The 71,680-nt window shown below is 47.8% G+C and overlaps 2 protein-coding genes across 2 annotated transcripts; both read right to left on the bottom strand.

The window, feature by feature from the left end:
* Positions 1 to 28,647: 28,647 nt before the first annotated feature.
* Positions 28,648 to 49,334, bottom strand: LOC139239111 (probable G-protein coupled receptor 139). The gene is made up of 4 exons (XM_070867633.1): positions 48,934 to 49,334; positions 39,135 to 39,171; positions 38,912 to 39,011; positions 28,648 to 29,543 (listed from the first exon to the last, which is right to left on the bottom strand). The coding sequence occupies exons 1-4, from the start codon at positions 49,332 to 49,334 to the stop codon at positions 28,648 to 28,650; spliced, it is 1,434 nt and encodes a 477-aa protein (XP_070723734.1).
* A 16,246-nt stretch (positions 49,335 to 65,580) lies between these two features.
* On the bottom strand, positions 65,581 to 68,754 carry LOC139239110 (chloride intracellular channel protein 6-like). Its single transcript, XM_070867632.1, has 2 exons — positions 68,730 to 68,754; positions 65,581 to 66,146 (listed from the first exon to the last, which is right to left on the bottom strand). Exons 1-2 carry the CDS (start codon positions 68,752 to 68,754, stop codon positions 65,581 to 65,583), a joined length of 591 nt encoding a protein of 196 aa, XP_070723733.1.
* Positions 68,755 to 71,680: the final 2,926 nt, after the last annotated feature.

Genomic DNA, 71,680 nt, shown 5'->3' with positions numbered 1-71,680 from the left:
GAGCTTTATTCTGCATCTAACCCATTCTGTACCAGCCCTGTGAGTGTTTGCTGGGAGAATATAGAGTGAGCTTTACTCTGTATCTAAGCGCGCTGTACCTGCCCTGGGAGTATTTGTTGTTACACTAGAGAGGGAGCTTTACTCTGTATCTAACCTGTGCTGTACCTGCCCTGGGAGTGTTTGTTGGGACAGTGTAGAGGGAGTTTTACTCTGTTTCTAACCCGTGCTATATCTGCCCTGGGAGTGTTTGTTGGGACAGTGTAGAGGGAGCTTTACTCTGTTTCCAACCCGTGCTGTACCTGCCCTGGGAGTGTTTGTTGGGACAGTGTAGAGGGAGCTTTATTCTGTATCTAACCTGTGCTGTACCTGCCCTGGGAGTGTTTGATGGGACAGTGTAGAGGGAGCTTTATTCTGTATCTAACCTGTACTGTACCTGCCCTGGGAGTGTTTCATGAGACAGTGTAGTGGCTGCTTTAGTCTGTATCGAACCCGTGCTGCACCTGCCCTGGGAGTGTTTGATGGGACAGTGTAGAGGGAACTTTACTCAGTATCTAACGTGTGCTGTACCTGCCCTGGGAGTGTTTGATGGGACAGTGTAGGGGGTGCTTTACTCAGTATCTAACCCGTGCTGTACCTGCCCTGGGAGTGTTTGATGGGACATTATAGAGGAAGCTTTACTCTGTTTCTAACCCATGCTGTACCTGCCCTGGGAGTGTTTAGAAACATAGAAACATAGAAAATAGGTGCAGGGGCAGGCCATTCGGCCCTTCGAGCCTGCACCGCCATTCAATAAGATCATGGCTGATCACTCCCACAGTACCCCTTTCCTGCTTTCTCTTCATATCCCTTGATCCTTTTAGCCGTAAGGGCCATAACTAACTCCCTCTTGAATATATCCAATGAACTGGTATCAACAACTCTCTGCGGTGGGAATTCCACAGGTTAACAACTCTCTGAGTGAAGATGATTCTCCTCATCTCAGTCCTAAATGGCCTACCCCTTATCGAACCTGTGTTGTACCTGCCTTGGGAGTGTGTGATGGTGCAGTAGACAGGTAGCTTTACTCTGTATCTAACCTGTGCTGTAAGTACCTTGGGAGAGTGTGATGGGACAATGTCAATGAAGCTTTACTCTGTATCTAACACGTGCTGCATCTGCCCTGGGAGTGTTTGATTGGACAGTGTAGAGGGAGCTTTATTCTGTATCTAACCCGTTTTGTACCAGCCCTGTGAGTGTTTGCTGGGAGAATATAGAGTGAGCTTTACTCTGTATCTAACCCGTGCTGTACCTGCCCTGGGAGTATTTGTTGTTGCACTATAGAGGGAACTTTACTCTGTATCTAACCCGTGCTGTACCCATCCTGGGAGTGTTTGATGGGACAGTGTAGAGGGAGCTTTACTCTGTATCTAACCCGTTCTGTACCAGCCCTGGGAGTGTTTGTTGGGACAATATAGAGCGAGCTTTACTCTGTATCTAACCTGTGCTGTACCAGCCCTGGGAGTGCTTGATGGGACAGTGTAGAGGGAGCTTTACTCTGTTTCTAACCCGTGCTGTACCTGCCCTGGGAGTGCTTGTTGGGACAGTGTAGAGGGAGCTTTACTCTGTATCTAACCTGTGCTGTACCTGCCCTGGGAGTATTTGTTGTTACACTATAGAAGGAGCTTTACTCTGTATCTAACCCGTGCTGTACCCATCCTGGGAGTGTTTGATGGGACAGTGTAGAGGGAGCTTTACTCTGTATCTAACCCGTTCTGTACCAGCCCTGGGAGTGTTTGTTGGGACAATATAGAGCGAGCTTTACTCTGTACCTAACCCGTGCTTTACCTGCCCTGGGAGTGTTTGTTGGTACAATATAGAGGGAGCTTTACTCTGTATCTAACCTGTGCTGTACCAGCCCTGGGAGTGCTTGATGGGACAGTGTAGAGGGAGCTTTACTCTGTTTCTAACCCGTGCTGTACCTGCCTTGGGAGTGTTTGTTGGTACAATATAGAGGGAGCTTTACTCTGTATCTAACCTGTGCTGTACCAGCCCTGGGAGTGCTTGATGGGACAGTGTAGAGGGAGCTTTACTCTGTTTCTAACCTGTGCTGTACCTGCCCTGGGAGTGCTTGTTGAGATAGTGTAGAGGGGGCTTTATTCTGTTTCCAACCTGTGCTGGACCTGCCCTGGGAGTGTTTGTTGGGACAGTGTAGAGGGAGTTTTATTCTGTTTCCAAACCGTGCTGTATCTGCCCTGGGAGTGTTTGTTGGGACAGTGTATAGGGAGCTTTACTCTGTATCGAACCCGTGCTATACCTTCCCTGGGAGTGTTTGGTAAAGCAGTGTACAGGGAGTTTTACTCTGTATGTAACCTATCCTGTACCTGCCCTGGGAGTGTTTGATAGGACAGTGTAGCGGGAACTTTACTCAGTATCTAATCTGTGCTGTACCTGCCCTGGGAGTGTTTGATGGGACAGTGTCGGGGGAGCTTTACTCAGTTTCTAACCTGTGCTGAATCAGCCCTGGGCGTGTATGATGGGACAGTGTAGGGGGTGCGTTACTCAGTATCTAACCCGTGCTGTACCTGCCCTGGGAGTGTTTGATGGGACAATGTCGAGGGAGCTTTACTGTATATCAAATGCCCTGCTGTCTCTGCGCTGGGAGTGTTTGATTGGACAGTGTCGAGGGAGCTTTATTCTGTATCTCACCTGTGCTGTACCTGCCTGGGATTCTTTGATGGGATAATACAGAGGGAGCTTTACTCTGTATATATGCACTGCTGTAACTGCTCTGTGTGAGTTTAATGGGAAAGTGCAGTGGGAGCTTTACTGTGTATCTAAGGCTGTGCTATACCTGCCCTGGCCGTGTTTGTTGGGACAGTGTAGAGGGAGCTTTACTCTGTATTTAACAAGTGCTGTACCTGCCCTGGGAGTGTTTGATGGGACATTGTAGAGGGAGCTTTACTCTGTTTCTAACCCGTGCTGTACCTGCCCTGGGAGTGTTTAGAAACATAGAAACATAGAAATTAGGTGCAGGGGCAGGCCATTCAGCCCTTCGAGCCTGCACCGCCATTCAATAAGATCATGGCTGATCATTCCCTCAGTACCCCTTTCCTGCTTTCTCTCCATATCCCTTGATCCCTTTAGCCGTAAGGGCCATATCTAACTCCCTCTTGAATATATCCAATGAACTAGCATCAACAAATCTCAGCGGCTGGGAATTCCATTGGTTAATAACGCTCTGAATGAAGAAGTTTCTCCTCATCTCAGTCCTAAATGGCCTACCCCTTATCGAACCTGTGCTGTACCTGCCTTGGGAGTGTGTGATGATGCAGTAGAGAGTTGGCTTTACTCTGTATCTAACCTGTGCTTTACGTGCCTTGGGGTGTGTGATGGGACAATGTCGATGAAGCTTTACTCTGTATCTAACCCGTGCTTTACCAGCTCTGTGAGTGTTTGATGGGACAGTGTAGAGGGAGCTTTACTCTATCTAGCTTGTGCTGTACATGCGCTGGGAGTGTATGATGGTACAGTGTAGGAGGGAGGTTCAGTTTGTATCTATCCCCTGCTGTAACTGCCCTATGTGAGTTTGATGGGAAAGTGTAGAGGGAGCTTTATTCTGTATCTAAGCTGTGCTGTGACTGCCCTGGGAGCGTTTGACGCAAAAGTGCAGAGGGAGCTTTACTGTGTGTCTAACGCCGTGCTGCACCTGCCCTGGGAGCGTTTGATTGGACAGTGGAGAGGGAGCTTTATTCTGCATCTAACCCATTCTGTACCAGCCCTGTGAGTGTTTGCTGGGAGAATATAGAGTGAGCTTTACTCTGTATCTAACCGTGCTGTACCTGCCCTGGGAGTATTTGTTGTTACACTAGAGAGGGAGCTTTACTCTGTATCTAACCTGTGCTGTACCTGCCCTGGGAGTGTTTGTTGGGACAGTGTAGAGGGAGTTTTACTCTGTTTCTAACCCGTGCTATATCTGCCCTGGGAGTGTTTGTTGGGACAGTGTAGAGGGAGCTTTACTCTGTTTCCAACCCGTGCTGTACCTGCCCTGGGAGTGTTTGTTGGGACAGTGTGGAGGGAGCTTTATTCTGTATCTAACCTGTGCTGTACCTGCCCTGGGAGTGTTTCATGAGACAGTGTAGTGGCTGCTTTACTCTGTATTTAGCCCGTGCTGCACCTGCCCTGGGAGTGTTTGATGGGAAGTGTAGAGGGAACTTTACTCAGTATCTAACCTGTGCTGTACCTGCCCTGGAGTGTTTGATGGGACAGTGTCGGGGGTGCTTTACTCAGTATCTAACCCGTGCTGTACCTGCCCTGGGAGTGTTTGATGGGACAGTGTAGAGGTAGCTTTAGTCTGTTTGTAACCCATGCTGTATCTGCCCTGGGAGTGTTTAGAAACATAGAAACATAGAAAATAGGTGCAGGGGCAGGCCATTCGGCCCTTCGAGCCTGCACCGCCATTCAATAAGATCATGGCTGATCATTCCCACAGTACCCCTTTCCTGCTTTTTCTTCATATCCCTTGATCCTTTTAGCCGTAAGGGCCATAACTAACTCCCTCTTGAATATATCCAATGAACTGGTATCAACAATTCTCTGCGGTAGGGAATTCCACAGGTTAACAACTCTCTGATTGAAGATGATTCTCCTCATCTCAGTCCTAAATGGCCTACCCCTTATCGAACCTGTGTTGTACCTGCCTTGGGAGTGTGTGATGGTGCAGTAGAGAGGTAGCTTTACTCTGTATCTAACCTGTGCTGTAAGTACCTTGGGAGAGTGTGATGGGACAAGGTCGATGAAGCTTTACTCTGTATCTAACACGTGCTGTACCAGCTCTGTGAGTGTTTGATGGGACAGTGTAGAGGGAGCTTTATTCTGTATCTAAACCGTGCTGTACCAGCCCTGTGCGTGTTTGCTGGGAGAATATAGAGTGAGCTTTACTCTGTATCTAACCCGTGCTGTACCTGCCCTTGGAGTATTTGTTGTTACACTATAGAGGGAGCTTTACTCTGTATCTATCCCGTGCTGTACCAGCCCTGGGAGTGGTTGTTGGGACAATATAGAGCGAGTTTTACTCTGTATCTAACCCGTGGTGTACCTGCCCTTGGAGTGTTTGTTGGTACAATATAGAGGGAGCTTTACTCTGTATCTAACCTGTGCTGTACCAGCCCTTGGAGTGCTTGATGGGACAGTGTAGAGTGAGCTTTACTCTGTTTCTAACCCGTGCTGTACCTGCCCTGGGAGTGCTTGTTGGGACAGTGTAGAGGGAGCTTTACTCTGTATCTAACCCGTGCTGTACCTGCCCTGGGAGTATTTGTTGTTGCACTATAGAGGGAGCTTTACTCTGTATCTAACCCGTGCTGTACCCATCCTGGGAGTGTTTGATGGGACAGTGTATAGGGAGCTTTACTCTGTATCTAACCCGTTCTGTACCAGCCCTGGGAGTGTTTGTTGGGACAATATAGAGCGAGCTTTACTCTGTATCTAACCCGTGCTGTACCTGCCCTAGGAGTGTTTGTTGGTACAATATAGAGGGAGCTTTACTCTGTATCTAACCTGTGCTGTACCAGCCCTGGGAGTGCTTGATGGGACAGTGTAGAGGGAGCTTTACTCTGTTTCTAACCCATGCTGTATCTGCCCTGGGAGTGTTTGTTGGGGCAGTGTGGAGGGAGCTTTATTCTGTTTCCAACCCGTTCTGTATCTGCCCTGGGAGTGTTTGTTGGGACAGTGTAGAGGGAGCTTTACTCTGTATCGAACCTGTGCTATACCTTCCCTGGGAGTGTTTGGTAAAGCAGTGTAGAGGGAGCTTTACTCTGTATCTAACCTGTCCTGTATCTGCCCTGGGAGTGTTTGATGCAACAGTTTAGAGCGAGCTTTATTCTGTATCTAACCTGCGCTATACCTGCCCTGGGAGTGTTTCATGAGACAGTGTAGCGGGTGCTTTACTCTGTATCTAGCCGATGCTGTACCTGCCCTGGGAGTGTTTGATGGGACAGTGTAGAGGGAACTTTACTCAGTATCTAACCTGTGCTGTACCTACCCTGTTAGTGTTTGATGGGACAGTATAGGGGGAGCTTTACTCAGTTTCTAACCTGTGCTGTACCTGCCCTGTTAGTGTTTGATGGGACAGTATAGGGGGAGCTTTAATCAGTTTCTAACCTGTGCTGTATCTGCCCTGGGTGTGTGTGATGGGACAGTGTAGGGGGTACTTTACTCAGTATCTAACCCATGCTGTACCTGACCTGGGAATGTTTGATGGGACAGTGTAGAGGTAGCTTTACTCTGTATCTAACCTGTCCCGTACATGCCCTGGGAGTGTTTGATGGGACAGTTTAGAGCGAGCTTTATTCTGTGTCTAACCTGTGCTGTACCTGCCCTGGGAGTGTTTCATGAGACAGTGTAGAGCGAGCTTTACTCCTTATCTAGCCCGTGCTGCACCTGCCCTGGGAGTGTTTGATGGGACAGTGCAGAGGGAACTTTACTCAGTATCTAACCTGTGCTGTACCTGCCCTGGGAGTGTTTGATGGGACAGTGTAGGGGGAGCTTTACTCAGTTTCTAACCTGTGCTGTATCTGCCCTGGGTGTGTGTGATGGGACAGTGTAGGGGGTGCTTTACTCAGTATCTAACCCATGCTGTACCTGCCCTGGGAGTGTTTGATGGGACAGTGTAGAGGTAGCTTTACTCTGTATCTAACCTGTCCCGTACATGCCCTGGGAGTGTTTGATGGGACAGTTTAGAGCGAGCTTTATTCTGTATCTAACCTGTGCTGTACCTGCCCTGGGAGTGTTTCATGAGACAGTGTAGCGGGTGCTTTACTCCTTATCTAGCCCGTGCTGCACCTGCCCTGGGAGTGTTTGATGGGACAGTGCAGAGGGAACATTACTCAGTATCTAACCTGTGCTGTACCTGCCCTGGGAGTGTTTGATGGGATAGTGCAGAGGGAACTTTACTCAGTATCTAACCTGTGCTGTACCTGCCCTGGGAGTGTTTGATGGGACAGTGTAGGGGGAGCTTTACTCAGTTTCTAACCTGTGCTGTATCTGCCCTGGGCGTGTGTGATGGGACAGTGTAGGAGGTGCTTTACTCAGTATCTAACCCGTGCTGTACCTGCCCTGGGAGTGTTTGATGGGACAGTGTCGAGGTAGCTTTACTCTGTTTCTAACCCGTGCTGTACCTGCCCTGGGAGTGTTTGATGTGGCAGTGTGGAGGGAGCCTTACTGTGTATCTAATGCCGTGCTGTATCTGCGCTGGGAGTGTTTGATTGGACCGTGTAGAGGGAGCTTTATTCTGCGTCTAACCTATTCTGTACCAGCCCTGTGAGTGTTTGCTGGGAGAATATAAAGGGAGCTTTACTCTGTATCTAACCCGTGCTGTACCTGCCTGGGATTCTTTGATGGGATAATGCAGAGGGAGCTTTACTCTGTATCTATCCACTGCTGTAACTGCCCTGTGTGAGTTTAATGGGAAAGTGCAGTGGGAGCTTTACTGTGTATCTAAGGCTATGCTGTACCTGCCCTGGCCGTGTTTGTTGGGACAGTGTAGAGGGAGCTTTACTCTGTATTCAACAAGTGCTGTACCTGCCCTGGGAGTGTTTGTTGGTAAAATATAGAGGGAGCTTTACTCTGTATCTAACCTGTGCTGTACCAGCCCTGGGAGTGTTTGATGGGACATTGTAGAGGGAGCTTTACTCTGTTTCTAACCCGTGCTGTCCCTGCCCTGGGAGTGTTTAGACACATAGAAACATAGAAAATAGGTGCAGGGGCAGACCATTCGGCCCGTCGAGCCTGCACCGCCATTCAATAAGATCATGGCTGATCATTCCCTCAGGACCCCTTTCCTGCTTTCTCTCCATATCCCTTGATCCCTTTAGCCGTAAGGGCCATATCTAACTCCCTCTTGAATATATCCAATGAACTAGCATCAACAAATCTCAGCTGCTGGGAATTCCATTGGTTAATAACGCTCTGAATGAAGAAGTTTCTCCTCATCTCAGTCCTAAATGGCCTACCCCTTATCGAACCTGTGCTGTACCTGCCTTGGGAGTGTGTGATGATGCAGTAGAGAGTTGGCTTTACTCTGTATCTAACCTGTGCTTTACGTACCTTGGGGTGTGTGATGGGACAATGTCGATGAAGCTTTACTCTGTATCTAACCTGTGCTGTACCAGCTCTGTGAGTGTTTGATGGGACAGTGTAGAGGGAGCTTTACTCTATCTAGCTTGTGCTGTACATGCCCTGGGAGTGTTTTATGGGACCGTGCAGAGGGAGCTTTACTCAGTATCTAACCCATGCTGTACATGCCCTGAGAGTGTTTGATGGGACAGTGTAGAGGAAATTTTACTCAGTATCTACCCCGTGCAGTACCTGCCCTGGGAGTGTTTGATGGTACAGTGTAGGAGGGAGGTCCAGTTTGTATCTATCCCCTGCTGTAACTGCCCTATGTGAGTTTGATGGGAAAGTGTAGAGGGAGCTTTATTCTGTATCTAAGCTTGCTGTGACTGCCCTGGGAGCGTTTGACGCAAAAGTGCAGAGGGAGCTTTACTGTGTGTCTAACGCCGTGCTGCACCTGCCCTGGGAGCGTTTGATTGGACAGTGGAGAGGGAGCTTTATTCTGCATCTAACCCATTCTGCACCAGCCCTGTGAGTGTTTGCTGGGAGAATATAGAGTGAGCTTTACTCTGTATCTAACCGTGCTGTACCTGCCCTGGGAGTATTTGTTGTTACACTATAGAGGGAGCTTTACTCTGTATCTAACCTGTGCTGTACCTGCCCTGGGAGTGTTTGATGGGACAGTGTTGAGGGAGATTTACTCTTTTTCTAACCCGTGCTGTACCTGCCCTGGGAGTGTTTCATGAGACAGTGTAATGGCTGCTTTACTCTGTATTTAGCCCGTGCTGCACCTGCCCTGGGAGTGTTTGTTGGGACAGTGTAGAGGGAGCTTTATTCTGTATCTAACCTGTGCTGTACCTGCCCTGGGAGTGTTTCATGAGACAGTGTAATGGCTGCTTTACTCTGTATTTAGCACGTGCTGCACCTGCCCTGGGAGTGTTTGATGGGACAGTGTAGAGGGAACTTTACTCAGTATCTAACCTGTGCTGTACCTGCCCTGGGAGTGTTTGATGGGACAGTGTAGGGGGAGCTTTACTCAGTTTCTAACCTGTGCTGTATCTGCCCTGGGCATGTGTGATGGGACAGTGTAGGGGGTGCTTTTCTCAGTATCTAACCCGTGCTGTACCTGCCCTGGGAGTGTATGATGGGACAGTGTAGAGGTAGCTTTACTCTGTTTCTAACCCGTGCTGTACCTGCCCTGGGAGTGTTTGATGTGGCAGTGTAGAGGGAGCTTTACTGTGTATCTAATGCCGTGCTGTGTCTACGCTGGGAGTGTTTGTTGGGACAGTGTAGAGGGAGCTTTACTCTGTATTTAACAAGTGCTGTACCTGCCCTGGGAGTGTTTGTTGGTAAAATATAGATGGACCTTTACTCTGTATCTCATCTGTGCTGTACCAGGCCTGGGAGTGTTTGATGGGACATTATAGAGGGAGCTTTACCCTGTTTCTAACCCATGCTGTACCTGCCCTGGGAGTGTTTAGAAACATAGAAACATAGAAAATAGGTGCAGGGGCAGGCCATTCGGCCCTTCGAGCCTGCACCGCCATTCTATAAGATCATGGCTGATCATTCCCTCAGTACCCCTTTCCTGCTTTCTCTCCATATCCCTTGATCCTTTTAGCCGTAAGGGCCATAACTAACTCCCTCTTGAATATATCCAATGAACTGGTATCAACAACTCTCTGCGGTAGGGAATTCCACAGGTTAACAACTCTCTGAGTGAAGATGATTCTCCTCATCTCAGTCCTAAATGGCCTACCCCTTATCGAACCTGTGTTGTACCTGCCTTGGGAGTGTGTGATGGTGCAGTAGACAGGTAGCTTTACTCTGTATCTAACCTGTGCTGTAAGTGCCTTGGGAGAGTGTGATGGGACAATGTCGATGAAGCTTTACTCTGTATCTAACACGTGCTGTACCAGCTCTGTGAGTGTTTGATGGGACAGTGTAGAGGGAGCTTTACTCGATCTAGCTTGTGGTGTCCATGCCCTGGGAGTGTTTGATGGGACCGTGCAAAGGGAGCTTTATTCAGTATCTAACCCGTGCAGTACCTGCCCTGGGAGTGTTTGATGGTACAGTGTAGGAGGGAGGTTCAGTCTGTATCTATCCCCTGCTTTAACTGCGCTATGTGAGTTTAAAGGGAAAGTGTAGAGGGAGCTTTATTCTGTATCTAAGCTGTGCTGTAATTGCCCTGTGAGTGTTCGACGTGAAATTGCAGAGGGAGCTTTACTGTGTATCAAACGTCGTGCTGCACCTGCCCTGGGAGTGTTTGATTGGACAGTGTAGAGGGAGCTTTATTCTGTATCTTACCCGTTCTGTACCAGCTCTGTGAGTGTTTGCTGGGAGAATATAGAGTGAGCTTTACTCTGTATCTAACCCGTGCTGTACCTGCCCTGGGAGTATTTGTTGTTACACTATAGAGGGAGCTTTACTCTGTATCTAACCCGTGCTGTACCCATCCTGGGAGTGTTTGATGGAACAGTGTAGAGGGAGCTTCACTCTGTATCTAACCCGTGCTGTACTGCCCTAGGAGTGTTTGTTGGTACAATATAGAGGGGGCTTTACTGTGTATCTAACCTGTGCTGTACCAGCACTGGGAGTGCTTGATGGGACAGTGTAGAGGGAGCTTTACTCTGTTTCTAACCCGTGCTGTACCTGCCCTGGGAGTGCTTGTTGGGACAATGTAGAGGGAGCTTTACTCTGTATCTAACCCGTGCTATACCTGCCCTGGGAGTATTTGTTGTTGCACTATAGAGGGAGCTTTACTCTGTATCTAACCCGTGCTGTACCCATCCTGGGAGTGTTTGATGGGACAGTGTAGAGGGAGCTTTACTCTGTATCTAACCCGTTCTGTACCAGCCCTGGGAGTGTTTGTTGGGACAATATAGAGCGAGCTTTACTCTGTATCTAACCCGTGCTGTACCTGCCCTAGGAGTGTTTGTTGGTACAATATAGAGGGAGCTTTACTCTGTATCTAACCTGTGCTGTACCAGCCCTGGGAGTGCTTGATGGGACAGTGCAGAGGGAGCTTTACTCTGTTTCTAACCCGTGCTGTACCTGCCCTGGGAGTGTTTGTTGGGACAGTGTCGAGGGAGCTTTATTCTGTTTCCAACCCGTGCTGTATCTGCCCTGGGAGTGTTTGTTGGGACAGTGTAGAGGGAGCTTAACTCTGTATCGAACCCGTGCTATATCTTCCCTGGGAGTGTTTGTTGGGACAGTGTAGAGGGAGCTTTATTGTGTTTCCAAACCGTGCTGTATCTGCCCTGGGAGTGTTTGTTGGGACAGTGTAGAGGGAGCTTTACTCTGTATCGAACCCGTGTTATACCTTCCGAGGAGTGTTTGGTAAAGCAGTGTAGAGGGAGTTTTACTCTGTATCTAACCTGTCCTGTACCAGCTCTGTGAGTGTTTGATGGGACAGTGTAGAGGGAGCTTTACTCTATCTAGCTTGTGCTGTACATGCCCTGGGAGTGTTTTATGGGACCGTGCAGAGGGAGCTTTACTCAGTATCTAACCCATGCTGTACATGCCCTGAGAGTGTTTGATGGGACAGTGTAGAGGAAATTTTACTCAGTATCTACCCCGTGCAGTACCTGCCCTGGGAGTGTTTGATGGTACAGTGTAGGAGGGAGGTCCAGTTTGTATCTATCCCCTGCTGTAACTGCCCTATGTGAGTTTGATGGGAAAGTGTAGAGGGAGCTTTATTCTGTATCTAAGCTTGCTGTGACTGCCCTGGGAGCGTTTGACGCAAAAGTGCAGAGGGAGCTTTACTGTGTGTCTAACGCCGTGCTGCACCTGCCCTGGGAGCGTTTGATTGGACAGTGGAGAGGGAGCTTTATTCTGCATCTAACCCATTCTGCACCAGCCCTGTGAGTGTTTGCTGGGAGAATATAGAGTGAGCTTTACTCTGTATCTAACCGTGCTGTACCTGCCCTGGGAGTATTTGTTGTTACACTATAGAGGGAGCTTTACTCTGTATCTAACCTGTGCTGTACCTGCCCTGGGAGTGTTTGATGGGACAGTGTTGAGGGAGATTTACTCTTTTTCTAACCCGTGCTGTACCTGCCCTGGGAGTGTTTCATGAGACAGTGTAATGGCTGCTTTACTCTGTATTTAGCCCGTGCTGCACCTGCCCTGGGAGTGTTTGTTGGGACAGTGTAGAGGGAGCTTTATTCTGTATCTAACCTGTGCTGTACCTGCCCTGGGAGTGTTTCATGAGACAGTGTAATGGCTGCTTTACTCTGTATTTAGCACGTGCTGCACCTGCCCTGGGAGTGTTTGATGGGACAGTGTAGAGGGAACTTTACTCAGTATCTAACCTGTGCTGTACCTGCCCTGGGAGTGTTTGATGGGACAGTGTAGGGGGAGCTTTACTCAGTTTCTAACCTGTGCTGTATCTGCCCTGGGCATGTGTGATGGGACAGTGTAGGGGGTGCTTTTCTCAGTATCTAACCCGTGCTGTACCTGCCCTGGGAGTGTATGATGGGACAGTGTAGAGGTAGCTTTACTCTGTTTCTAACCCGTGCTGTACCTGCCCTGGGAGTGTTTGATGTGGCAGTGTAGAGGGAGCTTTACTGTGTATCTAATGCCGTGCTGTGTCTACGCTGGGAGTGTTTGTTGGGACAGTGTAGAGGGAGCTTTACTCTGTATTTAACAAGTGCTGTACCTGCCCTGGGAGTGTTTGTTGGTAAAATATAGATGGACCTTTACTCTGTATCTCATCTGTGCTGTACCAGGCCTGGGAGTGTTTGATGGGACATTATAGAGGGAGCTTTACCCTGTTTCTAACCCATGCTGTACCTGCCCTGGGAGTGTTTAGAAACATAGAAACATAGAAAATAGGTGCAGGGGCAGGCCATTCGGCCCTTCGAGCCTGCACCGCCATTCTATAAGATCATGGCTGATCATTCCCTCAGTACCCCTTTCCTGCTTTCTCTCCATATCCCTTGATCCTTTTAGCCGTAAGGGCCATAACTAACTCCCTCTTGAATATATCCAATGAACTGGTATCAACAACTCTCTGCGGTAGGGAATTCCACAGGTTAACAACTCTCTGAGTGAAGATGATTCTCCTCATCTCAGTCCTAAATGGCCTACCCCTTATCGAACCTGTGTTGTACCTGCCTTGGGAGTGTGTGATGGTGCAGTAGACAGGTAGCTTTACTCTGTATCTAACCTGTGCTGTAAGTGCCTTGGGAGAGTGTGATGGGACAATGTCGATGAAGCTTTACTCTGTATCTAACACGTGCTGTACCAGCTCTGTGAGTGTTTGATGGGACAGTGTAGAGGGAGCTTTACTCGATCTAGCTTGTGGTGTCCATGCCCTGGGAGTGTTTGATGGGACCGTGCAAAGGGAGCTTTATTCAGTATCTAACCCGTGCAGTACCTGCCCTGGGAGTGTTTGATGGTACAGTGTAGGAGGGAGGTTCAGTCTGTATCTATCCCCTGCTTTAACTGCGCTATGTGAGTTTAATGGGAAAGTGTAGAGGGAGCTTTATTCTGTATCTAAGCTGTGCTGTAATTGCCCTGTGAGTGTTCGACGTGAAATTGCAGAGGGAGCTTTACTGTGTATCAAACGTCGTGCTGCACCTGCCCTGGGAGTGTTTGATTGGACAGTGTAGAGGGAGCTTTATTCTGTATCTTACCCGTTCTGTACCAGCTCTGTGAGTGTTTGCTGGGAGAATATAGAGTGAGCTTTACTCTGTATCTAACCCGTGCTGTACCTGCCCTGGGAGTATTTGTTGTTACACTATAGAGGGAGCTTTACTCTGTATCTAACCCGTGCTGTACCCATCCTGGGAGTGTTTGATGGAACAGTGTAGAGGGAGCTTCACTCTGTATCTAACCCGTGCTGTACTGCCCTAGGAGTGTTTGTTGGTACAATATAGAGGGGGCTTTACTGTGTATCTAACCTGTGCTGTACCAGCACTGGGAGTGCTTGATGGGACAGTGTAGAGGGAGCTTTACTCTGTTTCTAACCCGTGCTGTACCTGCCCTGGGAGTGCTTGTTGGGACAATGTAGAGGGAGCTTTACTCTGTATCTAACCCGTGCTATACCTGCCCTGGGAGTATTTGTTGTTGCACTATAGAGGGAGCTTTACTCTGTATCTAACCCGTGCTGTACCCATCCTGGGAGTGTTTGATGGGACAGTGTAGAGGGAGCTTTACTCTGTATCTAACCCGTTCTGTACCAGCCCTGGGAGTGTTTGTTGGGACAATATAGAGCGAGCTTTACTCTGTATCTAACCCGTGCTGTACCTGCCCTAGGAGTGTTTGTTGGTACAATATAGAGGGAGCTTTACTCTGTATCTAACCTGTGCTGTACCAGCCCTGGGAGTGCTTGATGGGACAGTGCAGAGGGAGCTTTACTCTGTTTCTAACCCGTGCTGTACCTGCCCTGGGAGTGTTTGTTGGGACAGTGTCGAGGGAGCTTTATTCTGTTTCCAACCCGTGCTGTATCTGCCCTGGGAGTGTTTGTTGGGACAGTGTAGAGGGAGCTTAACTCTGTATCGAACCCGTGCTATATCTTCCCTGGGAGTGTTTGTTGGGACAGTGTAGAGGGAGCTTTATTGTGTTTCCAAACCGTGCTGTATCTGCCCTGGGAGTGTTTGTTGGGACAGTGTAGAGGGAGCTTTACTCTGTATCGAACCCGTGTTATACCTTCCGAGGGAGTGTTTGGTAAAGCAGTGTAGAGGGAGTTTTACTCTGTATCTAACCTGTCCTGTACCTGCCCTGGGAGTGTTTGATGGGACAGTTTAGAGCGAGCTTTATTCTGTATCGAACCTGTCCTGTACCTGCCCTGGGAGTGTTTCATGAGACAGTGTAGCGGGTGCTTTACTCTGTATCTAGCCTGTGCTGCACCTGCCCTGGGAGTGTTTGATGGGACTGTGGAGAGGGAACTTTACTCAGTATCTAATCTGTGCTGTACCTGCCTTGGAGTGTTTGATGGAACAGTGTAGGGGGAGCTTTACTCAGTTTCTAACCTGTGCTGTATCTGCCCTGGGCGTGTATGATGGGACAGTGTCGGGGTGCTTTACTCTGTATATAACCCGTGCTGTACCTGCCCTGGGAGTGTTTTATGGGACATTGTAGAGGGAGCTTTACTCAGTATCTAACCTGTGCCGTACCTGCCCTGGGAGTGTTTGATGGGACAGTGCAGAGGGAGCTTTACTCAGTATCTAACCTGTGCTGTACCTGCTCTGGGAGTGTTTGATGGGACAGTTTACAGCGAGCTTTACTCTATATCTAACCCGTGGTGTACCTGCCCTGGGAGTGTTTGTTGTGGCAGTGTAGAGGGAGCTTTACTGTGTGTCTAATGCCGTGCTGTATCTCCCCTGGCCGTGTTTGTTTGGACAGTGTAGAGGGAGCTTTACTCTGTATTTAACACATGCTGTACCTGCCCTGGGAGTGTTTGTTGGTAAAATACAAAGAGGTAGCTTTACTCTGTGTATCTAACCTGTTCTGTACCAGCCCTGGGAGTGTTTGATGGGACTTTGTAGAGGGAGCTTTACTCTGTTTCTAACCCCTGCTGTACCTGCCCTGGGAGTGTTTAGAAACATAGAAATATACAAAATAAGTGCAGGAGCAGGCCATTCAGCCATTCGAGCCTGCACCGCCATTCAATAAGATCATGGCTGATCATTCCCTCAGTACCTCTTTCTGCTTTCTCTCCATATCCCTTGATCCTTTTAGCCGTAAGGGCCATAACTAACCCCCTCTTGAATATATCCAATGAACTGGTATCAACAACTCTCTGCGGCAGGGAATTCCACAGGTTAACAACTCTCTGAGTGAAGATGTTTCTCCTCATCTCAGTCCTAAATGGCCTACCCCTTATTCTAAGACTACGTCCCTGGTTCTGGACTTCCCCAACATCGGGAACATTCTTCCTGCATCTAACCTGTCCAGTCCCGTCAGAATCTGATACGTTTCTATGAGATCCCCTCTCATCCTTCTAAACTCCAGTGAATAAAGGCCCAGTTGACCCAGTCTCTCCTCATATGACGGTCCAGCCATCCCTGGAATTAGTCTGGTGAACCTTCGCTGCACTCCCTCAATAGCAAGAACTTCCTTCTTCAGATTAGGAGACCAAAACTGAACACAATATTCCAGGTGAGGCCTCACTAAGGCCCTGTACAATTGCAGTAAGACCTCCCTGCTCCTATATTCAAATCTCCTAGCTATGAAGGCCAACATACCATTTGCCTTCTTCACCGCCTGTTGTACCAGCATGCCAACCTTCAATGACTGATGAACCATGACACCCAGGTCTTGTTGCACCTCCCCTTTTCCTAATCTGCCGCCATTCAGATAATATTCTGCCTTCATGTTTTTGCCCCCAAAATGGATAACCTCACATTTATCCACATTATACTGCATCTACCGTGCATTTGCCCACTCACCTAACCTGTCCAAATCACCCTGCAGCCTCTTAGCGTCCCCTTCACAGCTCACACCGCCACCCAGTTTAGTGTCATCTGCAAACTTGGAGATATTGCACTCAATTCCTTCATCCAAATCGTTAATGTATATTGTAAAGAGCTCGTGTCCCAGCACTGAGCCCTGCGGCACTCCATTAGTCACTGCCTGCCATTCTGAAAAGGACCCGTTTATCCCGACTCTCTGCTTCCTGTCTGCCAACCAGTTCTCTATCCACGTCAGTACATTACCTCCAATATCATGCGCTTTGACTTTGCACGCCAATCTCTTGAGCAGGTCCTTGTCAAAAGCCTTTTGAAAGTCCAAATACACCACATCCACTGGTTCTCCCTTGTCCACTCTGCTTGTTACATCCTCAAAAAATTCCAGAAGATTTGTCAAGCATGATTTCCCTTTCATAAATCCATGCTGACTTGGACCGATCCTGTCACTGCTTTCCAAATGCACTGTTATTTCATTCTTAATGATTGATTCCAACATTTTCCCCATGATTGATGTCAGGCTAACCAGTCTGTAATTACACATTTTCTCTCTCCCTCCTTTTTTAAAAACTGGTGTTACATTAGCTACCCTCCAGTCCATAGGAACTGATCCAGAGTCGATAAGACTGTTGGAAAATGATCACAAATGCATCCAGTATTTCTGGGGCCACTCCCTTAAGTATTCTGGGATGCAGTCTATCAGGCCCCAGGGATTTATTAGCCTTCAATCCCATCAATTTCCCTAACACAATTTCCCGCCTAATAAGGATATCCTTCAGTTCCTCCTTCTCACTCGACCCACTGTCCCCTAGTACATTCAGAAGGTTATTCGTGTCTTCCTTCGTGAAGACAGAACCGAAATATTTGTTCAATTGGTCTGCCATTTCTTTGTTCTCCATTATAAATTCACCTGAATCCGGCTACTTTTGTCTTCACTCATCTTTTTCTCTTCACATATTTATAGAAGCTTTTGCAGTCAGGTTTTATGTTTCCTGCAAGCTTCCTCTCGTACTCTATTTTTCCCCTCTTAATTAAACCCTTAGTTCTCCTCTGTTGAATTCTAAATTTCCCCCAGTTCTCAGGTTTGTTACTTTTTCTAGCCAATTTATATGCCTCTTGCTTGGTTTTAACAATATCCTTAATTTCCCTTGTTAGCCACGGTTGAGCCACCTTCCCCGTTTTATTTTTCGTCCAGACAGGGATGTACAATTGCTGAAGTTCATCCGTGTGATCTTTAAATGTTCGCCATTGCTTATACACCGCCAACCCTTTAAGTATCCTTTGCCAGTCTATCCTCGCCAATTCATGCCACATATCGTCGAAGTTACCTTTCTTTAAGTTCAGGACCTTGTTTCCTAGTTTCCGAATTAACTGTCTCACTCCCCATCTTAATAAAGCATTTTAGCATATTATGCTCACTCTTCCCCAAGGGGCCTCGCACAACAAGATTGCTAATTAGTCCCTTCTCTTCACACATCACCCAGTCTAAGATGGCCAGCTCTCTCGTTGGTTTCTCGACATATTGGTCGAGAAAACCATCCCTGATACACTCCAGGAAATCCTCCTCCACCGCATTACTACCAGTTTGGTTAGCCCAATTAATATGTAGATTAAAGTCGCCCATGATAACTGCTGTATCTTTATTGCACACATCCCTTATTTCTTGTTTGATGCTGTCCCCAAACTCACTACTACTGTTTAATGGCCTGTTCAAAACTCCCACTTGCGTTTTCTGCCCTTTGGTATTCCGCAGCTCCACCCATACCGTTCCACATCATCCAGGCTAATGTCCCTCCTTACTATTGCATTAATTTCCTCTTTAACCAGCAACGCCACCCCGCCTCCTTTTCCTCTCTGCCTATCTGTCCTAAATGTTGAATACACCTGGATGCTGAGTTCTCAGCCTTGGTCACCCTGGAGCCAAATCTCCGTGATTTCAATTGCATCATATCCGTTAACTGCTGTCTGCGCAGTTAATTCGTCCACCTTATTCCGAATACTCCTCGCATTGAGGCACAGAGGCTTCAGGCCTGTCTTTTTAACATGCTTTGTCCCTTTAGAATTTTGCTGTAATGTGGCCCTTTTTGTTTTTTGCCTTGGGTTTCTCTGCCCTCCACTTTTACTATTCTCCTTTCTATCTTTTGCTTCTGCATCCATTTTATTTCCCTCTGTCTCCCTGCATAGGTTCCCATTCCCCTGCCATGTTAGTTTAACTCCTCCCCAACAGCACTAGCAAACACTGCTCCCAGGATATTGGTTCCGGTCCATCCAGGTGCAGACTGTCCGGTTTGTATTGGTCCCTCTTCCCCCAGAACCGGTTCCAATGTCCCAGGAATTTGAATCCCTCCCTTTTGCACCACTCCTCAAGCCACATATTCATCTGAGCTATCCTGCGATTCCTACTCTGACTAGCACGTGGCACTGGTAGCAACCTTGAGATTACTACTTTTGAGGTCCTACTTTTTAATTTAGCTCCTAGCTCCCTAAATTAGTCTCGTAGGACCTCATCCCATTTTTTACCGATATCGTTGGTACCTATGTGCACCACGACAACAGGCTGTTCACCCTCCCTTTTCAGAATGTCCTGCACCCGCTCCGAGACATCCTTGACCCTAGCACCAGGGAGGCAACATACCATCCTGGAGTTTGTTGGGACAGTGTAGAGGGAGCTTTACTCTGTTTCTAACCCGTGCTGTACCTACCCTGGGAGTGTTCATTGGGACAGTGTCGAGGGAGCTTTACCTTCCCTGGGAGTGTTTGGTGAAACAGTGTAGAGGGAGCTTTACTCTGTACCTACCACACACTGTACCTGCCCTGGAGGTGTTTGATGGGACAGTGTAAAGGGAGCTTTACTCAGTATCTAACCTGTGCTGTACCTGCCCTTGGAGTGTTTGATGGGAAAGTGCAGAGGGAGCTTTACTCAGTATCTGACCTGTGCTATATCTGCCCTGGGCGTGTGTGATGGGACAGTGTAAGAGGTGCTTTATTCTGTATATAACCCGTGCTGTACCTGCCCTGGGAGTGTTTGATGGGACACTATAGTGGGAGCTTTACTCTGTATCTAACCCGTTCTGTACCAGCCCTGGGAGTGTTTGTTGGGACAATATAGAGCGAGCTTTACTCTGTATCTAATCCGTGCTGTACCTGCCCTAGGAGTGTTTGTTGGTACAATATAGAGGGAGCTTTACTCTGTATCTAACCTGTGCTGTACCTGCCATGGGAGTGTTTGATGGGACAGTGTGGAGGGAGTTTTACTCGGTTTCTAACCCGTGCTGTAGCTGCCCTAGGAGTGTTTGTTGGGACAGTGTAGAGAGAGCTTTACTCTGTATTGAACCCGTGCTGTACCTGCCCTGGGAGTGTTTGTTGGTAAAATATAGAGGGAGCTTTACTCTGTATCTAACCTCTGCTGTACCATCCCTGGGAGTGCTCGATGGGACAGTGTAGAGGGAGCTTTACTCTGTTTCCAAACCGTGCTGTATCTGCCCTGGGAGTGTTTGTTGGGACAGTATAGAGGGAGCTTTACTCTGTATCGAACCCGTGCTATACCTTCCCTGTGAGTGTTTGGTAAAGAAGTGTAGAGGGAGTTTTACTCTGTATCTAACCTGTCCTGTACCTGCCCTGGGAGTGTTTGATGGGACAGTTTAGAGCGAGCTTTATTCTGTATCAAACCTGTGCTGTACCTGCCCTGGGAGTGTTTCATGAGACAGTGTAGCGGGTGCTTTACTCTGTATCTAGCCCGTGCTGCACCTGCCCTGGGAGTGTTTGATGGGACTGTGTAGAGGGAACTTTACTCAGTATCTAATCTGTGCTGTACCTGCCCTGGGAGTGTTTGATGGGACAGTGTTGGGGGAGCATTACTCAGTTTCTAACCTGTGCTGTATCTGCCCTGGGCGTGTATGATGGGACAGTGTAGGGGGTGCTTTACTCTGTATATAACCCGTGCTGTACCTGCCCTGGGAGTGTTTTATGGGACATTGTAGAGGGAGCTTTACTCAGTATCTAACCAGTGCTGTACCTGCCCTGGGAGTGTTTGATGGGACAGTTTACAACGAGCTTTACTCTATATCTAATCCGTGCTGTACCTGCCCTGGGAGTGTTTGTTGTGGCAGTGTAGAGGGAGCTTTACTGTGTGTCTAATGCCGTGCTGTATCTCCCCTGGCCGTGTTTGTTGGGACAGTGTAGAGGGAGCTTTACTCTGTATTTAACACGTGCTGTACCTGCCCTGGAAGTGTTTGTTGGTAAAATACAAAGAGGTAGCTTTACTCTGTGTATCTAACCTGTGCTGTACCAGCCCTGGGAGTGTTTGATGGGACATTGTAGAGGGAGCTTTACTCTGTTTCTAACCCCTGCTGTACCTGCCCTGGGAGTGTTTAGAAACATAGAAATATACAACATAAGTGCAGGAGCAGGCCATTCAGCCATTCGAGCCTGCACCGCCATTCAATAAGATCATGGCTGATCATTCCCTCAGTACCCCTTTCCTGCTTTCTCTTCATATCCCTTGATCCTTTTAGCCGTAAGGGCCATAACTAACTTCCTCTTGAATATATCCAATGAACTGGTATCAACAACTCTCTGCGGCAGGGAATTCCACAGGTTAACAACTCTCTCAGTGAAGATGTTTCTCCTCATCTCAGTCCTAAATGGCCTACCCCTTATTCTAAGACTATGTCCCTGGTTCTGGACTTCCCCAACATCGGGAACATTCTTCCTGCATCTAACCTGTCCAGTCCCGTCAGAATCTGATACGTTTCTATGAGATCCCCTCTCATCCTTCTAAACTCCAGTGAATAAAGGCCCAGTTGACCCAGTCTCTCCTGATATGACGGTCCAGCCATCCCTGGAATTAGTCTGGTGAACCTTCGCTGCACTCCCTCAATAGCAAGAACGTCCTTCCTCAGATTAGGAGACCAAAACTGAACACAATATTCCAGGTGAGGCCTCACTAAGGCCCTGTACAATTGCAGTAAGACCTCCCTGCTCCTATATTCAAATCCCCTAGCTATGAAGGCCAACATATCATTTGCCTTCTTCACCGCCGTTTGTACCTGCATGCCAACCTTCAATGACTGATGAACCATGACAACCAGGTCTTGTTGCACCTCCCCTTTTCCTAATCTGCCGCCATTCAGATAATATTCTGCCTTCGTGTTTTTGCCCCCAAAATGGATAACCTCACATTTATCCACATTATACTGCATCTACCGTGCATTTGCCCACTCACCTAACCTGTCCAAGTCATCCTGCAGCCTCTTAGCGTCCCCTTCACAGCTCACACCGCCACCCAGTTTAGTGTCATCTGCAAACTTGGAGATATTACACTCAATTCCTTCATCCAAATCGTTAATGTATATTGTAAAGAGCTCGTGTCCCAGCACTGAGCCCTGCGGCACTCCACTAGTCACTGCCTGCCATTCTGAAAAGGACCCGTTTATCCCGACTCTCTGCTTCCTGTCTGCCAACCAGTTCTCTATCCACGTCAGTACATTACCTCCAATACCATGCGCTTTGACTTTGCACGCCAATCTCTTGAGCAGGTCCTTGTCAAAAGCCTTTGGAATGTCCAAATACACCACATCCACTGGTTCTCTCTTGTCCACTCTGCTTGTTACATCCTCAAAAAATTCCAAAAGATTTGTCAAGCATGATTTCCCTTTCATAAATCCATGCTGACTTGGACCGATCCTGTCACTGCTTTCCAAATGCACTGTTATTTCATCCTTAATGACTGATTCCAACATTTTCCACACGCCTGATGTCAGGCTAACCGGTCTATAATTACACGTTTTCTCTCTCCCTCCTTTTTTAAAAAGTGGTGTTACATTAGCTACCCTCCAGTCCATAGGAACTGATCCAGAGTCGATAAGACTGTTGGAAAATAATCACAAATGCATCCAATATTTCTAGGGCCACTCCCCTAAGTACTCTGGGATGCAGTCTATCGGGCCCCAGGGATTTATTAGCCTTCAATCCCATCAATTTCCCTAACACAATTTCCCGCCTAATAAGGATATCCTTCAGTTCCTCCTTCTCACTCGACCCACTGTCCCCTAGTACATTCAGAAGGTTATTCGTGTCTTCCTTCGTGAAGACAGAACTGAAGTATTTGTTTAATTGGTCTGCCACTTCTTTGTTCTCCATTATAAATTCACCTGAATCCGGCTACATTTGTCTTCACTGATCTTTTTCTCTTCACATATTTATAGAAGCTTTTGCAGTCAGGTTTTATGTTCCCTGCAAGCTTCCTCTCGTACTCTATTTTCCCCCTCTTAATTAAACCCTTAGTTCTCCTCTGTTGAATTCTAAATTTCCCCCAGTTCTCAGGTTTGTTACTTTTTCTAGCCAATTTATATGCCTCTTGCTTGGTTTTAACACTATCCTTAATTTCCCTTGTTAGCCACGGTTGAGCCACCTTCCCCGTTTTATTTTTCGTCCAGACAGGGATATACAATTGCTGAAGTTCATCCATGTGATCTTTAAATGTTCACCATTGCTTATACACCGTCAACCCTTTAAGTATCCTTTGCCAGTCTATTCTCGCCAATTCATGCCACATATCGTCGAAGTTACCTTTCTTTAAGTTCAGGACCCTCGTTTCCCAATTAACTGTGTCACTCCCCATCTTAATAAAGCATTCTAGCATATTATGCTCACTCTTCCCCAAGGGGCCTCGCACAACAAGATTTCTAATTAGTCCCTTCTCTTCACACATCACCCAGTCTAAGATGGCGAGCTCTCTAGTTGGTTCCTCGACATATTGGTCGAGAAAACCATCCCTGATACACTCCAGGAAACCCTCCTCCACCGCATTACTACCAGTTTCGTTAGCCCAATTAATATGTAGATTAAAGTCGCCCATTATAACTGCTGTATCTTTATTGCACACATCCCTTATTTCTTGTTTGATGCTGTCCCCAACCTCACTACTACTGTTTAATGGCCTGTACAAAACTCCCACTTGCGTTTTCTGCCCTTTGGTATTCCGCAGCTCCACCCATACCGATTCCACATCATCTAGGCTAATGTCCCTCCTTACTATTGCATTAATTTCCTCTTTAACCAGCAATGCCACCCCACCTACTTTTCCTCTCTGCCTATCTGTCCTAAATGTTGAATACCCTGGATGCTGAGTTCTCGGCCTTGGTCACCCTGGAGCCAAATCTCCGTGATTTCAATTGCATCATATCCGTTAACTGCTGTCTGCGCAGTTAATTCATCCACCTTATTCCGAATACTCCTCGCATTGAGGCACAGAGGCTTCAGGCCTGTCTTTTTAACACGCTTTGCCCCTTTAGAATTTTGCTGTAAAGTGGCCCTTTTTGTTTTTTGCCTTGGGTTTCTCTGGCCTCCACTTTTACTATTCTCCTTTCTATCTTTTGCTTCTGCATCCATTTTATTTCCCTCTGTCTCCTTGCATAGGTTCCCATCCCCCTGCCATGTTAGTTTAACTCCTCCCCAACAACACTAGCAAACACTGCTCCCAGGATATTTGTTCCGGTCCTGCCCAGGTGCAGACTGTCTGGTTTGTACTGGTTCCTCTTCCCCCAGAACCGGTTCCAATGTCCCAGAAATTTGAATCCCTCCCTTTTGCACCACTCCTCAAGCCACATATTCATCTGAGCTATCCAGCGATTCCTAATCTGACTAGCATGTGGCACTGGTAGCAATCTTGAGATTACTACTTTTGCGGTCCTGCTTTTTAATTTAGCTCCTAGCTCCCTAAATTAGTCTCGTAGGACCTCATCCCATTTTTTTCCTATATCGTTGGTACCTATGTGCACCACGACAACTGGCTGTTCACCCTCCCTTTTCAGAATGTCCTGCACCCGCTCTGAGACATCCTTGACCCTACACCAGGGAAGCAAGATACCATCCTTGAGTTAGTTGGGACAGTGTAAAGGGAGCTTTACTCTTTTTCTAACCCGTGCTGTACCTACCCTGGGAGTGTTCATTGGGACAGTGTCGAGGGAGCTTTACCTTCCCTGGGAGTGTTTGGTGAAACAGTGTAGAGGGAGCTTTACTCTGTACCTACCACACACTGTAGCTGCCCTGGAGGTGTTTGATGGGACAGTGTAAAGGGAGCTTTACTCAGTATCTAACCTGTGCTGTACCTGCCCTGGGAGTGTTTGATGGGACAATACAGAGGGAGTTTTACTCTGTATCTAACCCGTGCTGTACCTGCCCTGGGAGTGCTTGTTGCGACAGTGTAGCGGGAGCTTTACTCTGGATCTAACCCGTGCTATACCTGCCCTGGGAATGTTTGATGGGACAGTGTAGAGGGTGCTTTACTCTGTATATAATGCCGTGATGTTCCTGCCCTGGGAGTGTTTGATGGGACAGTGGAGAGGAAGCTTTACTCAACATCTAAACCGGTGCTGTACCTGCCCTGGGAATGTGTGTTGGGGCAGTAGAGAGGTCGCTTTACTCTGTATCTAACCCGTGCTGTCCGTGCCTTGGGAGTATGTGATGCGACAGTGTCAATGAAGCTTTACTCTGTATCTAACCTGTGCTGTACCTGCCCTGGGAGTGTTTGTTGGCAGAATATAGAGGGAGCTTTACTCTGTATCTAACCTGTGCTGTACCCGCCCTGGCAATGTTTAATGGGATAGTGTAGAGGGAGCTTTACTCTGTTTCTAACCTGTTCTGTATCACCCCTAGGTGTGTTTGCTGGGTGATTATAGTGGAAGCTTTACTCTGTATCTAACCCGTGCTGTACTTGACCTGAGAGTGTTTGTTGGGATAGTGTAGAGGGAACTTTACTCTGTATTTAACCTGTGCTGTACATGCCCTGGGAGTGTTTGTTGGTAAAATATTGAGGGAGCTTTACTCTGTATCTAACCTGTGCTGTAACTGCCCTGGGAGTGTTTGATGGCACAGTGTAGAGGGAGCTTTACTCTGTTTCTAACCCGTGCTGTACCTGCCCTGGAAGTGATTGTTGGTAAAATATAGAGGGAGCTTTACTCTGTATCTAACCTGTGCTGTGCCTGCCCTGGCAGTGTTTAATGGGACAGTGTAGAGGGAGCTTTACTCTGTTTCTAACCCGTGCTGTATTGTCCTGGGAGTCTTTGTTGGGACAGTGTAGAGGGAGCTTTACTGTTTCTAACCCGTGCTGTACCAGCCCTGGGAGTGTTTGATGGGATAGTGAAGAGAGAGCTCTACTCTGTATCGAACCCGTGCTGTATCTGCCCAGGAGTGTTTGATGGGACAGTGTAGAGGGAGCTTTACTCAGCATCTAACATGTGCTGTACCTGCCCTGGGAGTGTTTGATGGGACAATTTACAGCGAGCTTTACTCTGTATCTAACCCGTGCTGTACCTGCCCTGGGAGTGTTTATGATGGGACAGTGTAGCGGGAGCTTTACTGTGTATCTAACCCGTTCTGTACCAGCCCTGGGAGTGTTTGTTGGGACAGTATAGAGGAAGCTTTACTCTGCATCTAAACCTGTGCTGTACCTGCCCTGGGAGTTTTTGATGGGACAGTGAAGAGGGAGTTTAACTCTGTATCTTACCCGTGCTGTACATGCCTTGGGAGTGTGTGATGGGACAGTGTCAAGGAAGCTTTACTCTGTATCTAACCCGTGCTGTACCAGCCCTGTGAGTGTTTGATGGGACAGGGTAGAGGGAGCTTTACTCTGTATCTAATTTGCGCTTTACCTGCCTTGGGATTGTTTGATTGGATAATGTAGAGGGAGCTTTACTCTATGTCTATCCCCTGCTGTAACTGCCCTGTGGGAGTTTAATGGGAAAGTGTAGTGGGAGCTTTACTGTGTATCTATCGCCGTGCTGTACCTGCCCTGGGAGTGTTTGTTGGGACAATATAGAGGGAGCTTTACTCTGTATCTAACCCTGTGCTGTACCTGCCCTGGGCGTGTTTAATGTGACAGTGTAGCGCGAGCTTTACTCTGTATCTAACCCTGTGCTGTACCTGCCCTGGGAGTGTTTGATGTGACAGTGTAGAGGGAGCTTTACTCTGTATCTAACCCTGTGCTGTACCTGCCCTGGGAGTGTTTAATGTGACAGTGTAGAGCGAGCTTTACTCTGTATCTAACCCTGTGCTGTACCTGCCCTGGGAGTGTTTAATGTGACAGTGTAGAGGGAGCTTTACTCTGTATCTAACCCCGTGCTGTACCTGTCCTGGGAGTGTTTGATGTGACAGTGTAGAGGGAGCTTTACTCTGTATCTAACCCCGTGCTGTACCTGCCCTGGGAGTGTTTGATGTGACAGTGTAGAGCGAGCTTTACTCTGTATCTAACCCCGTGCTGTACCTGTCCTGGGAGTGTTTGATGTGACAGTGTAGAGGGAGCTTTACTCTGTATCTAACCCCGTGCTGTACCTGCCCTGGGAGTGTTTGATGTGACAGTGTAGAGGGAGCTTTACTCTGTATCTAAGCCGTGCTGCGCACTAGGTCCGTGCAGCAGAGCTGCTCTCCAGTCGTCTTGGGTAACCCTTGCCACTGGAACAAGACCTAGCTCTGTCAAGCCCATGTGGTGGCTGGTGTGCAACGGCCACCACACATTAAAAAAGATCCACGCACAGGCATCTTCCACCCTTCAAGATTTAGTTCGGACCTGGAATTTTAGGTCCATCATTGAAACACCTGTGAACTTTTTGACCTGGAAGCACGTCATGCTCGACTCGAGGGACTGCCTGTGATGAAGCCGTGCTGTTCCTGCTCTGGGAGTGTGTGATAGGACATGTAGGGGGTGGTTTACTCTGTATCTAACCCACTGTACCTGCCCTGGGCGTGTTTGATGGGACAGTGTAGAAGGAGCTTTACTCTGTATCTGACCCATGCTGTACCTGCCCTGGGAATGTTTTGTGGGACAATATACAGGGCGCTTTGCTCATTGTGTCCCATTTCTCTAGCAGTGAGATTCCTCACTTTGAGTATCACAAGATTCCCTTTTTTGTTGTGTTATATTTCTCTTGGACACAGAACCACGATGCAATAGAATTTTATTTTCACACTGAGCACAGTACAGGAAACACAGTAGTCTCTCAGAAGCTTTCTTGTGCCCTACAGTCGGCTTGATATTTTGAAATTTAATTTTGAAGGTTTGATGAATTTAGTTGTAAAGATCTTATCAATCTTTGCAGGCCCCGTGGCCTGGGCAGTGGTTCCCCTGCACGATGCTGAGTGAAGGTGAGCCTTCCTGACTGGACAGTCAGCACTGAGGGTAGGGAATGGATGGCAGGCCCACAGGTCCCCTCGGATCCTCGACTGACTGGGAGCCTGTGTACTGAATGCAGCCCGAGCTGCCGGTGCAGAAATGACAGTGTTTAATGGGAATGTGTTTCTGTGGAGCTGGTCTACCTCACATTTTCGCACTAAACTCAAGCACAAGGGTGATTATTAAGGTCACTTTGCGGAATGATCTTTATAAGGTTAAACACTGGCACCCTACGTGGTGGCTGTGAATTTCTCGGCCTGTGTCACTCAGTGTGGTCTCATTGATTGCCGATTGTGGCGAACTCAACAGCGGATCACCGACTTACTGACCGCAACCTGGGCATTTGTGCCATTCTCTGGCCTGTGCTCAACGGTGACATTGCTGTCAGTTTGAGAGGGTTAATGAGGGGGAACGCTGACAGTTTCACCGTCATTGCCACAGCAAATGTTTCTGTTGCGGAGCCCGCAGTGTAGGAAGGAATATGACATAGAATTGGCAACAGTGACACATATATTGGCCTGGGTGTCAGTGCGTAAAGCATTGCTTGAGCCGGGCAAGGAGCAGCAAATCAGACCTGGAGGATGACATGGCCCGAAGGCATCTTGCCAATGAATGGGGGCAAAGTCCCTGTTCCCACCCTGAGTCCTCCCGCCTGCAGCGCCGGCTTTAGTCTCACGGGGATCCCAGCACAGACTGAACAGTGGGGCTTGCCCTCCCTTCTCTCACCGAACGTAACCTACCGGGCCCTCCGAGGCCACGGCAATGGCCCTGGGTGCTTGGCGCTAAAGCTGGCACTGATCATGCCATTTCCCTTACCCCGAGCGATCAGTTATGCCCATATCCCACAGAAGAGAATCTACTGCAATGTCTTTAACTGTTGTGGCAGTGGGACTAATTGAATGGCTCTCCCATAGAGCTGGCACAGGCACGATGGGCTGAATGGCCCCTCCTGTGCTGAAAAATCCAATCATTCTATAATTATCTCATTAATTGCAGAAATCGATGGAGTGGGTATCTCAACCCACTCTTCAACTCCTCTCTGAATTTAGTCTGGGTCACGACATAAATACAGGTGTTTGTGCAGGTACTCAGCACCTGGAGCATGTCGCCGGCCGATTCTGCGGTGAAACCTGACACATTGTCAATGTATGAGTGAGGCACACTGCGGTGATAGATGTGAAAGGTCACCTTTGTCATCCATAACAGTATGAAGCTGCCCGAAATAGCGAAGAGCAAAATAATCGACCTCCTGCGGCTTTCCATCTCTGGGTCCTTGCGATGCTCAGCATTACTGCGGGCCCGCAATGCCCTGCGGACTTTGTTGGCCATGAGGATGTACCTGACAGTCAGGGCATTGAGGAGCAGAATCAGAAGGAGAGGGACACACGGGGTTAGGAGGAGGTGGAATAGCTCGAAGGATGCCCATGCGGGCGATGTAAAGTAGCTGGCTTTTTCTTGGCAGTACCATTGCACGTTGTTAATGATATACTGGGGTTCGTACACAAAGTACCAGGGAATGCACTCGAAACAGCTCAGCACGCCCACAGCTGTGATCACCACGGTCGCCGTTCTCACCGTGCAGTATTGCGCTTTCAGCTTCTGGCAGCAAATGGCGACAAATCGGTCAAAGGTGAAGGCGGCAGTGTACCAGACACAGCTCTCTGTGGCTGCATAGACCAGCACCTCAATCAGGCAGCACACCGGGGTGAGGTTGAGCAGAGAATGAGGGAAATAAATGAGGCGAATCAGCTTCAATATCGGATCAACGATGAGCACCAGGAGAGCGGTGACAGCCATGGCCACCAGGTAGCGAGTGATGCAGCGGGACAGACCGCATTTCCCCCGGGACAGGATCACAATCGCCACCACATTCACTGTAAGAAAGGGTACACATTATTGATGGTGCACACAGCAACAGGACAAGATTGGCAGGATGGCGACATTCAGGCCTCGCCTGATCCAAAGCTGGAAATCCGTTCCATGACTTGTTCGACTAAATGGAGCCAATGAACCATCAGAGGCTGAGGAAATAGAGACAGGAAATGCTGGGCACAGACAGCAGCTCAGGCAGGGCCTGTGGGGGAGACACACAGAGTTAATCTTTCAGCTCAATGTGAGAACAGACAGGAGGCGGGGAGAAGGCCAGAGCCGTGTTGGCCATGGAGAGTGAAGATACAAAGTGAAGCGGGTGATATGGAGGAGATTGGTGAGGAGGCGCAGTGAGCTGGGTGAAGGGTCCGTGTGAGCAGGCATTGTGAAGGGACAGGCCAGGGCCGTGGCCTGGGAATCCCCGCTCTCGCCCCGCGGTCACACACCTGATCTGGCTCTGCCTGTCCTGTGTGCAACCAGAGCGCCGATTGTAATCCTGACTTTGCTCCCTTTGCACTCCAACTCTTAACACCGTTTCCCCCGGCATTTTCCTCACTGTCATGCCAAAATTCCGGCGGACCAGCGGGAGAAGCCCCGCAGAAACCCATCCCAAGCCATTCTTCCTGCTGAAACGGAATGGTCTGATTGGCAATGAATCGTCTCACCAAGATCTTCATGTATGCCATTGTGTCTCTTAGCCCTCATCATAGACGGTCCCTTGTATAAGAACATAAGAACATAGAACATAAGAACATAAGAATTAGGAACAGGAGTAGGCCACCTAGCCCCTCGAGCCTGCTCCGCCATTCAAGAAGATCATGGCTGATCTGGCCGTGGACTCAGCTCCACTTACCCGCCCGCTCCCCGTAACCCTTAATTCCCTTATTGGTTAAAAATCTATCTGTGATTTGAATACATTCAATGAGCTAGCCTCAACTGCTTCCTTGGGCACAGATTTCCACAGATTCACAACCCTCTGGGAGAAGAAATTCCTTCTCAACTCGGTTTTAAATTGCCTCCCCCGTATTTTGAGGCTGTGCCCCCTAGTTCTAGTCTCCCCGACCAGTGGAAACAACCTCTCTGCCTCTATCTTGTCTATCCCTTTCATTATTTTAAATGTTTCTATAAGATCACCCCTCATCCTTCTGAACTCCAACGAGTAAAGACCCAGTCTGCTCAACCTATCATCATAAGGTAACCCTCTCATCTCCGGAATCAGCCTAGTGAATCATCTCTGTACCCCCTCCAAAGCTAGTATATCCTTCCTTAAGTAAGGTGACCAAAACTGCACGCAGTACTCCAGGTGCGGCCTCACCAATACCCTATACAGTTGCAGCAGGACCTCCCTGCTTTTGTACTCCATCCCTCTCGCAATGAAGGCCAACATTCCATTTGCCTTCCTGATTACCTGCTTCACCTGCAAACTAACTTTTTGGGATTCATGCACAAGGACCCCCAGGTCCCTCTGCACCACAGCATGTTGTAATTTCAAATCGAGGATGACTTGCTTCCACGCCAAAAAGGGATGAGTTCACAGGTGTTTCAATGAAGGACGTAAGATTCCAGATCCTGAACTACATCCTAAAGGGTGGAAGATGTCTGTGCGTGGATTTTTTTAACATGTGGTGGCCGTTGCACACCAGCCACCACATGGGCTTGACAGAGCTAGGTCTTAGTCCAGTGGCAAAGGTTATCCAAGACGACTGGAGACCAGCTCTGCTGCACGGATCTAGTGCGCGCACATATCGCAGTGTGGGTTGGCCCATGCTGCCCCTGGGCCCTTGCCTCTCTTGGGCCCCAGTCACATCCCTCTACGGACTCTTGCCGCTCCTTCGCCCCTCCTGCTGTGCCTGCCCGCACTGCAATCAGCAAACTGGCTTTGTAGCCGTTGCCCCTCCTGCAGCAGCACATGCTGCTCCCTGCAGTGGCATGCCGCCGCACACTGCTCCCGCCAATGGCCACGGCCTGTTGATGGTCTTGCAGGCCAGGGCCGCTCCGATTTCCAGGCTGGGCCGCCGCACGCTACTCCCTCTCTTACACTGACACTGGGAAAGCAGGACACTTGGCAGGAAGTATATTTACACAGAGCAGTCATTATGTCCTGCCCCTGGATTCCCACACTGAGCTGTCCTCTCACTAGCTGCTCCATCGGCTGAGATCCCGCAATAATCGCACAGTCAACAAGGGAGCAGTAATTAAAGAACGTGCCGAGGAAAAGCCCTCGGGAAAAGCGAGCACTTCCTCTCACCACGGACAAACACAAAGGTCCTAATCTTCCATTGTTCCGTCTGCCTGTGGGCGACCAGAGTGATCCAGGACCATTGCCTTCTCCCGTATGTCCTCAGTGACTCCCACTGTAGCTCAAACTCTGTAACTGTCCGTCAAATCAATTCATTCCGACACATCCCCTCCACTGAGGGAGCGCCGCACTGTCAGAGAGGCAGTACTGAGAGAGTGCTGCACTGTCGGAGGGGCAGTACTGAGGGAGCGCTGCACTGTCGGAGGGGCAGTACTGAGGGAGTGCTGCATTGTCGGAGGGGCAGTACTGAGGGAGCACCACACTGTCGGAGGGGCAGTACTGAGGGAGTGCTGCACTGTCGGAGGGGCAGTACTGAGGGAGCGCCGCACTGTCGGAGGGGCAGTACTGAGGGAGTGCTGCACTGTCGGAGGGGCAGTACTGAGGGAGCGCCGCACTGTCGGAGCGGCAGTACTGAGGGAGTGCTGCACTGTCGGAGGGGCAGTACTGAGGGAGCCCTGCATTGTTGGAGGGACAGTACTGAGGGAGTGCCGCATTGTCGGAGGGGCAGTACTGAGGGAGTGCTGCATTGTCGGAGGGGCAATAATCAGGGAGCGCAGCACTGTCGGAGGGGCAGAACTGAGGGAGCGCCGCACTGTCATAGGGGCAGTACTGAGGGAGCACTGCACTGTCGGATGGGCAATGCTGAGGGAGTGCTGCACTGTGGAAGGGGCAGCACTGAGAGAGCACTGCACTGTCAGAGGGACAGTACTAAGGGAGCACTGCACTAACAGAGGGGCAGTACTGAGGGAGTGCTGCACTGTCGGAGGTGCAGTACTGAGGGGGAGCACTGCACTGTATTGTTTCGGACCAGGTTTGAAACGAGGTTTGTCTGCACCTTCAGCTAGATGTAAAAAAATCCCATAACACTATTGGATGAAGCGAAGGGGCGCAGTCCCGATGACTTGTTTAAAATTCACCCCACAACGAACATCACTAAAACCAATTTAATCGTCATTGCTAATTGTGGGACCTTGCTGTGCGCAAATGATCTGACACATTTCTCTGTATTACAAGTGACTACATAAACACTTTGGGGCCTCATGAGGGCATCCATTATATGCTGGCTCAGAGGCAGGAAGCAAAGGGTAATGGTTGATGGGTGTTTTTGTGACTGGACGGCTGTAGCCAGTGGGGTTCCACAGGGCTCAGTGCTGGGTCCCTTGCTTTTTGTGGTATATATCAATGACTTCAACTTGAATATTGGGGGTATGATTACTAAGTTTACTAAGTTACTATGAATGCTAAGTTTGCAGATGACATGAAAAGGCTGTGTGTTTGATAATGAAGAACAGTGTGGGCAGAACAGTGGCAAATAGAATTTAATCCGGATAAGTGTGAGGTCATGCAATTGGGGAGGTCTAACAAGGCAAGGGAATACACATTAAATGATACGCCACTGAAAAGTGTAGAGGAACAAAAGGACCTTGGAGTGCAGGTCCACAGATCCCTGAAGGTAGCAGGCCAGGTAGATAAGGTGGTTAAGAAGGCATATGGAATATTTGCCTTTAGTCATCGAGGTATGGAATACAAGAGTAAAGATGTTATGCTTGAACTGTATAAAACATTGGTTAGGCCACAGCTGGAGTACTGTGTACAGTTCTGGTCACCACATTACAGGAAAGATGTGATTGCACTGGAAAGGGTGCAGAGGAGATTTACAAGAATGTTGCATGGATTAGAAAATGTTGGTTATGAGGAAAGATTGGAGATGCTGGGTCAGTCTGTCTTTGGAACAGAGGAGGTTGAGGGGAGACCTGATTGAGGTGTATAAAATGTGGTGAGGCAAAAAGCCTCACCACATTTAAAATATACTTGGATGTGCGCTTGAAGTGCCATAACCTACAGGACTATGGACCAAGAGCTGGAAAGTAGGATTAGGCTGGATAGCTCTTGATCGGCCGGCGCAGACACGATGGGCTGAAATGGCCTCCTTCCGTGCTGTAAATTTCTATGATTCTATGATGTGTAGAAGTACTCTTAACTAGATTAGTATAGCTGTCGTTTATCTAATTCTACATTTGTAGAGCAGGATTTCACGCTATGTAAAGTCAATAAGCAAGGTACATGCGAGTGATATTGCAGAGAAGGAAGATACATCATCAGTGCTTCTCATCTGTAAATAAGTGGATTACCGAGTCTCATTTTTTGAACAAACTCTATTTGAAAGAAAAAATAACTTGTATGTATATAACGCTTTTCATAGGAACATAAGAAAGAGGAGCAGGAGTAGACCATATGGCCCCTTGAGCCTGCTCCGCCATTTAATACGATCATGGCTGATCCGATCGTGGACTCAGGTCCACTTCCCTGCCCGCTCTCCATAACTCCTTTATCCCCTTATCGGTTAAGAAACTATCTATCTCTTACTCAAATGTATTCAATGTCCCAGCTTCCACAGCTCTCTGAGGCAGCAAATTCCACAGATTTACAACCCTCTGAGAGAAGAAATTCCTCCTCATTTCAGTTTTAAATGGGCGGCCCCTTATTCTAAGATTATGCCCCCTAGTTCTAGTCTCCCCTATCAGTGGAAACCTCCTCTCTGCATCCACCTTGTCAAGCCCCCTCATAATCTTATACGTTTCGATAAGATCACCTCTCATTCTTCTGAGCTCCAATGAATAGAGGCTCAACCTACTCAACCTTTCCTCATAAGTCAACCCCCTCATCTCCAGAATCAACCTTGTGAGCCTTCTCTGAACTGCCTCCAAAAGCAAGTATCCTTTTGTAAATATGGAAACCAAAACTGCATGCAGTATTCCAGGTGTGGCCTCACCAATACCCTGTATAACTGTAGCAAGACTTCCCTGCTTTTATACTCCATCTTCTTTGCAATAAAGGCCAAGATTCCATTGGCCTTCCTGATCACTTGCTGTACCTGCATACTAATCTTTTGTGTTTTATGCACAAGTACCTCCAGGTCCCGCTGTACTGCAGCATTTTGCAATTTTTCTCCATTTAAATAATAACTTGCTCTTTGATTTTTTTTCTGCCAAAGTACGTGACCTCACACTTTCCAACATTATACTCCATCTGCCAAATTTTTGCCCACTCACTTAGCCTGTCTATGTCCTTTTGCAGATTTTTTGTGTCCTCCTCATGCATTGCTTTTCCTCCCATCTTTGTATCGCCAGCAAACTTGGCAACGTTACACTCGGTTCTTTCTTCCAAGTCGTTAATATACATTGTAAATAGTTGGGGTCCCAGCACTGATCCCTGCGGCACCCCATTAGTTACTGGTTGTCAACCAAAGAATGAACCATTTATCCCGACTCTCTGTCCTCTGTTAGTTGGCCAATCCTCTATCCATGCTAATATATTACCCCCAACCCCATCAACTTTTATCTTGTGCAGTAACCTTTTATGTGGCACCTTGTCAAATGCCTTCTGTAAGTCCACATCCATTGGCTCCCCCTTACCCACCCTGTTCATTACATCCTCAAAGAATTCCAGTAAATTTGTCAAACATGACTGTCCCTTTCATAAATCTATGCTGACTCTGCCTGACTGAATTATGTTTTTCCAAATGTCCTGCTGCTGCTTCTTTAATAATGGACTCCAACATTTTCCCAAGCAGATGTTAGGCTAACTGGTCTTTTTGTCTACCTCCTTTTTTAAATAGGGGTGTTACATTTGCAGTTTTCCAATCTGCTGGGACCGCCCCAGAATCCATGGAATTTTGGTAAATTACAACCAATGCATCCACTATCCCTGCCGCTACTTCTCTTAGGACCCTAGGATGCAAGCCATCAGGTCCTGGGGATTTATCCGCCTTTAGTTCCATTATCTTACCCAAGTACCACCTCCTTATTGATTGTGATTGTGTTATGTTCCTCCCCTGCTAAAGCCCCTTGACGATCCACTGTTGAGATATTCTTAGTGTCCTCTACCGTAAAGACTGATACAAAAGAGCTTTTGCCATCTCCATGTTCCCCATTATTAATTCCCCGGTCCTGTCCTTGAAGGGACCAACATTTACTTTCGAGGTATATAAAAGGATAAAAACTCTTGTTATCTGCTTTTATATTTCGTGCTCGTTTACTTTCATAGTCTATCTTCTCTTTCTTAATAATTTTTTTGGTCATTCTTTGCTGGCTTTTAAAAGCTTCCCAATCTTCTGTCCTCCCACTAATTCTGGCCACTTTGTATGCCCTTGTTTTTAATTGGATGCCGTCCTTTATTTCTTTAGTTAGCCACGGATGGCTATCTTTTCTTTTACACCCTTTCCTCCTCACTGGAATATATTTTTCTTGAGAGTTGCAAAATATCTCCTTAAATGTACGCCACTGTTCATTAACCGTCCTACACTTAAATCTATTTTCCCAGTCCACTTTAGCCAACTCTGCCTTCAAACATTCATAGTCTCCTTTATTTAAGCTTAGTACGCTGGTTTGAGATCCAACTTTCTCACCCTCCATCTGAATTTGAAATTCAACCATGCTATGATCACTCATTCCAAGGGGCTCCTTTACGAGAAGATTGTTTATTAATCCTGTCTCATTTACACAGGACCAAATCCAAAATAGCCTGCCCCCTGGTTGGTTCTGTTACATCCTGCTCAAGGAAACCGTCCCTTATGCACTCTATGAACTCTTCAAGGCTACCTTGACCAATTTGATTTGTCCAATCAATATGAAGGTTAAAATCACCCATGATTATTGCTGTTCCCTTTTTACAAGCCCCCACTATTTGCTGGTTTATACTCCGACCAACAGAGTTGCTACTGTTAGGGGGCTTATAGACTACGCCCACCCATGACTTTTTCCCCTTATTATTCCTTATCTCCACCCAAACTGTTTCAACATCCTGATCATTTGAGCCAATACCGTTTCTCACTATTGCAGTGATTCCATCCTTTATCAATAGAGCTACCCCACCTCCTTTTCCTTTCTGTCTGTCCTTCCAGATTGTCAAATGCCCCTGAATATTTAGTTCCCAGTCCTGGTCACCTTGCAAGCACGTCTCTGTAATGGCTATCAGATCATATCCATTTGTATCTATTTGTGCCGTCAACTCATCTATTTTATTACGAATGCTACGTGTATTTAGACAAAGTGCCTTTAAATTTGTAATTTTACCCTTTTATTCCTGCTTGTTTCCTGTCTCCTTCAAACTCACTTTCTTTATTTTGGCTTTCTAATTCCAGCTTTACTCCCCTCCCTACTGAATCTATTTTCAGGTTCCCATCCCCCTGCCAAGCTAATTTAAACACTCCCCAACAACACTAGCAAACCCCCCGCCCCCGGCGAGCATATTGGTCCTGGCTCTGTTGAGCTGCAACTCTGTACAGATCCCACCTCCATCAGAAGCAGTCCCAATGCCTCAGGAAGCTGCACCATCTCTTCAGCCACGTATTCATCTCCTCTATCCTCCTATTTCTGTACTCACTAGCTCATGGCACTGGGAGTAATCCAGAGATGACTATTTTTGAGGTCCTGCTTTTTAATCTCTCTCCTAGCTCCCTAAACTCTGCCTGTAGGACCTCATTCCTCTTTCTACCTATGTCATTGGTCCCGATATGGACCACGACCTCTGGCTGTTCACACTCTCCCCCCAGAATGTCCTGAAGCCGCTCAGTGACATCCTTGACCCTGGCACCAGGGAGGCAACATACCATCCTATCTGCGTCTGCGGCCGCAGAATCGCCTGTCTGCTTCTCTGACAATTAAATCCTCTACCACTATAGCTCTTCCATTCTTCTTCCTCCCACCCTGTGCAGCTGAGCCACCCGTGGTGCCGTGGATTTGGCTCTGGTTGCACTCCCCAGAGCTACCATTATCCTCACCGGTACTCAGAACAGAGTACCGGTTAGAGAGCGAGATGGAGTCAGGGGAATTCTGAACTAACTGCCTAGTCCACCTCTTCTGTCCGGCAGTCACCCAATCCCTATCTGCCTGCACACTCTTAAGCTGTGGGGTGACCACCTCTAGAAACGTGCTATCCACGTAGTTCTCAGTCTCACGGATGCACCGCAGTGACTCCAGCCGCCGCTCAAGCTCCAAAACACGGAGCTCGAGTTGGTACAGCTGGAGACACCTCCTGCACACGTGGTCATCCCAGCTGCGTGAAGCATCCAGGATCTCACAGAATGTGCAAGCCACGGGACTGAGCTGCCCTGCTATCCCTTTAGTTGCACTCGGTACTATCAAGTAGAACTAAACTCTAAACCTTAGCAAAACACACCCTCATCTCCTCAGGATGTCACAGGGCGTCAGTAAGCCGTTTCAAAACAATGTTATATAGTCTGAATGAACATAACTTTCAAAAATTAAAACATTTTATTATACCATACATTCACTCAACAAAAATATTGTAATAGCGATTGCAACATAGAAACATGGGAATTGCTTGATGAGAAATCGCACGGTATCTGGTTGGCCTTCTATCGCCCTGGTAGCCCCATGGTACAATAATGGAGTTGCCAATTAATCGAGCAATCAATCTCTATCAATAAGTTTACAAGAGCCTCAGACATGTGCTGAGGAAAAGCCCAGTGGGGGAGAGCTTTGGGAACCTTTGGTCCAAACTCACCTGTTCCTCCCGAGCTGCACTCAGCACATGTGATGTCTCCAATTACTCAAACACTCCATCCCAAAATGTGCCTTTCTGAAAGAAAATGATGTAATTTACATTGGAATTAAATGTGACAGTGAGTTTGTTCCCTGCAAACGGGAAGCAGTGAGTCCAGTCATCAGTTACATTCCCACAATTAGAATATATGTGTGAGCGTGTTCTTCCGCTCTGTGTCGCCATCCGCCACCCAGTCCAATGGATTGGAAGTCACATACACCTTGCGGCACCTGTGCATTATTCAACGCCAGCCCTCGATGTAGCCAGGAACTTGAAATGGGGAGGTGGACAATCGACAAGTAGTACTGCATGTGTTAAATCTTCAAAGATCATCACAGGTTCAAATCAGATATCGCAATGAGGAATCAGAGGGAAGTCAGGACATGACAACAGTAACCGCAAGTACTACACGAGAGGGAAAATCTTACATGGTGAGAAAACTGGAGAAAAGACAGCGAACACGGATAACACTGAGTTCTAAACTGATATTTGTGTTCAATAACCTACCAGGGATGCCGATAGCTGCAAGAATCGGGTAATAAATGGCTCTTGCCTGATGAATGACCACATAGCCCATTTCCCAGCAGAGGGCGCTGTCCTGTTGGTTCTACAGGCAGCAGCTTCCGTGTCTGGTTACAGCGCAACTTCATGCCCAGATTTATATCCATGGGAAATCTCCAGTGACACAATTATCATCAGTATTAGTTAATGCTTTGAACAAACACATTACCTCAGCCGTTGGTGCTCCGGTGGGAACCATGTCACACCTGCAATTAAAGGGAAATATCTCAAAGATCAGAAGATTATCTTAAACAGGTTTATTTCCAAAATGGAGTTTGTTAGTTGGCCATTTACAACACCAACACTGATCCAGCCAGCAAGGTCTGATGCCTTTATGTTTTCATGCAACGGTTTACAATGTAAACTCAATAATAAAATGGCAATGATTTTATACAATTGTAAACAGTGACCACGCATCCAGGCACAAAACTTGAACCACGTTAGCAAAATTGAAGCCCTTGGGTTTAAAGGGCAGTGGCTGAGTGGATACGGATTGGGTAAGGGACAGAGTAGAGGTGAACTGGAGGGAAATCTAGCATTGTATTCCCTAGGGATCTGTATTGGGACCACGGGGCTTTTTCATATATATTAATGACCCAGACTTGGGTATAATTTCAAAGTTTTCAAACGATATAAAATGGGGAAATGTGGAGAACAGCGGCGTACTTCAGGAGGACACAGACACACTGGTGAAATGGGAAGCCACGCGGCAGATTAAATGGAATGCAGAGAAATGTGAGCTGATACATTTTGGTGGGAAGAATGAGGAGAGGGAACATAAACTAAATGTACAATCTTTAAAGAGGGTGCAGGAAGAGAGAGACCGGGGGCTGTATGTACACAAATCTTTGAAGGTGGCAGGACAAGTTGAGAAGGCTGTTACAAAGCATACAGGATCCTGGGCTTCATTAATAGAGGCAGAGAGTACAGCAGCAGGGACGTTGTGCTAAACCTGTATAAAACACTGGTTAGGCCTCAGCTGGAGTATTGTGTCCAATTCTGGGCACCGCACTTTAGGAAGGATGTCAAGGCTTTGGAGAGGGTGAGGAAAAGATTGACTAGAATGGTACCAGGGATGAGGGACTTCATCAATGTGGAGAGACTGGAGAAGCTGGTATTGTTCTCCTTAGAGCTTAGATGTTAGGAGAAGATTTGATAGACGTGTTCAAAATCATGAGTGGTTTTGATCGAGTAAATAATGAGAAACGGTTTCCACTGGTGGAAGGCCAGTAACCCGAGGACACAGATTTAAGTGGATTGGGACATGAGCCAGAGATGACATGTGAAACATTTTTTTAATGCAGTGAGTTGTTGTGATCTGGAATGCACTGCCTGAAAAGGTGGTGGACGCAGATTCAATAGTAACATTCAAAAGGAAATTGAACAAATATTTGAATGGTTAACATAAAATACAGGTCCAAGAGAGTATAGAAAGTCCAGGAGTGAAATTAAAAGGGATATTAGGAAAACAAAGAGAGAGCATGAAAAATTCGCGCCAAATAAAATCAAGGAAAACCCAAAGATGTTTTATAAATATATTAAGAGCAAGAGGATAACTAAAGACAGGGTAGGGCCTATTCGCGACCACAAGGGGAGTCTGTGTGTGGAGGCTGAAGATGTGGGTATGGTTCTTAATGTATACTTTGCATCTGTTTTCACAAAAGAGAGGGGCGATGCAGACAATGATAATGAGGAGGAGTGTGAAATATTAGATGAAGTAAACATTGTGAGAAAAGAGGTATTAAGGGGTTTAGCAGCTTTGAAAGTGGATAAGTCCCCAGGCCCAGATGAAATGTATCCTAGGCTGTTAAGCGACCAAGATCACATAAACCAGGACACTAGGCCAGTACACCACAAGGCCAGAGCAGTGCCGTACGTGATGCGGGAAAAGATAGAAGGCGAATTGGACCGCCTGCTGAGGGAAGGCATCATCTCGCCAGTCGAGTTCAGCGACTGGGCGAGCCCAATTGTGCCGGTGCTCAAGGCGGTTGGGGCGGTCAGGATATGTGGTGATTACAAGGCCACCATCAATCATGTGTCACTCCAAGACCAGTACCCGCTACCGAGAGCGGAGGACCTCTTTGCGACGCTATCCGGTGGCAAACTTTTTTCAAAATTGGACCTGACCTCAGCTTACATGACCCAGAAGCTGGCGACTGAGTCGAAGAAGCTGACCACCATCACGACACACAAGGGGTTGTTTGAGTACAACAGATGTCCGTTTGGGATTCGCTCGGCCGCCGCGATCTTTCAACGAAATATGGAAAGCCTCCTCAAGTCGATTCCAAGGACGGTGGTTTTTCAAGACGACATCCTCATCACGGGTTGCGATACTGAAGAACACCTCCACAACCTGGAGGAGGTGCTATGCAGATTGGACCGGGTAGGTCTGCGACTGAAAAAGGCGAAGTGCGTCTTCCTAGCTCCAGAGGTAGAATTCCTGGGGATGAGGGTAGCAGCAGACGGGATCAGACCTACTGCATCCAAAATGGAAGCGATCCAGAGGGCACCCAGACCCCGTAACATGACAGAGCTGGATTCGTTCCTGGGGCTCCTGAACTATTTTGGTAACTTTCTTCCCAAATTGAGCAGGCTGTTAGAGCCGCTACACGTACTCCTACGCAAAGGTCGTGAATGGGTCTGGGGGGACAGCCAGGAAAGGGCTTTTGATAGAGCACGCAATTTGTTATGCTCCAACAATCTGTTAACGCTATATGACCCATGTAAGAAACTTGTTTTAATGTGCGATGCGTCGTCCTATGGGGTCGGGTGTGTGTTGCAGCATGTTAATGCCAAGGGTCAGTTACAGCCGGTAGCTTATGCCTCCAGAAGTCTGTCCCAGGCAGAAAGAGGCTAAGGGATGGTAGAAAAGGAAGCGTTTGCATGTGTATATGCAGTAAAAAAAATGCACCAGTACCTGTTTGGCAGGAAATTTGAGCTGGAGACAGATCACAAACCCCTCACGTCCCTTTTGGCTGACAACTAGGCCATAAATGCAAATGCATCAGCCTGCATACAGAGGTGGGAACTCACGTTATCCAATTCTATCCAATGACTATCCAATTCGGCACAGACCGGGCACCGAAAACTGCGCTGATGCACTCAGCAGGTTCCCACTAGCCACCACCGAGAGCATGCTGCTGAGATGGTCATGGCTGTTGAGGCTTTCGAAAGCTAAGGCTCACACTTGACAGCCCGTCAGATCAAAGTCTGGACAAATAGAGACCCGCTACTGTCTTTAGTCAAGAAATGTGTCCTGAATGGGGACTGGGCAGCCACGTACAGGGCATGCCCTGAGGAATTTAAACCATTTCACATGCGCAAGGATGAACTCTCGATTCAGGCCGATTGCCTACTATGGGGAAACCAAGTAGTCATGGCCCAGATGGGCAGAGAGGTGTTCCTCCGAGAACTCCACTATGAGCAGCCGGGCATTGTCATGATGAAGGCAATTGCCAGGTCACACGTTTGGTGGCCAGGGATAGATGCAGACCTGGAACTTTGTGTTCACAGGTGCAACACATGTGCCTAGCTGGACAATACGCCCATGGAAGCCCCCCTTAGTCCCTGGTCCTGGCCTGCCAAGCCATGGTCACGCATCCATGTGGATTACGCAGTTCCTTTCATGGGAAAAATGTTTTTGGTTGTAGTCGATGCCAACTCCAAATGGATCGAGTGTGACATTCTCAATTCAAGCACATCCTCTGCCACGGTAGAAAGTCTACAGGCAATGTTCGGCGCCCATGGTCTACCGGGCGTCTTGGTCAGCGACAATGGCCTGTGCTTTACAAGCATTGAATTCCAGGACTTCATGGCAGGCAATGGTATCAACCATGTCAGAACGGCACCGTTCAAGCCTGCCTCAAACGGCCAGGCGGAACGAGCAATGCAGATAATCAAACACGGAATGCTCAGAATCCAAGGGGGTTCCTGACAAAACCACTTATCACGCCTCCTGTTGGCCAATAGATCCCGACCACACTCGCCCACAGAGCTGCTAATGAAAAGGACGCTCAAAACCAGGTTATCCCTTATACACCCCACCATGAAAGAAATTGTTGAAAGCAGGAAAGCAGGCTCCGGTCACAATGTGACTACCATTACGGGAATGCGAGGGCGCGATGTATTGATGTTAATGACCTTGTCTTTGTCCTCAACTATGCTGCAGGGCCCAAATGGCTCGCAGCCACTGTGATTGCTAAAGAGGGGAATAGGATTCTGGTCGTTCAACTTACCAATGGACAAATCTGCCGCAAACACGTGGATCAAACAAAAAGGAGGTTCAGCAATCCCATAGAAGAAGCAGAGGAAGAACACGATGTAGAGTTCACTCCACCACAGGTGACCGAACACCGGAACCAAGTGCAGGAGAGACCAGTCACTGTGGGCAGTCCGGACAGGCCTGAGGCATCGCAAACGGCAGACACTCAGGTCAGTGCCCAACAACCGGAACCCCAACTCAGGCGCTCCAGAAGGGAGCGTAAACCATCAGAGAGACTTAACCTGTGATCCCAATAAAACTTTGGGGGGAAGGTGATGTCATGTATTCCACTGTCATTGTAACCCATGTAAAAACTGACCTAAGTTGTACACCGTGAGAACAATGACCACTAGGTGGTGAACTTGTGGGAGACACTCCTAACCTGGACTTTCAGGTATAAAAGTGGAAGCTCCACCCATCTTCTTCACTTCAGTGCTGACAAATAAAGGTTACTGGTCACAGAGTGACCTTCTCTCAAGTATGGGCCTCGTGTGCATTTGTACTGTATAGTAAGGACACATTAGGCCCAATCCAGCCTGTATACGAAAAACTAAGCACAAAAGGACATTGCAATTACCAAACTAATATTTCCATCAGGAAACAGTTTTCGAACATCAACCCACCCAAGACATATCAACTTTTAACGAGCCCGCCAAAATATTACAAAGAAGAACCAAGCCCGCCAAATTTAAACCAAGAATTCCAAACAGATTTGTCTCCAAGATTAGAACCACTGAAATCGTATAACTGGCCCCTGTTTTCAACAGAGGTTATGACACACTTTGCCATACAACGGAGACCAAGCTGATGTCATCAACACAAGGAGAGAAACCAAGGCGACAGTTGTAAACTAACTTCTCCAGCTTCGAAGTCCTGAAGTCCTGAAGGAAGGAAGAACATCACCATCGCGGCAGCAACCGACCACAGTCAACGTGATATCAACGGAAAACCACCGTGATCGACCAAACTCGAATAAGACTCCAATGGGAAAAAAACGAAGAATCGAAAAGTTTCCACTCTACAATCTAATCCTGGCCTACCAACGGATAAAACATTACCTAACAGACTGTAGAAACCTATTTCTAACGAAAGAAAACAGGTACTTACCCAATAGATCCAAAACGCGCCTTACCGCATCAGCGGACTCAACCCAACTGAAGATTGCGCAGCAAGAAGTCTTCTCCGACATTCGGGGTGCGACAAGCAGACCCTACCATATCCAACAAACCCTGAAACTGTGATCTACCGTTAACTGTCAAAAGGATTGGTAAGCATAGTCCCTGTCTGCCCTGGAGTCCAACCTAGCTAGAATTAGGTATTGGGAGGTGGGAGGTATAATTTTACAGTAACCCTCTTTGAATATGTAGTGTATGGTTCTTTATTAGAATTATTATAATGACCTTGTACCTTTCCTTGTATTGTCCCTTATTAGAACGATTGTAAGTTTGGCCTTGTATTCTCTTACTAGAGTAATAAGATTGTATTTCCTTGGCTGTAATAAAAACAAAGTTCTTTTGCATCAAACCAGTGTCCTTTGCACTTTTGTCACACCCCCCAAATAAATCCAGAATCTAGAACCCAAGGGAGTGGGAGTGATTCGAACTGCTCAAGTTGGTCAGAAGGGAACCTGACTCCCTCATAGAGATCACCCCCTTACATGGTGGAGGAGGATTTCCTGGAGTGTATTAGGGATGGTTTTCTAGACCAATATGTCGAGGAATTAACTAGAGGGCAGGCCATCCTAGACTGGGTGATGTGTAATGGGAAAGGACTAATTAACAATCTTGTTATGCGAGGTCCCTTCAGAAAGAGTGACCATAATATGGTACAATTATTTATTAAGATGGAGAGTGACGCAGTTAATTCAGAGACTAGGGTTCTGAACTTGGGGAAAGATATCTTCGATGGTATGAGACGTGATTTGGCTAGAATAGACTGGCGAGTGATACTTAAAGGATTGACGGTGGATAGGCAATGGCAAACATTTGAAGGTCACATGGATGAACTTCAACAATTGTACATCCCTGTCTGGAGTAAAAATAAAATGGGGAAGGTGACTTAACCGTGGCTAACAAGGGAAATTAAGGATAGTGTTAAATCCAAGGAAGAGGCATATAAATTGGCCAGAAAAAGCAGCAAACCTGAGGACTGGGAGAATTTTGTAATACAGCAGAGGAGGATAAAGGGTTTAATTAGGAGGAAGAAAATAGAGTATGAGAGGAAGCTTGCTGGGAACATAAAAACTGACTGCAAAAGCTTCTATAGATATGTGAAGAGAAAAAGATTAGTGAAATCAAACGTAGGTCCATTGCAGTCAGATTCAGGTGAATTTATAATGGGGAATAAAGACATGGCGGACCAGTTAAACAAATACTTTGGTTCTGTTGTCACAAAGGAAGACACAAATAATCTTCCGGAAATACTAGGGGACCGAGGGTCTAGTGAGAAGGAGGAACTGAAGGTTATCCTTATAAAGCAGGAAATTGTGTTTATGGAAATTGATGGGATTGAAGGCCGATAAAGCCCCGGGGCCTGATAGTCTGCATCCCAGAGTACTTAAGGAAGTGGCCATTGAAATAGTGGATGCATTGGTGATCATTTTCCCACAGTCTGTCGACTGTGGATCAGTTCCTATGGACTGGAGGGTAGCTAATGTAACACCACTGTTTAAAAAAGGCTGGAGAGAGAAAATGACTAATTATAGACCGGTTAGCCTGACAAAATGTTGGAATCAATTGTTAAACATGAAATAGCAGTGCATTTGGAAAGCAGTGACAGGATCGGTCCAAGTCAGCATGGATTTATAAAAGGGAAATCATGCTTGACAAATCTTCTGGAATTTTTTGAGGATGTAACTAGTAGAGTGGACAAGGAAGAACCAGTGGATGTGGTGTATTTGGACTTTCAAACAGCATTTGATAAGGTCCCGCACAAGAGATTGGTGTGCAAAATCAAAGCACATGGTATTGGGGGTAATGTACTGACATGGATAGAGAACTAGTTGGCAGTCAGGAAGCAGAGAGACGGAATAAACTGATCCTTTTCAGAATGACAGGCAATGACTAGTGGAGTACCGTAGGTCTCAGTGCTAGGACCCCAGCTCTTTATAATATACATTAATGATTTAGATGAAGGAATTGAGTGTAATATTTCCAAGTTTGCAGACAACACTAAGCTGCGTGGTGGTGTGAGTTGTGAGGAGGATGCTAAAAGCCTGCAGGGTGACGTGGAGAGGTTAGGTGAGTGGGTAAATGCATGGCAGATGCAGTATAATGTGGATAAATATGAGGTTATCCACTTTGGGGCAAAAACACAAAGGCAGAATATTATTTGAATAGTGGCAGATTAGGAAAGGGGGAGGTGCAACGAGATCTGGGTGATATGGTTCATCAGTCATTGAAAGTTGGCATGCAGGTACAGCAGGCGGTGAAGAAGGCAAATGGTATGTTGGCCTTCATAGCTAGGGGATTTGAGTAGAGGAGCACGAAGGTCTTACTGCAGTTGTACAGGGCCTTAGTGATGCCTCACCTGGAATATTGTGTTCAGTTTTGGTCTCCTAATCTGAGGAAGGACGTTCTTGCTATTGAAGGAGTGCAGCGAAGGTTCACCAGACTGATTCCTGGGATGGCGGGACTGACATATGAAGAGAGACTAGATCAACTGGGCCTTTATACACTGGAGTTTAGAAGGATGAGAGGGGATCTCATAGAAACTTACAAGATTCTGACGGGACTGGACAGGTTAGATGCGAGAAGGAAGTTCAGAACCAGGCGACATAGTCTTAGGATAAGGGGTAGGCCATTTAGGACTGAGATGAGGAGAAACTTCTTCACTCAGAGAGTTGTTAACCTGTGGAATTCCCTACCGCAGAGAGTTGTTGATGCCAGTTCATTGGATATATTCAAGAGGGAGGTAGATATGGCCCTTGCGGCTAAAGAGATCAAGGGGTATGAAGAGAAAGCAGGAAAGGGGTACTGAGGGAATGATCAGCCATGATCTTATTGAATGGTGGTGCAGGCTCGAAGGGCCGAATGGCCTACTCCTGCACCTATTTTCTATGTTTCTATGTTTCTATACTCCATCCCCCTTGCAGCAAAGGCCAACATTCCATTTGTCTTCCTAATTACTTGCTGTATCTGCATGCTAACTTTTTGTGTTTCATGTACAAGGACCCCCCAGATCCCTCTGCACCACAGCATTTTGTAATCTTTCCCCACTTAAATAATAATTTGCTTTTTTATTATTCCTACCAAAGTGGATAATTGTGATGTATGTAGCACCCACATCACTGACTCCACACGGTCTCGTGTTGTAGTAACTGCCGTGACCTTAGTCCTTTATTAGGTAACTCTAGAGTGCCTTCTCAGGTGTGGTGGGCAGTCTTTTATACTCTGTCTTGCAGCTACTTTCAGGTCTCCCGGCACAGCGCCCTCTGTGGCGCACCATTGTACTTATACATTTAATGTACCTGGACAAAACATAACATCTCAATCCCCCCCAGTTCCAAAAGCCATTGCCGATAACCTCGGCCTTGTTGGTCCTGGTTGGTTTGTGAGTGTGAGTCCATGACCATCCACTTCCCTCTTCCCCCCCATGTAGAGATTACGCTTGCGATCCAGTGCAAGCATGTGGTGCTTCTCCTTACATGGGTGATGAAGTACACGAGTATAACCTCCAACAGAAAGCAGGTATACATAGACAGTACATTTGTATGGTACATATGATATGTGGTACAGATGTTATGTCAAAAGGTTGCAGGTGCACTGAACAGTTATTTAATCCTAGCTCCACTTGGTGGCAGTGTACTGCCCCTTTTTGCCCGAGGTGATGGGCTGTGCTGAGACAGGGGTATGGCAACTAGTGCGTTGCCTCTGTTCTCAGTAGTTGCCTCAGCGGCTCATCTGCAGCCGCTGAACCATTGCATGAATCACATAATATCGAAATCGCATTGGCCCCTTAGGCATGTTAGTCACGGACCCATTAACCCTTTTAACTGTACCTCGTGGTATTGACTCTTTTCGTAAATCACTGCATCATACAAATCATATTACACATTTAGACTCGCTCTTGCCTTACAAAAGTCTTTTTCTGGGGACCGCCAATGGTGTAAGGCCCTTTTAAGGCTCCCGGGTGCATTTCCCTTTTAAGACGCCATCTTGAGATTCCCACGAGGCTTCCCTTAGGCGTCGCCATTTTAGTTGTACTGCTTGCTTTTGTTCTTTGCAGCCCGAGGCTTGCCACCATCTTGAGCTCGCTGGCAGTGAGATCACTTTATTTCGTTATTTCTCCATTAAATTAAAAATTATTAGATTTTAAAATTAATTCAAAGTTACGTTTTTTTTTCAGAAGTTTGTTCATGATATTTCAGCATCTACCTTAACCCGGGTTACTGATTTCCAAGATGTTTGTCGAGTCAGGATTAGCGCCTGCTGATGAGCAGGATGAAATGAAACCTTCCGTTCTCCCTGCACCCTCCCCCGTGCTTCAACTACAGCTATTGATGTTTCTTATTGAAATGGCGGTTCTGAATAAGGGCGTTTGTGCCACTGATTCAGAGAAGCGCACAGCATTCAATAATGGCTGGCGGTGGATATATTTTCAAGATTTTGCAGAAAATACTGATATAGCTATAGGTGCAGCTCTGTGCAGGAGGGGGGAAAACGGCCAAGAACGATGCGATCAGTCATAGTCCCTGTGGCCTCCGTACTTGCCGTAACTGCTGCCGTCCCCGCCGCTCTGGCTCTTGTACCCACCCGAGTAGCTGTTGCGTTCTCCCGAGTTATGCCGACCGCCTCCTCTGCCGCCGTAGCCTCCTCTCCTGCCATTGCTGTAGCCCCCACCACCGCCGCCGCCGTCCCGGCCTCCACCGCAGCCGCAACCGCCACCTGACTTTCTCTCCGCGTGGGCTCCCCGATTTATCGCCCGTCGGTGGATTTCCCAATCAACGCCTGCTCTTCCAGGGTCTGCTCGTCTGTGTGGGGATTTGGACTGCCAATGAACAGCTTCTTTCTCCTCCAGCTCAGTCGGTGCTGCTCTTTGGAGACCCGGGGGACAGCGGTCTGTGGAGGGATGAAGTCTTCCCAGCTCCCACGGACCTTCCCTATCCATCATGGGCTCACACTCACAAACCAACCAGGACGAACAAGGCCGAGGTTACCGGCAATGGCTTTTGGAACTGGAGGGGCGGGGGAGTGAGATGTTATGTTTTGTCCAGGTACATTAAATGGTGCGCCACAGAGGGCGCTGTGGTGGGAGACCTGAAAGTACCTGCAATGACCCACAAAGGTAACCCGTGCGTCTCGCCCCGTGAGATACCTGCACATCCGCTCTGTCAAGGACAGGTATCAATTCCCTGGTGTAGGTACGCAGCTTTACCGTGACCGGGACCAGCTTGGGTCGTGCAGCTGGGTTGACCCACAGTTTATCAAAAGTTCTCTGACTCATCAACGACGGACCCGATCCAATGTCTACTTTCATACTCACAGGGACTCCATTGATCTTGACTTCCATAATCACTGGGGCCGAATTGTCGGTACACGTATACAGTCCCAGCACCTCATCTTCTTCTGCCTGCTCCTCGCTGGATGGTGGATCCTCTACCAAACGGTGAGTCAGGTTTCTTTTGCACATACGCTGAAGGTGGCCTTTCATGTGGCAGGTATTGCACGTATACTCCGCAAACCTGCACCGGTGAGCCCCATCGCTTACTCCGCAGCACCAGCATGGTGCTACTCGATTAGCCCCCTCAGCGGACTCTGAGTTCCCAGACCCCGAGGTCCGTGCTCTCTGCCCTAGGCAGAGCCACATTCTGCAGTTTTTCCCATGGTGGGCGCTATCCTGTGGACAGTGCCTACCGGGTTCGAGACTGTGTGCATCATCTGCTTGGTGCTGCAAGTCGAGGTCACAAATGCCCTGCTGATGGTGATGGCTTGCTTCAGGGTGACTGTAGGTTCCGTGGATAGCAGCCTGTGGAGGAGACCCTCATGGTCAATTCCCATAACAAAAACGTCCTGCAACGCCTCATCAAGGTGTGTGCCAAAATCACACAGCGCCGCGAGTCTCCTGAGGTCCGCAGCATATTTGGTGACATCCTGGCCCAAGTGATGGTAGAATTTGTGCCGGGCCGTGAGGATACTCTCCTTCGGTTTCAGTTGGTCACGAATGAGTGTGATCAGCTCCTCATATGACTTGTCCCTGGCGCTCTCAGGTGCCAGCAAATCCCTGACGAGACAGTAAACCTCATCGCCACAACTGGATATCGCCCTACGCTTCTCTCTCAGTGCATCCGTGTTCCCCGTCAGATCGTTTGCTGTGAAGTAGTGCTCGAGCCTTTCCGTGAAGGCCTCCCAATCATTGCCCACCGTAAAATCCTTTAATGAGCTCAGAGTAGCCATGGTTGCGTGAAGTTCGTCTGTGTCCTTGTCGCCAATGTGATGTATGTAGCACCCAAATCACTGACTCTGCACGGTCTCGTGTTGTAGTAACTGCTGTGACCTTAGTCCTTTATTAGGTAACTCCAGAGTGCCTTCTCAGATGTGGTGGGCAGCCTTTTATACTCTGTCTTGCAGGTACTTTCAGGTCTCCCACCACAGCGCCCTCTGTGGCGCACCATTGTATTGATACATTTAATGTACCTGGACAAAACATAACAATAACCTCACATTTGCCCACATTATACTCCATCTGCAAATTTTTGCCTACTCACTTAACCTATCTATATTCCTTTGCAGATTCTTTGCGTCCTCCTCACAATTTGGTTTCCCACTTATCTTTGTATCATCAACAAATTTAGTCACATTACACTCGGTCCCTTCATCCAAGTCATTACTATAGATTGTAAATAGTTGAGGCCCAGCACTGATCCCTGTGGCACCCCACTAGTCACTGTTTGCCAACCTGAAAATGACAACCATTTATTCCGACTCTGTTTTCTGTTCGTTAGCTAATCCTCTATCCATGCTAATATATTACCCCCAACCCCATGAGCTTTTATCTTGTGCAGTAACCTTTTATGTGGCACCTTATCGAATGCCTCCTGGAAATCCAAATATACGACATCTACTGCTTCCACTTTATCCACCCTGCTCGTTACATCCTCAAAGAACTCCAGCAAATTTGTCAAAGATGATTTCCCTTTCATAAAACCATGCCGACTCTGCTTGACTGATTCTCTAAATATCACTACTTCCTCAATAATGGAATCCAGCATTTTCCTAATGACGGTTGTTAGGCTAACTGGTCTATCGTTTCCTATTTCTGTCTCCCTCCTTTTTTAAATAGGTGCGTTATATTTGTGGTTTTCCAATCGCTTGGACCTCCCCAGAATCCAGGGAATTTTGGTACATTACAACCAATGCATCCACTATCTCTGCAGCCACTACCTTTAAGACCCTAGGATGAAGGCCATCAGGACCAAGTGATGTTTTCACCTTTAAGTCCCATTAGTTTGCCTAGTACTTTTTCTCCAGTGATAGTGATTATTTTAAATCCCCCTCCCCCCACCACGACCCCCTCCACAATAGCCCCTTGATTATCATTTATTGGGATGCTTTTAGTGTCTTCCACCATGAAGACCGATACAAAATATTTGTTCAAAGTCTCTGCCATTTCCCTGTTTCCCATTATTAATTCCCCAGTCTCATCCTCTTAGGAACAAATGTTTACTTTAGCCATTCTCTTCCTTTTTATATATCTTACTGTCTGTTTTTATATTTCTTACTAGTTTACTCTCATAACCTATCTTTTCTCTTTTTAACATTTTTTTCGTCGTCCTTTGCTGGTTTCTAAAAGTTTCCCAATCCACTGGCTTCCACTATTCTTCGCATCATTGTATGTCTTTGTTTTCAATTTGATACTGTCCTTTACTTCCTTAGTTAGCCACAGATGTTTTATCCTTCATTTAGAGACTTTCTTTCTCACTGGAATATATCTTTGCTGAGAGTTACAAAATATATTCTTAAATGTTTGCCACTGTTTTTTTACCATCTTACAATTTAATCTATTTTCCCAGTCCACTTTAACCAACTTTGCCTTCATACCTTTGTAATTACCTTTATTTTGGTTCAGGACACTAGTTTGAGACCTGGATTCCTCACCCTCAAACTGAATTTGAAATTCTATCATGCTATGATCGCTCTTCCCAACAGAATCTAGACTCATTACACATTACCAGATCTAAAGTATTCTGCTCCCAGGTTGGTTCCACAATGTATTGTTCCAAGAAACCATCCCGTCAACATTCTATGAACTCTTCATCAAGGCTACTTTTGCCAATTTGATGTGTCCATTAAATATGAAGATCAAAATCGCCCATAATTATTGCTGTACCTTTCTTACAGGTCTCCATTATTTCTTGATTTATACTCTATGCTACAGTGTAGCTACTGTTAGGGAGCCTCTAGACCACTCCCACCAGTGACTTATTTCCCTTATTATTTCTTATCTCCATCTAAACTGATTCTACATCTTGATCTTCTGAGCAATATCATTTTTCACTACTGCATTGATCTCATCCTTTATTAACAGAGCTACCCCACCTCCTTTTCCTTTCTGCTTATCATTCCAAAATGGCCAATACCTCTGAATATTCAGTTCCCAGCCTTGGTCACCTTGCAACCACGTCTCTGTAATGACTATCAGATCATACCCATTTATTTCTATTTGTGGCGTCAACTCATCTATCTTATTCCGAATGCTGTGTGCGTTCAGATAAAGACCTTTTAATTTTGGCTTTTTACCATTTTACCCTACTCTGACCCCGCTTTCTGATGCACTCTTATGTGTGTGCATACGCTCGGTCCTTTCCTGTCACACTCTGGTTATCATTACGCCGATCGCGACTGTAAGATTTCTAAATCTCTCTGTCATTAAATTGACAGCAAGACCAATTCTTTTAAAACAATTTGGAATAAGTTTATTAAACACACACACGCAGTCCATCGGACAAACATCAGTCAACGAGTATCCTATGGACAGTACTTCATTACAACAGGTACATTACTGAGTTACAGATTTACAGAGACATATACTTCCCTCTGAGTGAAGCAAAGCACATGGCCCTCTGCCTTGCTTCTGGTTCTGCAGAGGGAGGTTTCCTGCTTCGCCACGTGGTCAGCGAAAAGAGAAGTGAGGGAGCGGACTACCGGCTTGTGTTTTTATATCTCTTCAGTCCATTGTTTTTCAGAAAGCCCCAATCTTGGTTCCAGGGCAGATCTTTATTGGGTTCCTTCACACATGTGACTGCCTGGAAGCATTGGAGCCATTCCTTGATTCGGTTCATTCTTTTCCAATTCACACCTTTTCTAGTTTGCTAAGTTTCGAAGCCATGCTTCTATTGTTCGTGAAGCTCCGCCCAACCAGAGAAGATATGATCTTTGATGTATCCATTTTGTCCCTTCAGTTAAGGAGATCTACGCAGTGCTCCTTCTAGTGGGACCTGACTGCCTCAGTGTCCTTGATGAGTGTCTACCCGTTCCTGGCCAGCAGTGGGGTGGGGCCTTGGGCCATCAAGATCTCCTTAACCAAGACTCTGCCTTTGACTCGAGTGTCCTCGAATCCATCCCGCAGCATGCTACCCGCCACCATCTCAGCAAAACCCAGCCTTGCACGAGGTAGAAATGGCCATCTGCCAGCTCAAGAACAACAAGGCAATGGGAGCGAATGGAATCCCCGTTGAGGCACTAAAGTATGGCGGAGAGGCACTATGGCATGAATGAATGACCTCATCTCTCTCATCTGGAAGGAGGAGAGCATGCCTGGAGATCTGAGATGCAGTAATCGTGACCATCTTTAAAAAAGAGGAATCTCCCTGTTATCAGCCACTGGGAAAGTCGTCGCTAGAATCCTCCTCAACTGTCTTCTCCTTGTGGCTGAGGAGCTCCTCCCGGAGTCACGGAATTAGTCCTCTACGAGATACAACGGACATGATTTTTATGGCGTGATAGCTGCAAGAGAAATGCAAGGACCCTTGTACATTGCCTTCTTTGACCTTACAAAGGTCTTTGACACTGTCAACCACGAGGGACTATGGGGCGTCCTCCTCCTTTTCGGCTGCCCCCAAAAGTTCGGCACCATCCTCCTGCTGCTCCACGATGACATGCAAGCCGTGATCCTGGACAACAGATCCATCACAAACCCAATCCATGTCCGGACCGGGGTCGAGCAGGGCTGCATCGTCGCGCCAACCCTCTTCCCGATCTTCTTCGCTGCAATGCTCCACCTCACACTCAACAAGCCCACTGCTGGAGTGGAACGAAACTACAGAACCTGTCCAACCTTCGTCATCTCCAGGCTAGATCCAAGACCGTCTCAACCTCTGTCGTCGAACTACAGTACGCAGACGACGCATGCGTCTGAGCACATTCAGAGACTGAACTCCAAGTCATAGTCAACATCTTCACTGAGGCATACGAAAGCATGGACCTTACACTAAACATCCATAAGTCAAAGGTCCTCCACCAACCTGACCCCGCCACACAGCACTATTCCCCAGTCATCAAGATCCATGGCACGGCTCTGGTCAACGTGGACTACTTTCCATACCTTGGGAGCCTATTATCAGCAAGGGCAGACATCGACGACGAGGTTCACTACCGCCTCCAGTGCGCCAGCGCCGCCTTCAGCTGCCTGAGGAAATGAGTGTTCGAAGATTAGGCCCTCAAGTCTGGCACCAAGGTTATGGTCTACAGGGCTGTCGTGGTACCCGCCCTTCTGTATGGCTCAGAGACGTGGACCATATACAGTAAACACCTCAAAACGCTGGAGAAATACCATCAACTGTAGTGTATCTGTAAAACATGCACTCCCATGTTCCGCCACCAGGGAGCGCATCTCCTGAAGTCCCAAGGGACTCCAGCATCCCTTGGAAGCACTGTATATAAGCCAGCCCCTAAGGCCTGTTACTCACTCTGGAGTGTTTTAATAAAGACTGAGGTCACTGTTATTTTAACCTCCCTTTGTGCAGTCTCATCTGTGTTAGGAACACAATAACTGGCGACAAGTATACGAATCCAACGCAAAGATGCAGCAAACTGTGGGCATTCTGGAGAAGTTCTCGGAGGGTGAGGACTGGGAAGCCTAGAACGGCTAGACCAGTACTTTGCAGCCAACGAGCTGGACGGAGAAGGAAGCGCTGGAAAAAGGAGAGCGGTCCTCCTCACGGTCTGCGGGGCACCGACTTACAGCCTCACGAAGAATCTTCTGGCTCCGGTGAAATCCACAGATAAGTCGTATGAGGAGCTGTGTACACTGGTTCGGGAGCATCTTAACCCGAGGGAGAGCGTGCTGATGGCGAGGTATCGGTTCTAAGCGTGCCAGCGATCTGAAGGTCAGGAAGTGGCGAGCTACGTCGCCGAGCTAAGGCGACTTGCAGGAAAATGTGAGTTTGATGGCTACCTGGACCAAATGCTCAGAGACTTTTTTGTACTGGGCATTGGCCATGAGACCATCCTACGAAAACTTTTGACGATAGAGACACCGACCCTCAGTAAGGCCATTGCGATAGCACAGGCGTTTATGTCCCACCAGTGATAACATCAAACAAATCTCTCACCACACAAGTGCTAGCAATGTTCATAAATTAACTGGAACTTGTGTTTGCAAGCAGAAATGTACAGGGCAGAAACCACGAGTCTGCAACTGCCAGAAGGCCTCAGGTGACCCAGATGACTCAGAGTCCGCAACAAAGGATGAATGCAAGGCAATTCACACCTTGTTGTCGTTGTGGAGGCTTCCATTCAGCCTATTCATGCTGATTCAAAGGGTATGTTTGCAAGAGCTGTGGAACAAAAGGGCACCTCCAACGAGCTTGCAGATGAGCTGCAAGCTCTGCAACACCTGCTAACCACCACGTGGCAGAGGAAGATCAGTCCATGGTGGATCAAAGCAATTTTGAGCCTCAGAGAGAGGAGGCAGATGCTGAAGTACACGGGGTGCACACATTTTCGACAAAATGTCCACCTACAATGCTAAGTGTAAAATTGAATGGCTTACCCGTAGCCATGGAAATGGACACTGGAGCTAGCCAATCCATCATGAGTAAAAAGATGTTTGAGAGACTGTGGTGCAACAAGGCACTCAGACCAGCCCTGAGCCCCACCCACATGAAACTGAGAACGTACACCAAACAACTTATCACTGTCCTGGGCAGCGCCATGGTCAAGGTCACCTACGACGGCCACTCTGGCGATGGCCCCACACTGCTTGGAAGGAGCTGGCTGGGCAAAATCCGCTGGAACTGGGATGACATCCGAGCGCTATCACATGTCGATGAGGCCTCATGTACCCAGGTTCTTAACAAATATCCTTCCGTTTTTGAGCCAGGCATTGGAAACTTTTCCAGGATGAAGGTGTGGATCCAGAGGCACGACCCATTCACCACAAGGCGCGAGCAGTATCTCACATGATGAGGGAGAGAGTGGAAATCGAGCTGGACAGGCTGCAACGCGAGAGCATCATCTCCCCTGTGGAATTCAGCGAGTGGGCCAGCCCAGTTGTTCCTGTACTCAAAAGTGATGGCACGGTCAGGATTTGCGGCGATTATAAAGTAACTATTAAAAGTTTCTCGCTACAGGACCAATACCCGCTACCTAAGGCAGACGACCTATTTGCGACGCTGGCAGGAGGCAAGACGTTCACCAAGCTTGACCTGACTTCGGCCTACGTGACTCAGGAGCCGGAGTAGTCTTCGAAGGGCCTCACCTGCATCAATACGCACAAGGGACTGTTCATCTACAACAGATGCCCATTTGGAACTCAGTCGGCTGCAGCGATCTTCCAGAGAAACATGGAGAGCCTACTCAAGTCGGTACCACGCACGGTGGTTTTTCAGGACGACATATTGCTCACGGGTCGGGACATCGTCGGGCACCTACAAAACCTGGACGAGGTCCTCCAGTGACTGGATCGTGTAGGGCTGCGGCTGAAGAGGTCGAAATGCGTCTTCATGGCAACAGAAGTGGAGTTTTTGGGGAGAAAGATCGCGGCAGACAGCATTCGGCCTAAAGATGCCAAGACAGAGGCTATCAGGAACGTGCCCAGGCCACAGAATGTCGCGGAGCTGCGGTCTTTCCTGGGACTCCTCAACTATTTTGGTAACTTCCTACCGGAGTTAAGCACCCTCTTAGAGCCCCTACATGTGTTTTTGCATAAAGGTGAGAACTGGGTTTGGGGGAAAAAACAAGTAATTGCTTTTGAGAAAGCCAGAAACATTTTATGATCCAACAAGCTGCTTGTATTGTATAACCCGTGTAAAAGACTTGTGTTAGCATGTGATGCGTCGGGTATACATTACAACAAGCTAACATTGCGGGGAAGTTGCAACCTGTCGGCTATGCTTCCAGGAGCTTGTCTAAGGCCGAGAAGGTCTACAGCATGATTGAGAATGAGGCATTAGCGTGTGTGTTTGTGGTAAAGAAAATGCATCAGTACCTGTTTGGCCTCAAATATGAGCTGGAAACCGATCACAAGCCCCTCATATCCCTGTTCGCTGAAAACAAGGGGATAAATACTAATGCCTCAGCCCGCATACAAAGGTGGGCACTCGCGCTATCAGCGTATAACTATACCTTCCGCCACAGGCCAGGCACCGAGAACTGTGCGAATGCTCTCAGTCAGCTACCATTGCCCACCACGGGGGAGGAAATGGCGCAGCCTGCAAACTTGTTGATGGTGGCGCAGCCCGCAGACTTGTTGATGGTCATGGAAGCGTTTGAAAATGATAAATCAGCTGTCACGGCCCACCAGATTAGGACTTGGACCAGCCAACATCCTCTGCTGTCCCTCGTAAAAAAACTGTGTACTGCATGGGAGCTGGGCCAGCATCCCTGTTGAAATGCAAGAGCTAATCCAGCCGTTCCAGCGACGGAAGGTCGAGCTGTCCATTCAGGCAGACTGTCTGTTGTGGGGTAACCGCGTAGTGCTACCAAAAAAGGGCAGGGAGACATTCATCTCAGATCTCCACAGCACACACCCGGGTATAGTAATGATGAAAGCGATAGCCAGATCCCACGTGTGGTGGCCCGGTATCGACTCTGACTTAAGAGTCCTGTGTACGGCAATGCAGCGTGTGTGCTCAGTTGAGCAACGTGCCCAGAGAGGCACCACTAAGTTTGTGGTCCTGGCCCTCCAGACCATGGTCGAGGATCGATGTCGACTATGTGGGCCCGTTTCTTGGTAAAATGTTCCTGGTGGTGGTGGATGCTTTTTCAAAATGGATTGAACGTGAAATAATGTCAGGAAGCACCGCCACCCCACCATTGAAAGCCTGAGGGCCATGTTTGCCACCCACAGCCTGCCTGACATACTGGTCAGTGACAACGGGCCATGTTTCACCAGTGCCAAATTTAAAGAATTCATGACCCGCAATGGGATCAAACATGTCACCTCGGCCCCGTTTAAACCAGCCTCCAATGGACAGGCAGAGCGGGCAGTACAATTAAACAGATCTTCAAACGAATCACAGAAGGCTCACTCCAAACCCACCTGTCCCGAGTACTACTCAGCTACCGTACGAGATCCCACTCAGTCACAGGGGTGCTCCCGGCTGAGCTACTCATGAAAAGGACACTTGAAACCAGACTCTCGCTGGTTCACCCCAACCTGCATGATCAGGTAGAGAGCAGGCGGCAGCAACAAAATGTAAACGATGGTCGCGCCACTTTGTCACGGGAAATTGATCTGAATGACCCTGTGTATGTGCTAAACTATGGACATGGTCCCATGTGGATCGCGGGCACAGTGATAGCTAAAGAACGGAGTAGGGGGTTTGTAGTCAAACTAGATAATGGACAAATTTGCAGAAAGCCCCTGGACCAAACGAGGCTGCGGTTCACAGACTGCCCTGAACAACCCACAGCAGTCACCACCTTTTTCGAGCCCACAACACACACCCAAAGGATCAACGACACCACGCCGAACCAGGAAATCGAACCCATCACACCCAACAGCCCAGCAAGGCCAGGCTCACCCAGCAGCCCTGCAGGACCAACAACACGCCAGCCCAGCGAGGGCACAGCCAACACACCAGAACAGACATTTGTACCGAGGCGGTCCACCAGGGAAAGAAAGGCTCCCGACCGCCTCACCTTGTAAATAGTTTTCACTTTGACTTTGTGGCGGGGGAGTGATGTTGTGTATCTGTAAAGCATGCACTCCCATGTTCCGCCACCAGGGAGAACATCCCCTGAAGTCCCAAAGGATCCCAGCATCCCTTGGGAGCACTGTATATAAGCTAGCCCCTAAGGCCTGTTACTCACTCTGGAGTGTCTTAATAAAGACTGCGGTCACTGTTACTTTAACCTCCCTGTGTGCAGTCTCATCTGTGTTAGGAACACAATACCAACGATGTCTCCACAAGAGCCTGCAAATCCCCTGGGAGGACAGACGCACCAACATTCATGTCCTCGATCAGGCCAACATCCCCAGCATCGAAGCACTGACCACACTCGACCAGCTCCGTTGGGCAGGCCACATTGTTCGCATGCCTGACACAAGACTCCCAAAGCAGGCGCTCTACTCGGAACTCCTATACGGCAAGCGAGCCCAAGGTGGGCAGAGGAAACGTTTCAAGGACACCCTTAGACTTTCCTTGATAAAATGCAACATCCCCACCGACACCTGGGAGTCCCTGGCCAAAGACCGCCCTAAGTGGAGGAAGAGCATCTGGGAGGGCGCTGAGCACCTCGAGTCTCGTTGCCGAGAGCATGCAAAAAACAAGTGCAGGCAGCGGAAGGAGCGTGCGGCAAACCAGACTCCCCACCCACCCTTTCCTTCAACCACTGTCTGTCCCACCTGTGACAGAGACTATAATTCCCGTATTGGACTCTTCAGTCACCTGAGAACTCATTTTTAGAGTGGAAGCAAGTCTTTCTCAATTTCGAGGGAATGCCTATGATGATGATGATGATTTGTCCCTCCAAACCGCAGCCTATCTGTGATCTGCAGATTTGACATTTATACATACGCACTGAATCAATGTTATCATTAATATACAATTTTATTCTTACCTTGCACTGCACTTTTGCCTTCTCCTTTCTCTAATTTTTTTAACTTCCGCTCACCGGATCCCTCCACCAGCCACCCCCGACCCCCGCACTCCCCTACTATTTATTTTAAAGCCCTATCGACGGCCCAAGTTATTCGACTCACCAGGACACTGGTCCCAGCCTGGTTCAAGTGAAGCCCATCCCGATGGAACAGCTCCCTCTTATCCCAGTGCTGGAGCCAGAGCTCCATGAATTGAAACCCATTTCTCACACACCAATCTTTGAGCCACGCGTTCATCTCTCTGATCTTTTTTACCCCATGCAAATATGCTTGTGGCTCAGGTAATAATCCACAGATTATTGAAATAGCAGCACATTTGGAAAGCAGTGACAGGATCAGTCCAAGTCAGCGTGGATTTATGAAGAGGAAATCATGCTTGACAAATCTTCTGGAATTTTTTCAGGATGTAACTAGTAGAGTGGACAAGGGAGAACCAGTGGATGTGGTGTATTTGGACTTTCAAAAGGCCTTTGACAAGGTCCCACATAAGAGATTGGTGTGCAAAATCAAAGCACATGGTATTGGGGGTAATGTACTGACATGGATAGAGAATTGGTTGGCAGACAGGAAGCAGAGAGTCGGGATAAACGGGTCCTTTTCGGAATGGGAGGCAGTGACTATGGAGTGCCGCAGGGCTCAGTGTTGGGACCCCAGCTCTTTACAATATATATTAATGATTTGGATGCAGGAATTGAGTGCAATATCTCCAAGTTTGCAGATGACTGGGTGGCGGTGTGAGCTGTGAGGAGGACGCTAAGAGGCGGCAGGGTGATTTGGACAGGTTAGGTGAGTGGGCAAATGCATGGCAGATGCAGTATAATGTGGATAAATGTGAGGTTATCCACTTTGGTGGCAAAAACACGAAGGCAGAATATTATCTGAATGGCGGCAGATTAGGAAAAGGGGAGGTGCAACGAGATCTGGGTGATATGGTTCATCAGTCATTGAAAGTTGGCATGCAGGTACAGCAGGCGGTGAAGAAGGCAAATGGTATGTTGGCCTTCATAGCGAGAGGATTTGAGTATAGGAGCACGGAGGTCTTACTGCAGTTGTACAGGGCCTTGGTGATGCCTCACCTAGAATATTATGTTCAGTTTTGGTATCCTAATCTGAGGAAGGACGTTCTTGCTATTGAGGGAGTGCAGCGAAGGTTCACCAGACTGATTCCAGGGCTGGACTGACATATTAGGAGAGACTGGATCAACTGGGCCTTTATACACTGGAGTTTAGAAGGATGAGAGGAGATCCCATAGAAATGTATAAGATTCTGACGGGACGGGACAGTTTAGATGCGGGAAGAATGTTCCCGATGTTGGTGCAGTCCAGAACCAGGGGACACAGTCTTAGGATAAGGGATAGGCCATTTAGGACTGAGATGAGGATAAACTTCTTCACTCAGAGAGTTGTTAACCTGTGAAATTGCCTGCCGCAGAGAGTTGTTGATGCCAGTTCATTTGATATATTGAAGAGGGAGTTAGATATGGCCCTTACGGCTAAAGGGATCAAGGGGTATGGAGAGAAAGTGGGAAAGGGGTACTGAGGTGAATGATCAGCCATTATCATATTGAAGGTGGTGCAGGCTCGAAGGGCCGAATGGCCTACTCCTGCACCTATTTTCTATGTTTCTATGTTTCTACCTTTGTGGTGCTGCTTTTTAATTTACCCCCTAGCTGCTCATATGCCCTCAGCAGAACCTCTTTCTGTGTGTTACCTATATCATTGGAACCTATATGGACCACGACAACTGGATCTTTCCCCTCCCACTCCAAGATCCTCTCCAGCCCTGTGGCGATGTCCTTCACCCTGGCACCAGGCAGGCAGCAAAGCCTTCGGGACTCACGCTCTCGGCTGTAGAGAACAGTATTTATCCCCCTAACTATACTGTCCCCTACCACTACAACATTCCTTTTTACTGCCCCCACTTGAATGGCCCCCTGTACCACGGCGCTGTGGTCAGTTTGCTCATCCTCACTGCAGTCGCTGCTCCCGTTCACACGGGGAGCAAGAATCTCGTACCTGTTGGATAAGAGCAAGGGCTGAGGCTCTTCCCTCACTACATCCTGGGTCCCCAGACCTGCCTCACTCGTAGTCACACCCTCCTGTCCCTGACCATGGACCAAATTTGAAGTATTTAACCTAAGGGGTGTGACTGCCTGCTGGAATACCGCTCTCTGATGGATCGCAATGTCTGAAGCTCAGACTCCAGCTCATCAACTCGGAGCTGAATTCCTCGAGCCGCCGACACTTACTGCAGATGTGGTCGCTGTGGATCACACTGGTGTACACCAGCTCCCACATGTTGCAGCTGCAATACATCGCCTGCCCTGCCAGCTCTAATGTATTTTATTTCATTGCAAGTTTAAAATGTTTAGTTTTTAATCCCGGCTCTTAATGTTAACCAATGCCCAAGAAAAAGTGCAAAATATTGACCAACCAATCAGGTCCCTGCTTTCCTGTGTCGTAACACTTTGATTTATTTTTCCTTCTCTCCCCAACAGGTCTGTTGGTGCTGCTCTGGGCGGCTCTTTTAAAAGTTGCACTGGTCAGCTCTCTCGAGCCCTTTTTCCCCGGCTCTGGTCCCGTTCTCGCGCTCGTTTAGAAGCTCCCTGGACTTGTTCTATCTCCCATGTTAAATATAGCAATCACATTATCTGTCCGCCAGTCCTCTGACACTATTCCCTTTTTAAATAAATTGAGATATAATATTGTCTCTGCTAGCTCTTCCTGAGCTTCTTTGAATATGTGTGGGTGCAATCAACCTGGACCAGGGGTTTTATCCTCTCTAAGTTTGACTAGTTTATCAATTATCTCCCCCTTTCTATTTTAAATATCTTTTTATATTTTTTGATCTCTTCCTCTACTGCCATGTCCAGCCATTTGTATCTTGTGTATTGTTTAGTGCCCCTATCCCTATCCTGATTTGCCTTTTGATATTTATGTGTCTGTACTTTACTATTTGTTTTTATATTCCTTAATCATTTTATTTTATATTTTCTCTTTGTGTTCGTAATTGTTTTTCTGACTTCTTCCCGAACCATTTCCTATTTCCTTGTGTCATCCTTTCCTTTGCTGTCTATATATTTAGTGAATGCCTTTTTCTGCAGTTTCAACGTTGTCCTTATTTCTTTACTCATTCATAGCAAGTTATTATTGGCTGCTTTATTCTTGATTAGTCTTTGCCTTTGTTACAGCCTCATCCACTTGTCCTTCCACTGTCAAAGATTTGTGTACATACATGTACACAGGACAGTGGCAGCATGGATACGGATTTGGCGAAGTGACAGGAAACAGAGAGTTCCTGTTTAAATAAATTGAGATATAATATTGTCTCTGCTAGCTCTTCTTGAGCTTCTTTGAATATGTGTGGGTGCAATCAACCTGGACCAGGAGTTTTATCCTCTCTAAGTTTGACTAGTTTATCAATTATCTCCCCCTTTCTATTTTAAATATCTTTTTATATTTTTTGATCTCTTCCTCTACTGCCATGTCCAGCCAGTTTGTATCTTGTGTATTGTTTAGTGCCCCTATCCCTATCCTGATTTGCCTTTTGAAACGTGGCGAACGTTTATTTTCCAGACTGGAGGAAGGTATACAGTGGTGTTCCTCAGGGGTTGGTACTAGGACCACTGCTTTTCTTGATATATACTAATGAATTGGATGTGGTTGTACAGGGCATAATTTTAAGAGGACAGACAGGTTAGTGGAATGGGCAGACACGTGGCAGATGAAATTTAATGCTTCATCTGGGCTTCAAGATTAGAGGTATAGAGTATAAAAGCTTGGAAATTATGATGAAACTGTATTAAATATTGGTTCGGCCTCAACTGGAGTATTGTGTCCTATTCTGGGCACCGCACTTTAGGAAGGATGGGCAGAAAATATTTACCAGAATGGCTCCAGGCATAAGGGACGTCAGTTATGTGGATAGATTGGAGAAGCTGGGGTTGTTCGCCTTGGAGCAAAGAAGGTTGAGAGGAGATTTAATGGAGGTGTTCAAAATCATGAGAGATCTGGACAGAGTAGATAGAGAGAAGCTGTTCCCATTGGCGGAAGGGTTGAGAACCAGAGGACACAGATTTAAGGTGATTTGCAGAAGCACCAAAGGCGACATGAGGAAAAACATTTTACGCAGCGAGCGGTTAGGATCAGGAATGCACTGCCTGAGAGGGTGGTGAAGACAGACTCAATCACAGCTTTCAAAAGGGAGTTTCATAAGAACCTGAAAAACAACCAGGGGGCATATATTTAAAGTAATTGGTAGATGGTTTAGAGGTGATTTGAAGGGAAACTCTTCACCCAGAGGGTGGTGGGGCCTGGAACTCACTGCCTGAAAGGGTGGTAGAGACAGAAACCCTCACCACATTTAAAAAATACTTGGATGTGCCCTTGAAGTGCCGTAATCTACAGGGTTACGGATCAAGAGATAGAAAGTGGGATTAGGCTGGATAGCTCTTTGGTGGCCTGTGTGGACACGTAGGCTGAAATGGCCTCCTTCTGTGCTGCAAATTTTTTATGATTCTACCCCCTTCCTAAATATAGGTATTACGGTAGCAATCTGCCAGTCCTCTGGCACTACACTTTTTCTCATCATCATCATAGGCAGTCCCTCGAAACGTGGATGACTTGCTTCCACCCCAAAAATGGATGAGTTCACAGGTGTTTCAATGAAGGACCTAATATTCCAGGTCCTGAACTACATCCTGAAGGGTGGAAGATGCCTGTGTGTGGATTTTTTTAACGTGTGGTGGCCGTTGCACACCAGCCACCACACGGGCTTGACAGAGCTAGGTCTTGGTCCAGTGGCAAGGGTTAACCAGGACGACTGGAGACCTGCTCTGCTGCACGGACCTAGTGCGCGCACATATCGCAGTGTGGGCTGGGCCCGTGCTGCCCCTGGGCCACTGGCCCCGAACCGACGCCTCCCCTGGGCCCCGATCACGTCCCTCTACAATCTCTCGCCGCTCCTTCGCCCCATCCTCGCTGTTCCTGCTGTATCTGCCCACGCTCCAATCACCGACCTGAACCTTGATGACCTCACTCTTTGCTCCCATCGCCCTACTGCTTCAGCTCGCGCTGCTCCCTGTAGTGGCCTACCTCCACGCTGCTCCCAGGGACTCCACAATGCACCCGGGGCCGCTGGCTGCTCCTGGGGCCCCCACGTTACTCCCGGGGCCCTGCTCTCCGCAGCCTCCTCACTGCTCCTGGGGCCGCCGGCTGCTCCTGGGGACCCCACGCTGCTCCCGGGGCCGCTCACTGCTCCCGGGGCCCTGATCCCCGGGGCCTCCGCGCTGCTCCCGGGGCCGCTCGCTGCTTACGCTCGTTGCTCACGCTCGCTGCTTCCGGGTCCTCCACGCTGTTCCTGGGGCCGCTCGCTGCTCCCGGGGCCTCCACGTTGCTCACGCTCACTGCTCACGCTCGCTGCTCCTGAGTCCTCCACGCTGTTCCTGGGGCCGCTCGCTGCTCCCGGGGCCGCTCGCTGCTCACGCTCGCTGCTCACGCTCGCTGCTCCTGAGTCCTCCACGCTGTTCCTGGGGCCGCTCGCTGCTCCCGGGGCCGCTCGCTGCTCACGCTCGCTGCTCACGCTCGCTGCTCCTGAGTCCTCCACGCTGTTCCTGGGGCCGCTCGCTGCTCCCGGGGCCGCTCGCTGCTCACGCTCGCTGCTCACGCTCGCTGCTCCTGAGTCCTCCACGCTGTTCCCGGGGCCGCTCGCTGCTCCCGGGGCCGCTCGCTGCTCACGCTCGCTGCTCACGCTCGCTGCTCCTGAGTCCTCCACGCTGTTCCCGGGGCCGCTCGCTGCTCCCGGGGCCGCTCGCTGCTCACGCTCGCTGCTCACGCTCGCTGCTCCTGAGTCCTCCACGCTGTTCCCGGGGCCGCTCACTGTTCCCGGGGCCGCTCACTGTTCCCGGGGCCGCTCGCTGCTCCCGGGGCCGCTTGCCGCTCCTTTTATGGCCCCGACCTGCCACTGGTGTTCTCACGCAGGTCGGGGCCTCCAGAAAAAAAATTATTATTAATACTGCAGGAGTGAGGGATTGAGTAACGAATTATTAAATATGTGTCATATTGCCTCTGCGATCTCTTCCCTAGATTATTTTAAAATGTGGGGATGCAATCCATCCGGACCGGGGCTTTTATCATCTTTGATTTTGATTTGTTTATTAAATATATCTACATTTTTATTTAAAATACTCTTATATCGTTATTAATCTTATCATCTAATGTCATGTCCACCTGTTCTATCTCCCTGGTAAATACTGAAGCGAAATAATGATTGAATATTTCTGCCATCTCTCATCATTACCTGTGATATTATTCTGTCTATCCCTTAATGGCACTATCCCATCCCATCCTTCCTTTTTTGTTGATCTGCCTGTAAAATATTTAACTATTTCGTTATGTTCCTTGATAATTTAATTTCATTGTTCACCTTTGCATTCCTAATTGTTTTTTTGACTTCTCTCCTATTCTCTTCGTATTCTCCCTTTTCATGCACTCCCCTGCTGTCTATAATGTCTTAAAGTATGCCTCTTTACTTACCCTCAATTGTTCCCTTATGGCTTTATTCATCCATGGAGTCTCATTAATATTTAGTTTGTTCTTTCTTTTAACGGAATATACTGTTCCTGCACTCTGAACACCATTTTTAATGTTCCCCATTGCTGTCCTACATCGTGATTTGTCAATATTGTTGCTCATACTTTGCTAAGTTCTATTCTCAGCACCTCAAAATCAGCTTTTCTACAATCTATTGCCCTGGTTTTCATCATACTTATGATCTTCTCAATTTTTATCTTAAAGCGTATTATATTATGGTTACTATTGCCTAGATGTTCCCCTACTTTTACATAAGAACATTAGCACATAAGAATTAGGAGCAGGAGTTGGCTACTTGCCCCTCGCGCCTGCTCCGTCATTGAATAAGATCATGGCTGATCTGATCTTATGCTTAGCTCCACTTCCCTGCCCGCTCCCCAAAACTCTCACTTTCTTATCGCTCAAAAATCTGTCTATTTCCACCTTCAATATATTCAATGACCCTGCCTCCACAGCTCTTTGGGGCAGAGGATTCCACAGCTGTCCGACCCTCACAGAGAGGAAAGTTCTCCTCATCTCAGTTCTAAATGGGCGACCCCTTATTCTGAAACTATGCCCCTTAGTTCGAGATTCCCCCACAAGTGGAAACATCCTCTTTGCATCCACCGTGTCCAGCCCCCTCAGTATCTTATATATTTCAATAAGATCATCTCTCCTTCTAAACTCCAATGAGTACAGGCCCAACCTGCTCAACCATTCTTCCAAAGTCAACCCCTTCATCTCTGCCTCAACCTCATGAACCTTCTCTGAACTGCCTCCAATGCAAGTATATCCTTCCATAAATAAGGAGACCAAAACTGTACAGCACTCTAGATGTAGCCTCACCATAAGAATATAAGAAATAGGATTGTATGGAATGGCAGAGCAGGCCCCTAGAGCCTGCTCTGCCATTCATACGATCATGGCTGATCCGATCATGAATGTGGCGATTGCAAATATGAGCAATAACATGTACAGTGCAAATTGATAATATTCGATTCAGAATGACAAGAAATTCAATAATGAATTGTGAACTTTCAGCAATATGAAAAAGAACAACATAAAATCAGAAATAAATGTGGAGATTTCAGCATGGGGAAATCGAATTAAATAATGGAAATCCGCAATAGATTGTGAGGTTGCACAAGCAAAGTCCAATTGACTACAATAAATAATGAAGTGCGATTTACACAAAATGAGAAAATAAAAGCTCAAACAACAACAACATCTTGTATTTATATGGCGCCTTTAATGTAGTGAGATGTCCCAAGGCGCTTCACATGAGTATTATCAGATTCAAAACATTTGACACCGAGCCACATAAGGAGAAATTAGGGCAGGTGACCAAAAGCTTGGTCAAAGAGGTAGGTTTTAAGGAGCAAGGTCAAGGAGGAAATTGAGATATTGAGGTAGGGAAGCAGAGAGATTTAGGGAGGGAATTCCAGAGCTTAGGGCCTAGGCAGCTGAAGGCACGGCCACCAATGGTGGAGCGATTATATTCAGGGATGCTCAAGAGGGCAGAATTAGAGAAGCGCAGACATCTCGGGGGGCTGTGGGCTGGAGGAGATTACAGAAATAGGTAGGGATGAGGCCATGGAGGGATTTGTAAACAAGGATGAGAATTTTGAAATCGAGATGTTGCTTAACTGGGAGCCAATGTAGGTCAGCGAGCACAGGGGTGATGGATGAGCGGGACTTGGTGCGAGTTAGGACATGGGCAGCCGAGTTTTGGATCACCTCAGGTTTACGTGGGATTGAATGTGGGAGACCAGCCAGGACTGCATTGGAATAGTCAAGTCTAGAGGTAACAAAGGCATGGGTGAGTGTTTCAGCAGGGGCGGAGACAGGCGATGTTACAGAGGTGTGTTATATCAGTAAACTTGTATTTACTCTGTACAGCCACCAGAGAGTTCATCTCTTGGAGTCCCAAGTGATCCCATAATCCCTTATATTTAAGGAGGCCTCACAGGTTGGAGGGGCATTCTGGAGACCTGCAATAAAAGACTAAGGTCATACTTTACTTTGAACTCAGAGTGTTCAGTCTGACTCTTTCTCCATACATAACAACTAGCAATGAGATTCAGATAGCTAACCCAAAGATGCAGAGAACAGTGGGCATCCTGGAGAAATTTTCGGTGGGAGATGATTGGGAAACTTTTGTGGAGCGTCTCCACCAATACTTCGTGGCCAACGAGCTAGATAGGGAAGAGAACACTGCCAAACGAAGCGTGATCCTCCTCTCCGTCTGTGAGGCACCAACATATGTCCTCATGAAGAATCTGCTCACTCCAGCGAAACCCATGGAGAAATCGTATGACGATTTGTGTACACTGGGCCGAGAGCATTTGAACCCTAAGAAAAGCGTTCTGATGGCGACGTACCAGTTCTCCACCGACAAAAGTTCTGAAGGCCAGGAAGTGGCGAGTTATGTCGCCAAGCTAAGATGCCTTGCAGGACATTGCAAATTTGAAGGACATTTGGAGCACATGTTCAGAGACTTTTTCGTGCTTGACATTGGCCACGAAACCATACTTCGCAAACTTTTGACTGCAGAGACCCCAACCTTGAGTAAGGCCATAGCGATAGCCCAGGCGTTCACAGCGACAATACGAAGCAAATCTCTCAGCACACAAGTGCTGCTACAAGTACTGTGAACAAAGTGATGTTGTTTTCGAATCATAACGTACAGGGCAGGTTACACCTACCTGCAGCTGCAAGTCCACAGATGTCTCAGAGTTCACCATCAAGGGTGATGAATGCAAGGTCATTAACACCTTGTTGGCGCTGCAGGGATGATCATCGTTTCCATTCATTCCAGTTTCAAAGGGTACATTTGCAAGGGCTGTGGAACAATGGGACATCTCCAACGAGTGTGCAAGCAAGCTGTAAATCCTGTTAAACCTACAAACCACCATGTTGCAAAGGAGGATAGATCCACGGAGGATCACGATGAACCAGAGCCTCAGACCAAGGAGGCAGAGGTACATGGAGTGCACACTTTCACCACGAATTGTCCCCCGATAATGCTGAATGTTGAACTAAATGGACTCCCGGTGTCAATGGAGCTGGATACGGGCGCGAGCCAGTCCATCATGGGCAAAAAGACTTTCGAAAGATTGTGGTGCAACAAGGCCTCAAGGCCAGTCTTAACTCCAGTTTGCACAAAACTAAGAACTTACACAAAAGAACTGATTCCTGTAATCGGCAGTGCTAGCGTAAAGGTCTCCTACGATGAAGCGGTGCACAAGCTACCACTCTGGGTGGTACCAGGCGATGGTCCCACGCTGCTCGGCAGGAGCTGGCTGGGAAAGATACGCTGGAACTGGGACAACGTCCAAGCGCTATCGCCCTCTGACGACATTGCGTGTGCCCAGGTCTTAAACAAATTTCCTTCGCTGTTCGAACCAGGCATCGGGAAACTCCAAGGAGCAAAAGTGCAGATCCACCTAATTCCGGGGGCGCGACCCATCCATCACAAGGTGAAAGCAGCACCGTACATGATGAGAGAAAGGGTAGAGATCGAGCTAGACCGGCTACAAAGAGAGGGCATCATTTCGCCGATCGGGCTCAACGAGTGGGCCAGTCCTATCGTCCCAGTCCTCAAGGGAGACAGCACCTTCAGAATCTGTGGGAATTATAAAGTAGCTATCAATTGTTTCTCCCTGCAGGACCAATACCTACTACCAAAAGCCGACGACCTCTTTGCAACGCTGGCAGGAGGGAAGACGTTCACAAAGCTGGATCTGACTTCAGCCTACGTGATGCAGGAACTGGAGGAATCATCGAAGAACCTTACCTGCATCAACACGCACAAAAGTCTTTTTATTTATAACAGATGCCCGTTTGGAATCCGATCAGCGGCGGCGATATTCCAGAGAAATATGAAAAGCTTACTAAAGTCGGTCCCCCACACCATGGTCTTCCAGGATGACATCTTGGTCACAGGTCAGAACACAGTTGAGCACCTGCAGAACCTGGAGGAGGTTCTTTGTCGACTCAACCGCGTGGGGTTGAAACGCTCAAAGTGCGTTTTCATGGCGCCTGAAGTGGAGTTCTTGGGAAGGAGGATTGCGATGGACGGCATCAGGCCAACCAACGCGAAGACGGAGGCAATCGAGAATGCACTGAGGCCACAGTATGTAACGGAGCTGCAGTCGTTTCTGGGACTCCTGAACTATTTTGGTAACTTCTTACCAGGTCTCAGCACAATGTTAGAACCACTGCATGTCTTACTACGAAAAGGGGACGAATGGGTTTGGTGCAAATGCCAAGAAAATGCCTTTGTAAAAGCGAGAAAATTGTTATGCTCAAAGAAATTGCTTGTGCTGTATGATACATGTGTTTGGTACGAGCATGTGATGCGTCGTCATATGGCGTCGGGTGTGTACTGCAACAAGCTAATGATTTCGGGAAACTGCAACCGGTTGCTTATGCATCCAGGTGTCTGAGCGAGCCTACAGCATGATTGAGAAAGAAGCGTTAGCGTGTGTCTGTGGGGTAAAGAAAATGCACCAATACCTGTTTGGGCTCAAATTCGAATTGGAAATTGACCATAAGCCACTTATATCCCTGTTTTCCGAGAGTAAAGGGATAGATACCAACGCATCGGGCCGCATCCAGAGATGGGCGTTCATGTTGTCCGCATACAACTACGCCATCTGCCACAGGCCAGGCACAGAAAACTGCGCCGATTCTCTCAGTATGCTGCCATTGCCTACCACGGGGGTGGAAATGGCGCAGCCCGCAGGTCTAGCCATGGTTATGGAAGCATTTGAGAGTGAGCAATCACCTGTCACTGCCCGGCAGATCAAAACCTGGACAAGCAAGGACCCCTTATTATC

Source organism: Pristiophorus japonicus, chromosome 26 (assembly GCF_044704955.1).
Source record: "Pristiophorus japonicus isolate sPriJap1 chromosome 26, sPriJap1.hap1, whole genome shotgun sequence".
Lineage (NCBI taxonomy): Eukaryota > Metazoa > Chordata > Chondrichthyes > Pristiophoridae > Pristiophorus > Pristiophorus japonicus.
The sequence above is the reverse complement of the archived record's forward strand: the minus strand, read 5'-3'. Positions and strand labels throughout refer to the sequence as shown.

Excerpts from the sequence above, each read along its gene's own strand:
- LOC139239111 (XM_070867633.1), bottom strand. The coding sequence starts at position 49,334 with ATGGATAGGGAAGGTCCGTGGGAGCTGGGAAGACTTCATCCCTCCACA. Across the intron at positions 39,172-48,933 it reads GACGGCAGCAGTTACGGCAA|GTGTGACATGGTTCCCACCG; the intron begins GTACGGAGGCCA and ends CTTTAATTGCAG. Across the intron at positions 29,544-38,911 it reads TGCAGCTATCGGCATCCCTG|TGAATGTGGTGGCGATTGTG; the intron begins GTAGGTTATTGA and ends CCTTTCTTACAG.
- LOC139239110 (XM_070867632.1), bottom strand. The coding sequence starts at position 68,754 with ATGAACTCTCTGGTGGCTGTACAGA. Across the intron at positions 66,147-68,729 it reads CTCTCTGGTGGCTGTACAGA|TGAGCGGCCCCGGGAACAGC; the intron begins GTAAATACAAGT and ends CCCCGGGAACAG.